The following is a 72,089-nucleotide window of genomic DNA, read 5'->3' as shown; positions in this document are numbered from 1 at the left end:
TATGAATAAAAGGAGATGTTTGGTATATATGACAGAAACCAAACGACAAAATAAAGCAACACAAGACATTCAGATGTCCACATACGGTCTTCAACCATTTTTTTATTTAGAAAATTCCATGTTGATTGTAGATCTTTGATTATTTCCGTTTACATTGGCATTAGTTACGAATTCGACAAAAACAGTTTTTTTTTTCATTTCAAACAGTTATAAATACTGAAAGAAGAAATAAAATTTTTCTATTAGCAGTGAGTTTGGTTCAACTTTGTCAAAAATCAAAAAACATCTTTGTATTATTGACTTGCAATTCAACTCATTCTTTAACAAGAAAAGGATGACAACATTGAAAAATGAAACAAGGGAGCCACCATGAATAACCATTTCGTTGACTTTTATTCATTTACGTTAGACTAAACAAGCTTTACGTATCCTACATATTTCCGTAGATTTAGTGTTTTGGGTGTACTTCTCTTTATCAAATGTCTGAATATTGACGGAAAGACTGAAAATGACGTTATAATTTATTGTTCAGTTTTTAAAGAGCTGTTCAGATCAAAATTACCGTTTCATATCAAGAGATTTGAAAATCGGTTAACTACTGCCGTCTTAATTCATATATCATTAAAGATATAGAAAAGAATAGATATAAACTTTAATTTTATAAGCTTATAAGTCTTTCCTTACATTTAAAGATTTCTTGGTTTTTAGATTAACAAATATTTAAAATATTAGAATATCGACTATATGTACGTAAGTCCGATCATGTCACAAAAAGGCATAAATTGAAGCGTTAAACAAACGTATTGATTGTTTGGGATGATCTATTGTTTATCCGAGTGCATGTTCATCTTTACGGACTTTTAATTATTTGCAGCTCGAGTTGAGCTCCTATTTTCTACATAAGGAAATGCCTGTACCAAGGCAGGAATATGACAGTTGTTTTCCATTCGTTTCATGTGTTTGAGCTTTTAGTTTTGCCCTTTGATAAAGGACTTTCAGTTTTGAATTTCCTTGTAGTTCGGTATTTTTGTTATTTTACTTTTTTCCTAATTTATACAAGAGCATTGCAAGAATTGTAACTGGCTTACCATTTTTTACAAATAAAAATAATATTTATAAAGAAATTAGATGGGAATATCTTCAAGACCGTCGCCGAAGAAGAAAACTGCAAATGCTTTATAACGCGTATAACGGAAAAGCCCCTAATTATTTTTGTGAATTGATTCCGCCATCGATACAAAGTACAACTACATATCCTTTAAGAAATGGTGATGATATTATGTTACCTTTTTGTAGACTTTCGATAAGTAGTGACTCGTTTATCCCATCAACTATTAGGCAATGGAATAGATTGGACATATCCGTGCGAAAAACAGACCTTTATCACAATTTAAAAATAAATTAGAAAAGAGTTCTACAGTAGGTAATAAAACGGTGCCTTGTTACTTTGCATTTGGTCCAAGAAATCTTAATATTATTTTAACGCAATTTAGATGTTCAGCTACATTCCTTAATTATGATCTCTTTCAAATAAATATTGTATCAGATCCATCTTGTCGCTGTGGGAATCCCCGCGAAGATTCTAATCATTTCTTCTTTAAATGTCTTTTATATATGTATATAAATTTACGTCACATTCTTAGGAATAGTCTTAGTTGGTTACCAGATGACCTTGTGTTGGATCTAGCGATTTTAACATCTGGTAGTATAAATCTGACAAATGAGCAAAATGAAGAAATATTTAGAAATGTTTTTGGTTATATAAAAAAGACCAAAATGTTCCTTGTTTAATAATGTGTATAAGCTGAATGTGATCAACACACACACACACACACACATGCATATATTCTGTTTTTCCTTCTTCCTATCTTTCTCCTTTTCTATACTGTTTCTTAATATGTCATTGAAATTACAGATGTTTGATTATATATTGTGTAATAATAAATTTGATATTTGCATGCAATTAAATTCTATTGTCTAATATTGTATCTTAGGAGAAGACGATCTAAGTTGGACTAACTTGTGTCTAATCCTTTTTGTGATTTTTTTTTGCAAATAAAATATGTTTAAACTACAAGAGCATGAATTTATAGCAGGTTTTTGAGGAAGAACGACAGAAACAGATACAATATAAGTTTTACTGTCACCCTATCGACTTGGTTGACGATACGATGTTTCTATATCATAGATTAAGAAATACATGATTTTGCGTTTTCGCGGACTTTGATCTTACCATACCAGAATAGTCGTCTGATATGTCAATTTATCAATATCTTATTCCCTATAATGACATTTTGATTGAGTTTTTATTCACGTAACTGGTGATGCATGCATTACAGGTGATAATTAACCTGTCGACGCACTCGGTCGCGCTACATTTGAAGTAAATACGATTCCATAGGGGTTTTTTTCTATCTTGGTTTGTATCTTCATAATGTAGTTATGAAATAATAACATCGGTAAACTATTGTTTTCTCTTCTCTTATTTAACCTAACTTTTCAGCATAAATACAAGTTGCAACGCTACGTAATAATGTAAAAATAATTAAAAATATCAACCATTTACTGTCATTTAAATTGGTATTACATTCAATAATACGAATATACATACTTACTGTAATATTTGTTTCTGAAATAACTTTAATAAATAAATAAACGGTAATGATAGCAATTATCAAACAACGGTAGTGACATTCTCTTGTTAAAACTTTTCAGTTTCAAATTTTCAAGTCAAAACAATTTTTATTCCCAATAGACTTCTCAGTATCAGCTCAGTAGTCAATACTTCGATACTGACATGATTTATAACAAACATTTCTTAAATTGTCCTTTTATGAATTTACGTACTTGCGTCAATTCATGACGTCACAAATAGCACTCATTCTGATTTTCAACGAAAATTCAATGAAAACGGGATTTCCATAGATTTTTTTGGCAGGAAACAGGGAGCGCATACGTCGAAAAAAAGATATTTTCAAATAATGTTTGTTATAACATTTAACATATCTGACTTGAATATTGAGTTTGTCGACGCCTGTACGCTTTGTTTTCTAGGCCTTAATTTGGTTGAAATCCGTATGATTTTGTCTAATTTTGCAAATTTCTCTATTTTTGGCCTATTTTGGATGTAAGAATCAATGCTTTAAAATAAAACTTGGACAAAAAAAGTTTTATTGAACTTTCTCAAATGTCTTTACATCAAAATAAAACATTTTTTATTTTGAAGCATTGAACTTACTAATCGGACCCTTACCTAACTTACTCCATTATCAAGTTGTTTTTCATTTTTTCTCTCAATTCAAACTTAATTGTCAGCTGTTTTCTGCAATATTCCCATATTTTGTACAAAATATAAAAGGGGAAACGAAAACCGGAATAACTTGCAGAAAAACAAAACTAGCTAGTATAATTTGATCTTTGAATGTGAGAAGAAAAGTTAAATGCTATGTACACTAAAAATGAGTTGGTCGTGTGAAGCAAAATATTGTCCTAAGATATAATGGCCCCATTCGTTTGATGTGTGTGAGCTTTTGATTTTGCCATTTGATAAGGGAATTTTCGTTTTGAATTTTCCTTGGAATTCTGTATTTTTGTTATTTTATTTTTTCACGAGTATTAAATTTTGGTCCCATCTATGAAAAAATGTCAAGAAAAGGACAAGTTTCCTTATGAAATTTTATCTACATACAAACAATACTTGATAAATTGATATTTTTTTGTTTTTGTTTGTTAAAGGGAGGTATCCAAGTAATATATTTTGTAAATATTGAGAAAATATTTTATATATATATTGTCATGAAATTTTGTCTCAAGAAAGGGAGATTATAAACATATAATAATTTGAATAATAATATCATTAAACAGTTTTTTTTTATTGACAATAGCAAACACAAACAAACCCAAAGTAATAAATAGATTCAGTAATAAACAGTAAACTAGTTTTGATCATCATGAATGGCATGAATACAAGATACTTTTCAAGATCTTAGTCATTAACTTTATCAGAAGGAATTTCTGAGAATCATAAAAACAATTTCCGAAATTCAAAAAAGAGTTATCAGAAGAAAGGTTACTTCATATTTTATAAAAACTTATGAAATATATTCCTAATGTTATGTTAAGAAAACAATTCAATGGTAGAGGATTTCTCAGGGAAGACATATTTAGATTGAGAAATTAATTTATACAACAGTATTTCACAGTGAAATATTGTCATGGACAGAATTTTGCAGTAAAATGTTATCATCGGCAGTATTTCATAGTGATATATTGTTTAGAAGGATGTGGCAAAATTTCATGGACAAAGACACTATTTCATAATGAAATACTGTCCTGGACATTTCATTATGAAGTAGTGTCTACTTACTATATTTTATAAGAAATTTTGTCCAACGGACTATATTTCATGGTGACATTATTTTATAAAACTGTCGTTCTTAATGCTTTTATAACCCTCAATACCTATCGACCAGTTTTCGCGGTTTTAGATCTTTGGATACCAGTATAGTCGTCTGATCTGTTGTTTTATTCATTGTGTGTATTCCCGATCGTGACATTTTTACTGAGTGTGAATTCGTATGGTGGGTGATGCTAGCATAGCCTGTCGACGCTACAGGTCTGGCTCCTGTAGGAGTTCCTGCGATGTCCTCAGTTCTTGTTTGTTACATTCGTTTATCTCAGATCAATTTACGGGATTAAATCATCGATAAACTACTGTCGCCTTAACTTAACATATAAAATAGATGACAACACTAACTTTTCGAGTGTCATTTTGAATCGCATTCTCTTAATTTAGGTTAAAATCAATATTATTTCCTTTTTAAATTAAAAAAAAATAATAAACGTTAAAAAATGGAATTACAATATAAATGATTATTTTTCATTAAATTTGTGCCTAAAATGAACAAGGAAATATAAATAATTGCCGACATACGGATTATATTACCGCACTTTCTATAGAATCACCTGAGATCACCCCCAGTTTTGGTGGGGTTCGTGTTGCTTAGACTTTAGTATCCTATGTTGTGTCATCTGTACTATTATTTGTCTTTTTTTCTTTTATTTTGGCCATGGCGTTGTCAGTTTGTTTTCGATCTATGAGTTTGAATGTCCCTCTGGTATCTTTCGTCCCTCTTTTAGGGTATAACAAGTGGCAACCATGCACCCCAAAATCGCTACAGACAAATAGTTATCAAAGGTACCAGGATTATAATTTAATACGCCAGACGCGCGTTTCGTCTACATAAGAAGACTCATCAGTGATGCTCAGATCAAAATAGTTATAAAGCCTAACAAGTACAAAGTTGAAGAGCATTTAGGACCAAAAATTCTAAAAAGTTGTGCCAAATACGGCTAAGGTAATCTATGATTGGGATAAGAAAATCCTTAGTTTTTTCGAAAAATTCAAAATTTTGTAAACAAGAAATTTATAAAAATGACCATATAATTGATATTCATGTCAACACCGAAGTGCTGACTACTGGGCTAGTCATACCCTCGGGACGAAACGTCCACCAGCAGTGGCATCGACCCAGTGGTGAAAATAGTTATCAAAGGTACCAGGATTATAATTAAATACACCAGACGCGCGTTTCGTCTACATAAGACTCATCAGTGATGCTCAGATCAAAATAGTAATAAAGCCAAACAAGTAAAAAGTTGAAGAGCATTTAGGACCAAAAATCCCAAAAAGTTGTGCCAAATACGGCTAAGGTAATCTATGCTTGGGATAAGAAAATCCTTCGGTTTTTCGAAAAATTGCAAAACTTTGTAAACAGGAAATTTATAAAAATGACCATATAATTGATATTTAAGTCAACACCGAAGTGCTGACTACTGGGCTGGTGATACCCTCGGGAAGAAACGTCCACCAGCAGTGGCATCGACCCAGTGGTGTTAATAGTTATCAAAGGTACCAGGATTATAATTTAATACGCCAGACGCGCGTTTCGTCTACATAAGACTCATCAGTGATGCTCAGATCAAAATAGTTATAAAGCCAAACAAGTAAAAAGTTGAAGAGCATTGAGGACCAAAAATTCCAAAAAGTTGTGCCAAATACGGCTAAGGTAATCTATGCTTGGGATATGAAAATCCTTAGTTTTATCGAAAAATTCAAAATTTTGTAAACAGGAAATTTTTAAAAATTACCATATAATTGATATTCATGTCAACACCGAAGTGCTGACTACTGGGCTGGTGATACCTTTGGGGACGAAACGTCCACCAGCAGTGGCATCGACCCAGTGGTGTAAATAGTTATCAAAGGTACCAGGATTATAATGTAATACGCCAGACGCGCGTTTCGTCTACATAAGACTCATCAGTGACGCTCAGATCAAAATAGTTATAAAGCCAAACAAGTACAAAGTTAAAGAGCATTGATGACCAAAAATTCCAAAAAGTTGTGCCAAATACGGCTTAGGTAGTCTATGCCTGGGATAAGAAAATCCTTAGTTTTTTTAAAAAAATCAATATTTTGTAAACAGGAAATTTATAAAAATGACCATATAATTGATATTTATGTCAACACCGAAGTGCTGACTACTGGGCTGGTGATATCCTCGGGGACGAAACGTCCACCAGCAGTGGCATCGACCCAGTGGTGTAAAAAGTTATCAAAGGTACCAGGATTATAATTTAATACGCCAGACGCGCGTTTCGTCTAAATAAGACTCATCAGTGACGCTCAGATCTAAATAGTTATTAAGCCAAACAAGTACAAAGTTGAAGAGCATTGAGGACCAAAAATTTCAAAAAGTTGTGCCAAATACGGCTAAGGTAATCTATGCCTGGGATAAGAAAATCCTTAGTTTTTACGAAAAATTCAAAATTTTGTAAACAGGAAATTTATAAAAAAATATATAAATTTATAAACAAAGTTAGGTTTTAAAGATTGATACCATTTCTATTCCACTTGGAACCCAGTCAATAGTCAAATAAGAAACCGAGTAAGAGAAGAAGAACGAGTTCTGAACAGATATATTCCTGGGGCTATTTGCTAAAAGGTTCCAGTCGAGAGAATGTAATTTTTTCTAAGCCGAACAGTATATCAATACTCGTACATTATACATCGATTAATGACATTCGTTTCCGTGTATCCAATGATAGCTGGTGCACCGTTGAATATTCTGCCAAAAAACCAAACTGATATTCGTAAATGAGGTTATTCATATGGAGAGGATTTAATATATGTTTTAGAACTATTTTTTCAATGATTTTATCTACGCAACTTTTTAATATATTTGCCTATAGTTAAGGGTAATGACGAATCGCCCTTTTGAACGGGGTATTGTGAAGGAAAAAAATAGGAAATTAAACATACGGAAGGCGGGAGAGCGTCGGCAGCCAATAATTTCAGTGAAAATACTTAGGAATCGTTCAACCAACGCCTTTTAAATTTTAATATGTTGTTACTGAAGACAAAATGGAGGTCAAATTCGATAAATACTTTTACCGTTCAGCAGTTATCATGGTCCTAAATAACTTATGAGTCATTGCTTTTCAATTTTTAATGTGCTTTTACTGCTGACAAAATGGAAGTCAAGAAAAACAATTGGAAAATAGGCACAGAACGTGGTACACATGTATATCAAACATGCCTGAAAGTGCCGTACATTAGAATACATCAATTTCGTCCTTATTAGCTTATGTTCAACAATGGTTACTTTCAAACTACAGAAATCCCGGTTTCTGTCAATTTGACACCTCATTTTTTGTTTGAAACAGCAATGTTAAGTACAATCTTCAAGCTAGATTGATATTTGCATTGTTGAAGATTTTTTAATTTGATTTGTAAAGGAACCTCCCATTTCGAAGGGCATATTTTCAGCATTCTGTGACTGATCAATCTGATCCCAATGTCTTAATCGGATCAATAGTTTTGATAATTTCGACTATTTAATTTTGATTTATGTATGTATTTTGGAATATTATTATCATTTTTTACTTCAGATTCTAGAATAGAAAAAATATCCTCGAGTTTGGATTTCAAATCAAAACATTGTTGTGATGTAATTCTATTGCTGTTCCCGTTCTATATTTCAGTGATTGGACTATTATTTACCTGTAAGAAACCATTATGTTACCTTTAACTATCCAATATGTGTAAGAATAACCCTACTCTTCTTAAAAATATTGGTCAGCTAAAGATAGCATAATTGATACTTACAGGTAAATGAAATCAATAAATAAAAAAATAAAAACGAAAGAACAAATGACAGTTACTAGTACACCAAAAACATTTTTTTTAAGGTCACTTTACAATACAAAAATTTCGTCACACATCAAGACGGTTTCTTGAAAAAAAAAATTTAAATTGATTTTAACACTGCCAGCGCCAATGCTTATTTCACAGCCATTTTTCTCAAGTTTTGGGTTGTCTTCTTTAGCACCAATTTGGTTGACAATGCTCGTAGTAAGTTTTTTTTTTTTTTGGTGCTTAATTGTATTTCTTTTATGACAAGATTTTTGATATCCTCGTCCGCCTTTGGATATAAAAATCGACGTCTGTGTTGTTCTCATTCTTCTTAAAATATTTTCAGATACAATGAAAATGAAAGAAAATAAAATAATGCTTCTAACGTTTGATAGATCATGCCGCAATACGCGAACCTCAAGTAAAATAAGTCTATTATCATAATTAGGAGAAATCGTTCATCTGAAGTAGATGTTTTACTAAGTGTTGATGTGCAAGCCACTGAATGTTCCTTGGACAAAATAGCTAATTAATAATTTGATTAACAACATAACCTCACCCCGTGTACAAAGTGCAAATCGAGAACTTGCTTCATGAACTAGGGGCTACAACAGTTTTATAATTTTCAGGTGTCGGCGATGATTTTCTTATTTTTTTTATTAAAAAATCTGATATCATTCCTGTAAAGGAATAATACAAAACTTCGCTTATCAACGACGGTGAATATAAGAAACAGAAAAAAGGAACACGTTACCGCAGGTTAAAGAAATTAATCGTGTGTCCGATTCGCACTTTGTTCGTAGCGATCGTGTTTTTTTAGAAACCAATGTAGTCTCTTGAAATTTAATAAACGCAGTTGCTAGATTTGATCATATGTTTGTTAAATAAGTTTTTAGACAGTTTGTAATTGTTTAATATCAATTTGAACATAAAACCCTTTCCTGCAGTGAATTGAGTTAAAAAGGGAAAGTTATTTACAAAGGTATTTTTACTATATATAATGTCAAAATACGAATTACATTTGTTTCTTTCCAATGTAATAATGGACAGTTTTAAACACTTGACTTGACATCTCAAAAGTTAAATTGATTGAATACAATGAATATATATTAAGCACAAAATCAAGGATATCTACACTTACAATGCTTTGTTTAGAAAGAAAATTTGACAAAAATATATTTCGGTACTAAACATGAAAAAAAAAGGACAGCAATACGCAAATAAAATAAAACATGAGCGAAACGAACCTTGCAGAAAAAACCGGAAAGGGGGGGGGTCGGTAGTATTTAGGTGATCCGGTTTGGGTAAACATTAACTGTGTCTTGCAAAACAACCGCCGAGTCAAGGTCAATTTCTGTGAACGAGGAAGTCATACGGGAAGTTTATGAATCAATATATTTTTTTCATGTATAGTAGGTGAATACGTCTGATCGATTTCTTGATTTCCGGATATTTCATGGCGATGATTTTAGATATTATAACTATATTAATTCGTTTTTGCAAGTAAAAGATATTATATTTGGATCATAATACTTTTAAAATTCATTGAAATAATATAAAAGGGGGGAATTCCGATGAACAACAAAAGATTTAAATTGTTTGCACGCTTGTTACCTCTTCATGTGTGCTCATTCATTATATTTTATAGTGTTGTATTTGAAATAAAATCGACTGCGAGGCACTCGATATGGTTGAACCTTTTCTGTAACGTGAACCTGTCCTCAAGCTTCTTGTGTTTTTCATTTTTTTTTTCATTCGACTAACAGCCTAATGAGAAATAAAACCAAGAAGGAATAAGGAAGTAATAGGAGAGGACTACATTTTAAAATATATGTAAAACTTGCCATTATTAGCTGCTATAACGAAATCCTCCTCGTTGTCCGCACTGCAATCGGATATATTTGAACACAAATTTGAATTTAATCTAAAGTTTGCAACAACGAAATCACTATATTCGACATCGCTATCTTCTTGTCGGAAAGGATTTTGCATTAAGAATAAACTTTCATCGTCTTTATCCATTTTTAGACACCAAAATCATGTGAAGGACTTCCCAGAAAATGTATAATGTAGTCTTAGCGCTCGTAAAAAGCATGATACACCTGTACTAGGTCTTAATAGAGATTTCCAATAAAATGACATACGTACCTAACTCGACGTACGCACGTAACGGGACCGGTTATTGCTAACCTGTTAATTTTGTTAAATGCGTCATTCAAGTTTTATCTAAGTATTCCTAAACTATAAAATCCATTCAGGATAAATTTTATCAATATCAAGTATTTCTGAGATGATGAAAAACGATAGAAATCATGATTTTTATATATCACGTGATTATTGAGATTCCCGCCAAAACTTCACTGTCATAAGACCACGTATATATACGTATCTTTACCTATCATACGATTGATTTGAGTTGTCTTTCATGGTTTTTACCATGACTTTGTTTTTTGATATACTTTGCAAATGAACCTTTTATTATTTAATATTTGACGTGCTTTTATTTGTCGTTATCAGATTGGTGTCCCTTTTTCCTTTCGTCTCTTAATGTTTTATAATATTTAATTTCCTTGGGTATTTATTATATGACAGAAATTTTTATAGCAATTTCAGAAATATCGAATTCAAAGTGTTAGTCAGAATTTGTCTCTGTTAAAGTTGATAACTGGGATTGCATCATACTTTATTGAGCATCATTTCAAACGATCTATTCTTCTGCAGTTAATCTTGTTTATTTACAATCTCCGATTTTTTCCCAAGGGAAAACGTTCGACAAAGGGATGTGTATATTTAAAAATAATTAATACAGGTCTTGTACTTCTTTAAATTTTAATAGTTGACATACAGTTTTCTTTCAAATAAAAGTCAACTAACATTAAAAAAAAAGAATTTTGTAATTAATAATGATATATGTAAATAAATGTGAACACCAATTCGTTATATAGATTGTAATTTGGAAGGTGTACTTGATTTGCAATTGATTACTAATCTGCATATAAACATTGACCGCTGTGGATAGTAAAATATCAATTAATAGTTCATAGTAAATGGGTTAAAAAATGTCCTGTCCCAGGTATCTCTGATTAAAAGTGGACGAGAATGTCAATTTATATACTTTTAAGACAACTATATTGCCAATACAGTCTTTACAGTAATTTTCTTTTCAAAATGTACTTTTAATAAGTAAGGCTTGATATCGTCATAGTTGTTTTTGGATTAAGACAACTCTTACTAATCCAATTAGAAGTGGATTCTAAAACTGTTACATATTGATTGAGTTAAGCAAAAATTTTTAGTTTCAATTTTTGTCTCGCATTAGAAGTATATATTTATATATAAAAGTTAAACTCTACGACATATCCATGCATATGATCACCATTGAAGGTGATACACGGCTGAAAACACATTTTATATCAATAATTACTTTGAATATGTATATATGTGTAAACCAAGCTCTCTGAAGAAAGGTTTTTACAGGTTGTTCTTATGTCGTGCTGTTGCACCACTGTCCCGGGCTTAGGGGGTGGGGGTTGAGCACTCAATTTATGTGCCTGTCCCATGTCAGGAGATCGGTGGTTCACTTGTTGTCGTTGGTTCATATCTGTTATATTTGTTTTTCGTAACTTGTTTTGTTTTAAATCAGGCCGGTAGTTTTCTCAATTGAATTGTTTCATATTTTTCAAGTTGGTTCCTTTTATAGTCGACTACACGGTATGGATTTTTCTCATTGATGAAGGCCGTACGGTTGCATATCATTGCTTACATCAACTTCATTTCTTATTGGCAATCATACCATATCTCCTTATTTTTTTGTTGTTCTTTTTAACTAAATACGTTTAATATTCTCAGGTAATTTAACATTTAAGAATCAGCTTTCAGTACCTGGGGGTACTTTAAGATCGGTACTCTGTGTCTTTCATCATAAAATGTAATTGTTTTGGGCTTAATTCAATATTGATTAGTTGAGCTATTTCCAACTGAATTTTACAGGGGTTTTTTTCTTATATTGTGCTTTTACACCAGAGTGTTGAGCGCTGGTAAACGCGTTCTATCAGACCAAATTCTATATAGGCTTTCCCAAGTCAGATGCTTTCAATTCAGTGGATGTCGTTGGTTACTTTCTGTCATTTTTGTGTTAATTTTACTCTTGTAAAAATGTTTATTTTCGTTTGAAAAGTTTACATTTTTCAAAGTCAATGCCTTATATACTAGTATCTGATAATACGGTATGAGTATTTGCTTATTGTTGACGACAGCACGAGCCACTGTAGTCGTAATTCACACCATTTGGACTCTGTTTGATAGTTTGACCCCAGGAGTGTAAGGAATAAATCGAAAAAAGAATGCATGCTAAGCATACTAATGCTTTTGAAGAGAAAATAGAAAATAGTTGTTGAACGGACAGACTGGCGGACGGATAGACAGGGTGATTGTAATATGAGTGCGGGTACCAGTGGCGGATCCAGAAATTTTCATCAGGGATGCCCACTGACTGCCTGAGAGGGGGCCCACTCCAGTCATACTTCAGTGAATTCCTAAATAATCAACCAAACTTCTCCCACAAAATGGGGGGGGGGGGGGGGGGGGGCTCTGAAAAACCCTCAAAATCCGCCTCTGGGTACAATATTTTGTCAGTGTATGTATCTTAGATGCTAGAGGTAAGGAAGTCTGGATCAAAACGCGGTAATCTTTACTAGTTAAAAAACATTTTTTACTATTTAGAATAATAATTGCATGCCTACTGGATATTAGAACAATAGCAAGTCACAAGGATAATGGAAGCTGTGAAACACCATTTTACAATAAAAACTAAGCTTTTTGATACAAAGAAACAAGGAGAAAAATCAAACAAACTATGCAACAAAAAATGATATCAAAACGAAACAAGTGTTGCTAGAATAATAATATATGCACTTAAAGCATAAAATATATAAACAGGTTTTTATTAAATATGGAATTGACTGGTAGCAGGCCTGCCTCGATTCAATTATTTTGTTGGACAATTCGATCCAGCGAATCGCTACCATTTCATCATCCTTAATATATATGTAATATTTGTCGCTGGATATAAGACATACATCAGTATCATCATCATCATAAGTATTATTGCTTGAGGCTTAATCTTCGTCGTGTTTATTAAAGCTTGTAAGTTTTATAGCTTGAGGCTAAATTCTTATCTGATATTTTAGCCAATTTATATCGAGAACTTATTTTATGCATGCATCTCTTTGCTACATAATTTTTTTAAATGTCCAAGTTACAGCAAATAGAGATCATAGAAGTATGTTTATCAAATGATCCTGTCTACTCATAATTAAAACAGTATGAAAGGGATTGACTCGTCCGACTAAAACGAAGCACACAAACATCAATTACTAGTATTTCAAAATAAACTCCATGTACCGATCTTAGAGTATTCACAGCTACTGAACACTATCTTAAAAACAACTACAACTAATAAATACAGAATAATTATCCAGTCTAGGATATTAATCAATTATTTCGTACTGTTACACCACTGTATTAGGTAAGTGGTCCCGTTAATGTTTAGCTCCGCCACATTATGTATGGATGTGACTGTCCTAAGTAAGGAGCCTGTAATTCAGTGGTTATCATTTGTTGCTGTGCTTTCGTTCATTTTTTTGTACATTAATTAGGCCGTTAGTTTTATCGTTTTTGTTGTTTTACATTTGTCATTTTGTGGTCTCTTATAGCTGACTATTCGGTATGGGCTTTGCTCATTGTTGAAGGTCGTACGGTGGCCTATAGTTGTTAATTTCTGTGTCATTTGGTCTCTTGTGAAGAGTTGTCTCATTGGTAATCATACCGCATCTACTTTTTTGTACATTTGATCACAAATTAAGTAAAAAAGTACATAAACACTCTAAAAAATCAAGACCTTGTGTCACGTCAAAAGCACAGAGTGTCTGTAGGACCATTAGTGTTCATAACTGTATAGCAGAATATATGTAGTTTCTATAAAATGTAATGATAATTTATCAGTAAAAGGTACATGATTATTTGTTACTGGGATTATATATTACTAAATAAATGAATATTTATATTAAAAGAAACATCAGAAACAAGAATATGTGTCCATTAGATTACACGCAAGTATCACATTTCCGTGTTAAGTGAGCTCACTGTCCAGGAAAAAATCCAATTCAGTATGTAGTCTTAAACTTTTAAATCTCGTGCGAGATGTCTAATGTTCAAACATTGTTGTTTTTAAAACGTATTTATCAAAGTCAAACGACAATCATTTAATTTTTGTTTGTGCTATACAATTTGTGATTATGGCCGGATCCAAGATATTTGAAAGAGGGCGTAGTTCCCGATAATTGAATTTATACTGCCGAGCGAAGCAACGCAAAAAAAAATGGAAGATTTTATACTAAACATTTGTATATATATAGATAACGTGGAAAATGTGAGATGTTCAAAATTACTTTGCGATCAAAAGGGGGGAGTACGCCCTCTACCCCTGTATCCGCGAATGCACGTTTAGGTATAATACATGATCAAAACCTCGTCCCATGCATTATTATAGTTAAAGACTAAAAAGTACTTTTTGATAAATGTATCAATGATATGAATTTCTGCCCACGTCTAATTATATACCTTTTACATTCGGGTGTGTTTGGATCCACTTTTTAAACGTTAAAACTTATAAAAACAAAAAAAGAGATAACCTTCTCGCTTCGGATTTCATTATTTCAATATTTTCATGATAAATGTTTACTTGGTAGTTTTTAAAATTCATATGTTGAGAAGAACTGAAATATGGGTCAAGTGAAATGATGGGTGTATTTGATTACAAGTTGCTAGCTTATTTATTCCATTAAAATATTTTTGTCAATAAAATCATTAAACATTTAATGACAAAATATTTAAAGATTAAAAAAAGTAGTTGGGGTTGATTTTTACATTAAATCTATATCAGCAAAAAATGCGTGTTCACAGAGCAAAAAATGCATGCAGTGTATGCTCCCCTCCGTCATGCTTCGATGCAATAGGACGATATACGTTGAGTTAGGTCGGTTATGTCGAGTAAAGTCATTTTATTGGAACTCTCTAATGTACATGTAGCTATACATATAGTTTACCTTCAAGCAGTGGCGTAGCTTGCATGTATGCTCAGTTGCTCAAGCATCCACATCATTTTGACCCCACAAAAATTTATAAAACTATATATTTAGTTGCATGTGTTCGCAGCAGATAAACTCCGAATGTAACAAGGGTGAGGATATGAGGATAACGCCCAATCATTTCCGAAGCAGTATGCGTGGTCGGTCCGTGTTTGTTCTTCATTTAGTTTATGTAAACAGGATCGATAAATCAAAGAAAAGTGTTCTCGACTTTTTTCGTAAAAAGTCTACGTCGTCGGCTACGACAAGCGCAGAGGATGATGATACGCAGAACCGCGGATATGTGTCATCTGAAATTGAGCCAAGCGGAGCGATGGCTTCTACATCTAACGTAGTAACGTTACCAACAACTAAACCACCAACCCTGATATTGCTTCTTGTGACACGAAAGACGACGTGATAAAAAGAGGGACGAAAGATACCAGAGGGACAGTCAAACTCATAGATCGATTTAACTCAATTATAGAGACATGTTTTCATCTAGGTACAAATATTAATTTTATTTTCAATAAAATAAACCTCTTATATTTTAACAGAATATTATACATTTTGTAACCTTGCATACACGCAAGGTCGTCGCTTCATGACAAGAAAATCGAGGCCCTCATTTGGGGGGTGGGGTGGGGGTGGAGGTCAAAGTTATTTCATAATCACAAATGTTTTGGCAAAATAAACATATAATCACTAAAAAGGCCAAGTAATCAAAAATCAAAAACCCCATGGGGAGGCTCAAATTCCGGAGAGGGGGGGTCACTTCGGTTCCTATATTCCGAAGTTCCATATACAGAAGTGCCGCTGCATAAAATGGTCCAAAACATTTTCGCCTCGCTACGCTCGGCCATAGTTTGTCATCCACATCATTTCAACTCTAGATACGCCAATGTCAGCTGTACTTTTTTTTTATATTTTTTAACTTGCGTCACTGTTTAAAGGGGCCAACATGTAGGATAATATTAATAAAATTTATCCAAAACAATTTACAGGCTTGATGAAAATATATCTTAACAAAACTTTGTATTTGTTTACTTTTTTCATTTTCTTTGACAAGTTAAACAATATTTTAAGTAAGATATAAGCCTCTAGCAATATTTTACAGAATGGACTGTTATCGGCTTATATACTTGACCTAAAACATTTTTTGAACCGGTTGCACTTGTCACTGTCCGCATATATAGTGTGTCTGAAATCCGCATTGTCTATGGTATTTTGTAAAGTAGGTATGTTATATGAACCTTTATGAACCTTATGAACATCATTATCAAAATTATGTTATCTCAATTTCAGTCTGACTAAAGCCAGTCCCACCATCTCCTTCTGTGTAAACTGAACCCAAACCATAATCTGACCACAATTAGTTTGTTTAAATTTTAAGTGACTTTTAAACCGCAGATATTTTTACGCTATTTTATTTCACAAAATGAATTGTTTGCATATCTATTTTCAAAATCACATCAGTTTTGATGATTAGCGAGTGTGCATTCGTAGATGGAAAGACCTTCACTTGTTCTCTGAACATTTGGTTTTTACTTGTAAGTATGTAAAAGGGTAAATTCATACACTTACCGGTAACTTTTTGTTGTAAAAGTTTTAGGCAGAATACAAATACATAATGTTTCTATTGGTATGAAAGACATTATACACGTGACATAATATACGTACATATGATTCGTATAAGTTGTTATTAATGCCTAGAAATATGCTTATATGATATGGTCTATTACAATGTATATTTAATTTCTGGGCTAAGAAACGTGCTAATGTAAATGTGACCAAAACTAATGGAAAAGTTTAATTTCACCTTAAGCAATATTTAATGTAGAACAAAAGAAGCTTGCCTTTCAGTCTTTGGTCAGTTTTCAACGTGACTCTTTGTTCGTAATGTTGAATAAGTTTGCTAACTAGTACCGAAAAGGGAAATTGAAATTCATTATTAAATCAATCGGTACGTATGTATATTTCATCAGGGAGTTCTGGATATATTATATATCTTGTTTTCAAATCTTTTGTATATTTTTGTAAATATATAGTAAAAAAAAGTGTAGTGTTAACAGTGTAATAATCAAAAGTTCATGTTTTTTTTTTCTTTTTTCTCATGCTTTTCTTTTTATTTATTTGGAATAACCGATATTAAGAAAGAAAATCTACTGATTTTTTGTTGTTGTTGTAACATTCACATTAATAACAGTTCATTTTAAATGAGATTAAGATCCTTTTTTTCTGAAAAATCCGATAACCAATCATTGAATATTAATTTTTTTTATTTCTTTTTTTGTTTTGTTTTTCGCACTTCAGTGTATAAACAATATTTTAAAATCTGTATTGTTCACCCTAACGTAAAATTACAATAAGTAGAAAGATAGAAAATAGATTAATATATGAAGTAATAAATAACTAAATTCCAACAATTTTAGAGTTAAATATTATGCCGGTCTAAACCTGACAGGAGACAATAATCGTTGTGGCATCATCAGAAAGGGCCTCCGTTTCAGTGACGTCACAATAACAATGAAAAGTTAAGATTAAATTAAACTTTGAATATAGAAAATATAATCAACTAACTGGTCGTGGAAAGTATAAATCGACTAAAAATTAGAGAGAAGAAATTAACTTCCGGTCATGGCAATAAAATTTGGTATCAATTTGAGACAAAAAATTAACAACCGGTGGGGGAAAGTGTAAATCAACTAAGCATAACAGAAAAAAAATAAACTACCGGTCGTGGAAGTAAAAATAATCTAAGAATTAGAGAGGAAAAATTAACAACCGGTCGGGGAAAGTATAAATCGGTTAGAGAAATTATAAAATTGTTTTGAGTGATTTATGAGATGTTCCTTTGAAGAAAGGTAAATATATAAATGTGTAGGTGAGACGAACGATTAAAATGTTTGACACTTACATGTTTTTTTAAATGTTTTAATATATTAGATAAGTGCTGAAATTTCAGTTGTGCAATCTATTAAATATTTGACACTTACATTTTTTGTAATTGTCTATGTATGTTAGCTTAATGCAGAAAGGTAGCTTGTACAATCTATTTCTCTATGACGCCGATTTTCCAATGAAAAACAAGACACTTTGACGTTCTTTTCGAGTGATCTGAGAATAGAAAACAAAGCCTTTTCCACCAAGATACTAGTAATGACAAGAAATATTCACGTCATAATTAAAATTCCGGCTACAGATGAGTGAAGTCCTAACCTGTACAAAGTTAATCTTAAAGTTAACTTTAAAAAAAATTAGCAGACCTGCAAGTTAACTTTATCATGATCAGACCAGGCCTAGGTCGGCCTTTTAGGACTTCACCAGACCAAACCTGAGGACAGGTCATCTTGACCAAATATGTGAACATGACAGCTTCGATTTTCATCAGATCAGACCTGTGAACAAGTCTGTCGTTTGACAGACCAGTCATGTCATTCATCTTTTTTAACCAAACTTGTTGATACATGTATAAGATGTACTCAATTGATATTCATCAATTAAAGTGGTCCTATTTACTCGTCAACTTTGGATCATGTTAACTTTATCTTAGAGCAGACCAGACCAAAGTTAACTTTTATTAGAACATGTCTGGTTCAAACAGAGTAGACATGGGCACAAGTTAACTTGTGTGTAGAACTAGTTGTGGCAAAGTTAACTTTGTGCAGAGTTAACATCAATATTGGACCTGTCATAAAGTTTATTTTTCGAGCAATCATAAAAACAGTCCAAGTCTGCTTTTAAATTAGCATAAATTCTGTCCTAGGATCAGTCGGAGCTGTGCAGGTTAGAACTGTACCCATCTGTATCAAGAACCTCAGAACAAGCGAACCACACAGTGACTCGTATTATAACAAAACATATATGTAAGACTTGGAGGTACGACGGGGACTCTGTAGTGCAATAGTCATGCTGAAGTGCGATGGTCTACGCCGGGGTGCGATGGTCCTTTCGTTGATGTACAATAGTCTTTAAGACACATGATGGTTATTTTAAAATCTACAGATGTCCAACATTTTTTTATAAGTATCTACATACCAAACATTAGATATTATCTACAGCGATCTATCTTATTCCTTGTTTTTTTCATTCACAACAGCCGTATAGATTTTCGCTTATTTTGTTTCGTTCAGACGAATCAAGTAGTATTTACATTTCAAACAACTACAACGTTTTTCAGTCATTGCAGTTAGTACTGGTTTGAAAAAAAAATTACCTTGTTTGAAACGTCTATAGTTGTCAATTCTAAACAATTGTATGATCGACAGTTTTTTTGTCTTAACTATTTACAAAGTTAATTACAACGTTACAGTAAGGCCTGAAAATGCAATGGCTATTTATTATGACTGTTTTAAATTTTACTCTCGATGTGTTTCTTATAAAAACACTGAAAAGCTACTTCTAACAAACAAATTGACTTCTACATCGACATGTGAACATGAAAAAAATTGAACTACGATTTATGTTACCCATCGCAATCCACCGTTACCTCCAACGCACTTCGACGTAGCTATCAGCAAGATTGCGTCACAATGCCACCACCGCAATTTTGCGTGATCAAAAACGCACTTCAGCGTCAAATCATCCCATTTCAGCGTGACCATCGCGGTTCACAATCCTTCATATATATACAGCTAGTCACGACGAAAAACAGCTATGATAGCTACCTCTTTGTACATGTTTATATCGTTCTAAACTCTTTTGTCGAATAAACTTTTCTTGTTACAATATTCGAACAAATTAATTAATTTAAGCATACTATGATGAAAAATTACATATTACAAAATTGTATTATAAGTGTCTTAAACAAGATGAATGCATGTGAAGTGCGATGTCATTCCAAACTAAATGAACCTTCAGCATGGTTTTTACTTCAAGCTTGGTGGCAACATTTACAAGAGACTAAATCATCACGAAATTAACAATAAAATATGTAGATAAAAGTGAAAACAACACTTAATAGTATTCATGTGTCCAAAGCGCTTTTCTGGATTTATCTTCACCAGGAACGCTCAAAGCCATATATTTGAACACCAAGGATATATAAGAACCGAAACAGTTGCAGAGCTGTATGAACAAAAAGGACCTAAAATATAAACCAAATCCACCTGAGGGTGTCGAAACCTTAAATTCTTAAAAACTTATAAATTTATAAACGGACAATTTAAGAAAGTTATTAATCGTATCAGTACCGAAGTACTGACCACTTAGCTGATGACACCCTCGGGGAATCATAGTCCACCAGCAGCGGTATCGACCCGGTAAAAAATTGAAACAGCACTATATAAATTCCTCGAGTCCAAAAGAGCTTTTTTAGATATACCTTCATCAGGAACGCTCATAGCCGAATATTTGAAAGCCAAAGATATATATAAACCGAAACAGTTGAACAGCTGTATGAACAAAAAGGACCTAAAATATTAACCAAATCCGCCGAAGGTCAAGTTTGCCTGAGCGAGTCGAAACCTTAGTTTTCTTAATAATTTATAAATGTTTAAATGGATAATTTATTTAAATTAGTACTGACTACTAAGCTGATGATACTCTTGGAGACTAATAGTCCACCAGCTGCGATATCGACCATATAAAAAATGAAAACAACACGTTATAAATTTCATGAGTCCGAAATGCTCATCAGGAACGCTCAAAACCGAATATTTGAAAGCCAAGGATGTATAAGAACCGAAACAGTTGAAAAGCTATATGATTAAAAAGGACCTAAAAATTAATAGCCAAATCCACGTCACGTCAATTTTGTCTGAAGGAGTTGAAATGTCAGTTTCTTAATAATTTCTACATTTATAAACTGACAATTTAAGAAATGTATGTTATAAATCATGTTTGTACCGAAGTATTGTCTATTGAGCTGATACAGAGATGTCTATTAGGAATAACCATTCTTATGACCTGAAAATTTGAAACTGAAAAGTTTTAACAAGAGAATATCACTACCGGTGTTACATAATTGCTATCATTACCGTTTATTTATTCCTTAAAGTAATTACAGTAATTATGTATATCCGTATCATTAAATGTAATACCAATTTTATGTCAGTAAATGGTTGAATTTATGTTATTATAGAAGCTACCGTTTGACCTGAAAGGTGCTTATCTTTTAATGGTCTGTTTCAGGTATTTCAATTTTGTTTACCTCGGATGACTGTCCACAAGGTCCATGGAGAAAACGGATATTGCCTAAAAAGTTAAAAGAGGATACTCTTGTAATTGGAGAAGGTAAATATAAAAAGGATGTTTTTTTTAAGAGTGTAAAATTGAGAATGGAAACGGGAAATGTGTCAAAGAGAGAACAACCCGACCAAAAACAGAAAACAGTCCAAAGCCACCAATTGTGTTTACCCCTTGATTGTTTATAATCTTGGCAATGGGCCAATGTAATTAATTGCGCCATTGTACAATTGGTATTAAGTAGAAATAGAATGGAAAGATTGACATGGAATAGAGTAATATAAAACCAGTGGTTTATGATGTTACTAGTAAATGAATTTTAGTCTTAAACCATCATTTTGATCTAAACATCATCTGAAAAGTCTGAATAAAAAATTATTTAGTCATGTTTAGTCTTTCGGTCAATTTTCAGACGAACCTACAGTAGCATTCCAGACAATTCAGTATGTTTTTTATGTTTACAGGTTAATATCAGTTATGAATTATCGACATGAATTATCATTGATATGATCATAATTATAAATTAACTTTTTACAAAACTTTGCATTTTTCCGAATATTGAGGATTTTCTAACCCAACTTCAACGTCGTACCTTTTAACTATTTTAATTGGAGCATCACTGATGAGTCTTTTGTAGACGAAACTCGAATGGCGTACAAAATTTTAAGCCTGGTATCTATGATGAGTTTATTTACTGAACAGTCAGAACATAGACTGAACAGATCTTGATTAATTGCTAGCGTTTGTCTGAACACTATTTAATCTACCGAAGTGAATTAATGTGAAAATTGACTGGAAGACTGAAAATGACTTAAAAATGTATTTTTCAGTCTTAAGAGCTGTTAAGATCAAAATGACCAAGCAGATCAAAATTTGTTTACTAGTGTGTGTGTTTAATAGACAACAAAATGCATGTACATTCGGTGTTCAAGCAAAACTTTACTTTATAATACCGTAAAGAATTCTTGCAGTTACTGAAATCAAGTTCAAAGAAATTAACCAGCTAATATGAAATTATCCAGCTCTAGATTTTAAATACGGTATTTGTATTTTAGAGCTTTTTTGCAAAACCTTAGCTGTCCTTGATTTGTGAAAATAAACACATAAAGGCAATTGGCATGCAAGAAAGATACAGGTTTGTCCATTTGAACAATTTTTTTCTTTTTACCTGAGTTTGAATAAGTTTGATTCATTGATAAGTAGATGTTTCTTTAACGGCATCTCAACACATAAAAACTATATAAGTCCAGCTATGTTCAGACAACATGTAATTAGGTGAAAGTCCTAAAAACAAAAAAGGAAGTAGATTTTTTTTTGTGAATGAGGGAAAGATACTGATTTTTGCTCAATTCTTGATGAAGACATCCAAGTGATAAAGAAATACTAATGGCTACAATGTAGAATTTTCAAATCGCACAGATTTATTTTCTTTAAATGTTTAACTTTTATCAAAATGTTTTTTAAATCAGATCTTATTCTGATAACCTAAAAAAACTGTACATAACAGATAAAAACTTTTAGACACGTGTATTTTCCTGTAAATTGTCAGTTTGACAATGATGTAATTGTCCCTTTTATAGAGATACATTTGTACGAGTTATTACCCTTAGAAGGGACATAAAATTTTATCGCGAGTAAAGAGCTGACGGAAAGAGTAAATGTATCTGTTTCGTATGTGTGTAAGCTTTAAGTTTATTTTCAAATCTTCTAATTACATTTAATCATAATCAAAAATGTGTAATAACTTGATCAAATCGGTATTTGGCAAATAGATCAATCAAACGAAATTCTACTACACTCTCAATGAAGCATTATAATAATAAGGCGAATTGGTACGATTGCCAATGAGACAACAATCCACCAGAGTTCAAATGAAGTGGATATAAACAATTATAGGTCACACTATGATCTTCAACAATGAATCAAACCCACACCATATAGTCGGCTATAAAAAAAAACCCGCCATGAAAAATGAGAAACATTTCTTTAAACGAGAAAACAAACGGCCTAATTTATAACAATAAAATTTACTAAAAAAACAAATATGACAAACATGAACCAATGACAACCACTGAATTACAGGCTCCTGACTCGTGTTTATTTATTTTAGCAAAGAACTAGCTACATAATAATTTTTTTTATTTCAGATGAAAATGTACAGCCAGATGATTCAAAGATTGTCGATTTCAACTACAGACAACAGAGTACAGGATGGACAGTCTTTACAGTTTTAATTTTATGTGTACAGTATGGAATGAGTTTTGGAGTCGAAATTGCAACAAAAAAAGTTTTAAACTTGTATCTTCTTTACAAGTTTAAAATTGAAGGATGCAATGAAACAAAGACTGAAGTTGAAATCATCAATGGAATCGGCAATGCAAGTCATATTAACACATTTGTTAGAAATGACTTCCATTGCAGTGTTTTAAATCAAAATACAGCTAGTCTGATTGCATCATTGTTCGGACTTATGAAGCTCTTTGCCCGTGCTTTAGGAGGAAGTTTATCAGATGCATTATTCAAAAAGATTCACCTTCCAGGTCGTCTTATAGCCCATCAATTATGTTTAGCCGGAGAGGGAGTGATGCTGATCATTTTCAGTCAATGACTTCAATTCCGTCTGCCATTGCCACATTAACCATGCGTAGTGTGTTTGTACAAGCTTCCGAAGGAACAACATATTCTCTTGTTCCCTATGTTAACAAGCAACGAGTAGGGGTATTGCTGGACTGGTTGGTGCTGGAGGCAACACTGGTGCAATTATATGGAATATGATATGGGTTCAGTTAGTAGACATTAATCCAAGTATGTGGTTTTGGATACTTGGTGTATGCGTTATTTGTGGAAGTACTTTAACCATGTTTATACGAATAGAGAACACAACAACATGGCATTTGTTTAGACAATAAAAAAGAAGAAAACTGGCAACTACAATAACAGATATTTATGGAAAAAATTAAAACATTTGTATATAGCATATAAAATTTGCTTGCTTTAAATCAATACACGGAATACAGTGTATTGTTGTTTATTTTTTCAGAATTTATGACATGTATATATTCCGACTTAGATCAGACTAAGTGTCAGCTTGACAATTTTGTTTATTCTTATAAGTACTTTGACAAATGAAGATAAAATGTATGCATTCGACAGATATAATTCATATACGTGTATTATTTGCGTTGCAACAAATGCAGTCACCAAATGTTTATATAGAAAAGAGATTATAGTTATTTTGTGCAGTTTTGAAACGAATTTCACTAGAGGAGTAGAAACTGCTTACTTATCTCGGACACCTGAGTTCACTCGCGATTTTTTGTGAGGTTTTTCTCAATCTATGTGTTTTGTGGATTGTTGTAGGTCTTTTCTCCGTTTTATTTTTTGGTCATAGTTTTATCTAATTTTCTTCGACTGATTATTTTTGATTGGCCCCTTTGTATCGTCTCTCTCATTAATCAAGAAGCTACTCGGAATAATACGCAGCTCGTCGGCAATGTCTTAGTCATAAATCATCAGCTTTTAGGAAAATGCGTATACTTTAGGAACAGTCATCAAAATTTTGAATGTGTTTGAAATGTTTGAATTTAACTTGTTATTATAGTTTTTATATACGGAATTTTAAGTTAATTGCAGATTCCGAATGGGACGTTGCCTTCGCCGGAAAATTTGATGTCTTTTTACCTGAATGAAACATTAGCTGATTAAATATGTCATGGATCGGAAAACCAATGAAAGATTCTGATAGAAGATTCATTCAGGAACAAAAATTAGCGTCTTTGCGATGATATAGAAATATTAGAAGAACGGTGGGAATTTCAAAATGGCGACTGAGATTCCTCTAGGATTTTTTAGTATACGGATATAGATAGTAAAGTGCACATTGCTATTAAATAATCACGAATTGGTGCTGACGTTTAAAATTAGATACAAATTATATAACTAGACAGGGAATACACAAACAAGTAAAATGCCATTGTAAAAAAAATATTTTTTCCGCTAACTTGACCTAGTTATTACATACCTGATCTAATAAACATAAATCAGGACGTTAGTTTCCTCGTTTGAATTGTGTAACATTTGTCATTTCAGAGCCTTTTATAGCTTATTTTGTGGTATGGGTTTTGCTCATTTTTGAAGGGTTTATAGTGACCTATAATTGTTAACTTCTATGTAATTTGGTCTCTGATATAGAGTTGTCTCATTGACAATCATTTCACATTTTCTTATTTTTATATAACGTCATTATTGATATCTTGTTCTTTTTTATAAGTAATTAAACGTTCTCTTAGTTCACAATATTATTGTGTAATAATTCTATTATTAATGTAAGTGATGTTTTCAAACGTTATTAAATTTCTAAGTTTCCAAACTGTCCATTTGTCTATATTGCCAAAGAGTATTTCATTTAAAGGCCCGTCATATAAACCGAGGTTAATATTCTCTATTGTAAAATTAATTCATGTGTCATGTGTTCTTTTGCGAATATAGTTTTTATGTCAGTTATTAATGGATACATCTTTTAACAGTTCTAAGACAAATGAGTTTGTGTTTCAAGCTACTGTGTGCAGAAATAGCAGTTACCTTGAACTAAGAAATGCTCAAATTAATGTTGTCAAGATTCGGTGTAAATAATGTTATTTATGGACTTCCAATGGAGTTCACACACTATCATTTGCATATCTAGATTTCTTAAATTACCCTCAAACCGAGATCCAGACAATACTAACAGCAACATCAGTTTCCCATTTTAATTGTGCCTTCTGTGTGGTATTTTGATTAAGTGCTTGTTGAGTATCTTTCGGTTTTATTTTGGTTATGTTATCGTAATACCTTAAATAATGTTCAGATCTAATCTGTTTAATCTAACTGAAAAATTGACCTGCTAACTCGTTAAAGTGTTAATACCCCCTTAGTATATCTATATATATTTTAAATATTACAAAAAAATCTAGTTTTCAGTATTGCTTTCTTCGTACTAGGTGTATATTTTTTTTAAGTCACATGGTGAAATTGATGATTATCTAAAATTAGATAGATCTGTGCATCATCATAATATTTACTTTTCATCAATTATTATGTCAATATTTTTTAACCAGCTATTACCAAAATTTTTCCAACTTTCTTCATATGAGTGTATGACCTTGTATACACATTCTACTAATAACAAATGAAAAAATGTTAATCATACCAATCCCTCCCTTTGTAGTATCCAAACAATGAACGTTCTTTTGTTCTTTGTAAACGTAATGATGCCAAATAAACGCTCAAATGATTTTTTTCGTCTCAATATTACCTTGGAATCCCGCGAATGTCAATTTTATATCTTATCAAAGACAAAATCATTTTTTTTATAATGAGTGTTTAGCCACTGAAAGTCAGATCTAGAGTTTTGCAGTCTTCCAGACAACTTTTTTTTCGATTTTATAACTCCAAATCATCTTATTGTCTATGTTATAGCCATGATGAACCTCTAGCGGTTTAGCATTGTTCTTCAACCATTTAATTTTAGTGAAGCATGGTTTTTGCCCTTAATTTTGTTATAGTCTAACTTTTTGTTTTGTTGTGCTCAGCCTGAATAGAAGAAAGCATAGGATGCTAATAGGATTAGTGTTTATCCACATACAAAATTTCGGACCAAAATTAAAGTTTCGCAAACAAGGCTTTCAGAAAATGTGACTATTAACCAAGCCTTGATTTAACAATTTGAATGTCAAGACAAAATGTTGTCGTCATAAGCTAAAACAAATTCAAATCGTCAAGAATAGGCTGATTAAAAGCCAACAGAAACGTGAAAAGGTCTCCAGTTACCCCGACCCATGTTCTGCATGATAACTATGGTGATACCACAGTAAAAAGGACAAAAACTTTGGCAACTTAATCATATCAAATGAAACTCAATGGTATTTATCAGTACTGTAACTACTCATTCTTTATTACCTTTGAGCCTGACGGTTCATTAGTGTATTCATATGGCATATTACAAATAATTTTAACAATATGCATAAATAACAATAGGTGACGTCAGAAGTTTACAAAATATATTTACACTTAACTGTTTCTTAATATAAAAGAGAAATGTATATATGTTACAAAGCTGTTTTGTGTTTTTTTACCAGACAATAATTCTATTAACTTAAAAGTTGATGGCCTAGACCAGTAATATTTTTTGATATATTTTTTACGCAAATCAGTATATCTGCTACATTGTAGAATGAAATGAAATTCATCCTCTATTACTCTTAAATCTTTCTTTCGTTTTTAATAGTACCAACATAACGTCCAGTTTCAATACAAAGGTTATGTGAAGACAAACGAATCCTTGTTATACATTTGCGAAAAAGTACAGAAATGCATTTCTGTAAATAAAATTGCAAAACTACATTTGTTACCACATACTTATATAATCTACACTTTGCAGAAGATTCTAATAAAAAATGTAACTCTTGATTAGCTTGATCAAACAAACGCTGTCTTATTAAAGGTAAATATGAGCTGTCTACATCAACAACCACTGATTATACAAAAAATTATTCATACCAAGACTACATAACAATCTTTTTACATATGTTACCCATTTCATACATTTTGAACAATTTAACACAAGCTCTTTATAACAAGACCTTAATATACAATTGTCACTCACTAAAATTTTGAACCAAAATTTAAGTATTCTAAAATTACGCTCATACTGCAGTGGAAAATCTACCTAATTCAAAGTAGACCATCACATTTTAGGTCGTTCGTTTGACACTTAATATCATGTTACAGTAGTCCAAATGAACCTTTTCTATCAGAGGAGATTTGTGTACTCCCCATATCTCATATAACATAAGTATCAAACAGACTAAGCATTGAAAATATATTTAAACATGGTGATGAAGTAGTTCTCCTCACACTGAACATAGCTTTTCTACCTTGTTCTGCACAATGTTTCTGTGTATTAAGAAATTTACAATTATAAGGTAGTAATACACCCAAATAACCAAATTTTTCCACAATATCCATTGTTTGACCGTTATAGACCCATTAGGCCGGACAATTCCACCCTTCCGAAAAACAACATTTTTTGTTTTCTTTGTATTAACAGACAAGCCCCATTTTTCTGTGTAAATTGACAAAGTATTCAATATTTCCTGTAAACCTTCTACTGCTTCAGACATCAACATCATATCATCGGCATACATCAACAAAAATAATGTTATATCTTGAAACTCTAAGGCACAATTGCCATTAGCAATAAATTCATTTTCAAAATAATTCACATAGAAAGAAAATAAAATCAGAGAAAGAACTTCCCCTTGCATTAAACCAAGGTTGTTACAAAAGTAATCAGAGTTTAGCCCATTGAATCTCATACAGGTTCTAACATTACTATACATAGATTTTAAAACAGTTAATAGTTTTCCCCTGATACCTAATTTGGCAATTTTGTACCATAAACATAAACGATCAATTGAATCAAAAGCTTTTAAGTAGTCTACAAAGCAACAATATATTTTTTTTATTTTTACAGAGTGTATTTTGAATAACAGAGTATAAACAAAAAACAGCATCAACTGTACTATAACTATCATGACTATTATGAAAACCAAACTGTGCATCAGAAAAGATACCATTAAAGGTTGCCCAATTTAACAATCTTTTATTTAGTATTGTGGTGAAAAGTTTACCTAGATTGCTGACAAGGCTTATACCACGATAGTTTGCTGCATCGTTAGTTTCACCAGATTGGAAAATTGGTACCAGGATAGCATCTGACCATGCTGATGGGAAATATCCACTATTAATACGGCATTAAAAATAGTACATAAATATGGCATAATAAAATCCTTGTATTCAATGAAAAATTCATTCAGCAAACAGTCTGGACCATGGCTTTTGTCACTTTTAAGTTCAAGAATTGCCTTTAAAATCTCATCAGCATTAATATCTGCATCTAACTCATCAAAGACACAGTCGTTATTAATCACTTCGGGTCTCATGTTGCTAATAGGCATACTTGAAACAAGTTCTTTGAAATAATAAAAAAAAGTCAGTAATGTTTACATCACATTTCCTCTGATTTTTTTTTCTTAAATAATGAATAAAATTGTCTTGGATTGTCTTTCTTTAGTTTACACAACATAGACCTTCCTGTCGTTTGTAACTACATTTGAGCTTACATTCATAATTATTATAAGCTTTTTTGGCACTGTTCAAATCTATATGACTATTAAATGTTTTTTATCAGTTAAAAGTATGTAATCTTTTACAGTAATCAGCATATAGCTCTTCATACTTCTGGTCAAACCAGGGTTTATCAGTATTTATTCTCTGTGTTTGGCAGTTCCGCTTTAATTTCGATTTACTTTGATACAAACAGTCTGCAGAAACTTATTAACATATTTAAATATGAAAATAAATAATGTAACACTTATTTAATAATATATTGTAATACATGTACAGTGATATTTATTTTTGTATGATACTTGTAACAAAACTCATTCACAGCGTAGTTCATCAAAGTGCAACTCTATATAGTTGTAGGTCCACTCGCTGTCCACAATTTTATTTTATTTAAAGTTTGTGCTTTCCTCACCACGGTTCCAACTAATCCAGATGTGCGTCAAAATGATCCTTCTTCTATCACAAAATAATTAAATATATCACTTTTCAATACTGTTCACAGATATGCACAGAACACGTTTGTGCATTCCAAAAATGAATAGTAAATTGACAACAGGTGTACACATCCAGATTCATACATGCAGCTGTACATATGTTCACATTTCGTATTTAGATGATGCGCAAAGCTTTTGAGTCCAAATTGGAAAATAGAAATTGTCCAGTTCATACTGTTAACCATAGCCTATATTTCCTAAAAAAAAAATATACTTCTTTTAGCATTCAATAGTTACAAAAACAATATACCAAAATAAAAGCAAAAAAGTATGATGATAATAAACCATTACAATTTATTCCTGACAAATGCAACACATATAGTACTGATACACAAAAATGTACATATTAACATAAATTACTCATTATGTTAATCTATTGTAAACTTTGTAAATATAACTTTAGTATAATATATTCATGTAAATATTTTTCTCAACAGAAGCATTGTAATTAATGTAACGTCAGAGTACTCAAATTGCACTGAGTACCCAAATTGCACTGAGTACCCATATTGCACCTATTTAGCAAAAAAAGCAGCGGAAATCTTACAAGCTTTTTTTAGAGACTAAACAATTTGTATTTTTATGATTTGATATTATGCACGTCTTTCAACATAGAAAAATATATGTAGATGTGCACAAAACTTTCACTGTATATATCATAAGATGACTGAGTATTCACTGGAAAAAGTAAAATCTAAGGAAACGTCACCATGCAACGTCCACAAAAAGTCATCTTTTAAAAATTAGCAAATGAAACTTGTTACAAGCATCCATTTCTTATGAATAGTAAGCATGGACTAATGTCAAATTGTTCTAAATATTTGAAGAAACAAAACAAAACATCTCTTATTCGATTTTTAAGGATGTGAATTTAAGCATGGATGCAATTTGGGAACCAATTAAAGCATTGGGAGTCACGCATGGATACAGTGTTAATATAGAAGCTATATGGTTAGAAAAAATAAAGAAAATTAATGCGTGTCTTGAGGTTTGGAAATCTCGTGACCTAACATTCAAGGGCAGGGTCTTAATATTAGAATCATTGGTTATGTGGAATTTTATATGGGAGGGAAAAGTAAATTTAATAAAAGGGACGTGTGTTGCTTACTAGTAGAGGAAGGGGGATGGGTATGATCAATATAGACTCGTTCATTAAATCCAAACAAATCAAAAGTATGCAAAAGATTTTAAGATCAAAAACAGATAACTGGAACACGATAGCCAAATGGTGGTTACAGAAGTTTGATATCAAATATAATTGTAATAATTTTTTAGAAAAATGTTCGGATTTACGAGGATTACAAATGGAAAGTTTTCCAAAATACTATCTTGATTTAATTAAAACGTGGTCTAAAGTTTTAAGTATGTAAAGTCCAATAAATAAAAACGATATCCTTAACCCACAATTATTTGGAAACATCAACATTAAATACAAGAAAAAACCTATTTTCTTCGCTAACTTCGGAAAAAGTGGAATTCATACCATAAAAGATATTTGGGATGAAAAAACGAAAATATCAAAAGCGACAACTTTATATACAATATCCTTAAAGATAAAAGAAACTGGATTTCGGAATGGACAAGACTGAAATTAGCTTTTCCAAAATCGTTCAAGGACAGACTAAAAAACGTCCACGTTCATCCCGAACAACAAAAAAAGGGTTATTATATTAAAAATACTTTTGAATTTTACAATAAACAGAACAAAGTAGTAATCCCAAGTGAAATATCTTTGAAATTAATCCAATATTCGTTAAATTTAGATATAGTTCCAAACTGTCACATAAAATGAAATATTCAGTATAATTCGGAATTACCTTGGAAAAAGATATGGCTAAATTTAAATGAAAATATGTCCTCTAGGAAAGCAAATCAAATTAGCTGGAAAATTGTTCATAACATTATCTATACGGAACAAAAACTATTTAGAATCGGCAAATCAAACAATGATAAATGCCATTTTTGTAAAACAGAAAACGAAACCCTCACACATCTTTTTCACTGCTGTAACATTATAATGGTTGTTTGGGAACATATTTTTGATGCGTTTAAAAAGTATAATGTACTGAATAACACAGAGTATATTCCAATGAGAGAAGAACTTATCATACTAGGAATGTACAAATACAACAAAAAGTATAATGTCATAATCAATACGATTATGAATACAGTTAAATGGATTAATTGGAAATGTAGGAATATAATCAAATATCAGTCTAAAAGTTTTACTTCCAGTCAATTGATATTATATGCAAAACGGGAACTGGGCAGTTTAATAGAATCTATAGATATATCATTATCTTCGAAAAAAGAAAATTTTGCAGCTGAAATATAATATATAGTAAATCTTATACATTAATAAGTAACCTATCAATTTTGTACTTACTTTCTTTTCCTTTTTAGAACATTGTACATCCAACAACAGAAATATATAATACACACGAATTTACAATGTCGAGCATGTGACCTATAAAATCACTGACCGACACATTACAATGTAATCCAGGTGTTAAAAGTACAATTTTAAATGTCAATTATAAGAAAAGATAATGTGTAGATTGTATAGTGTGTCTTTTGCTGTATTTTATGATATCTAATGTAGAATGTTATAAATCCTTTGTACGCAAACTCTGTCTGTGTAATGAATATGAATGTATAACTTATATGCCAAAAAATTAGAAAAGATTTTTTTTTGTAATAGAGTCCACCGTTTATCCCTGGACGATGAATCAATGTAAACACAGGGCCCCTTGTGTATACTTCCCTGGGTTATACAAGGTAAATTCTATTCAGGTGATTTTCAATAAATGTATTTCAAGTCTTAAAAAAAAAAAAAAAAAAAAAAAAAAAAAAAAAAACCCGAATGGAAACTTTTGTCTGGATCATAAATTTACGTAGGTGAAATAACTGTCAAAAAAGGTGCAATTTGGGTAATTTATTACTCAATTATTGTATTCATAAACTGTTAAAGTCACGTTGTTGACCCAAATAATGACCCGTAATGCGAGGTCATACTGTGTAAAAACTGTATGAATTGTACACTTGAAAACAACATTGTAATATTATGTTTAATAATACCGTATATCTTAATGATACTGTGTCTCAAAAAAATATGATAAAATGTGAACACTATTTAGTATGTTTTTGCATTGGATCACTCCGTAATGTAAAACACTGTACACTATGTAGAAAATATAAAGAATTGATTGTTTAAAGCATAATACAACAGCCGATAATTTTTCACCTGTTGGTTAAAGTAAACATGCGTGTAACAGTAGAAGAACAAGGGTGTCATTCGGTTTATCGAGAGAAATGATCGTGAAAGAATACCTAACGGTGGTCAAGTATTGCGATTGGATATATTGTTCTTATCCTGTAATTTACACCTGGCACTTGAAACTTAAGTTAATCCAAATTATTATCTCTTATTTTTCAAAGAAATTGACATAGTTTAAACGTGGACCGCGAGGAGGGCTCAAAAATGAACTGTTACGCAAAAAGAAATATCCACATTATCGCTTGCTCAAGATATAAGCGGAGTAACAGGAGATTTAATTTGTACAAGTACAAATAATGCAAAAATTTATTTGTGAACATGTTATTTGTATTATAATAGTTGGCTGATTGCAGGATACAGATTTTTATTGTCATGTAAACTACTCACTTATCGCGAGTTATGGGATAACTATATTTTGTATATGGGATCCTATAATCTACATGTCCGTCAGACAGGATTCACCTGACCTCGACTGTGCCTCATTTCATGGATCAATGTTTAGTTTTGTGTATAGTCAAGTCCGTATCGCGGATTCGTTAAGCTATAGGGTAACTGTATTTGATGTAAGTTATGATTGTAAGGTGTACATTTTCGACTAGAAAGGTTTCAACTAACCTTGACCTCATTATCATGAATAATCAACAAAATCAAGGTTTTTATAAACTAATGAACGGTTTCAAGGGAGGAGCATACTTTTATTTTATTGTACTATCGGACACACCAAAGACTAAGTTTCAAATATATCATGATATATTGGAATATTACCATTATAGTTACAAAAAGCGTGTTTTTTTAAAGAATCCCATGTATTGCACCTTTTGTGTTTTCTCATAAAGTACTGCATATTTTCTTTATCTTATTGCACAGTAATGATGACAGACATATTTTTTTGTTCGGATTTGTTCCGCGTTTTGAAATTCAGCGACATTTTCACAGATTTTGAAGTAGAATTTACATTTAATTACATTCACGATCCGATACAAGATCTTTCACGATCCAATCGCAATGCTTGACCACCGTTAGGTATTCTTTCACGATAATTTCTCTCGATAAACCGAATGACACCCGTGAAGAAGGCACAAAATCGATAAATGATACTATAAATAGATGAGGGTTTCCCAATCATACAGGTAAATTAATTCTTACCTTTAACATTCATGGCTGATCCAAAACTTCATATCTGCACAGTCAATTCTAAGTGACTTCAGCAAACTGAAAAAAGAAAACGACTATTTGAATGGACAAAACAACAAAAATGTGATATTCTTCTAATACAAGAAACACATTTTACTGACAGCTTAGAAGAATCTTTAAAACAAGTATTTGAAGGAGAATTTTCTTTAGTAATGGTCAGAGCAATGTTAGAGGGGTATCCGTATGGTTAAAAAGTAGGCTTAACAACAAAATTATTGATTATTATAAAGATAAAGACGGGAGTCTTTTTCTAATAAATTTAGAAATCGATGAAAGCATACTTACAATCGCAAACGTTTATGCACCAAATAATAATAAACTAAGAAACCTTTTTTTTAAAACAGTTAAAACTTTTATAGATAAATATAGTCTTGGACAATTAATAATAGGAGATTTTAACGATATTTTATCTGAAAAAGATACAAAAAATTAAAATAAAAGAATAAAATTTGATAAACCTGTCTCCGGACTTAAAACTTAAATTAAATCTTTTAAATTAACAGATATATGGCGTGAAAAAAACAGAGATAAAACTCATTTCACTTGGTGTAAAAAAAATAAAACAGAAGGCACAAGAATTGTCTACTTCTTTGTAGGTACTTGAATTAAAAAAAAATGCTTCTCTTGTGATATTAGACCAACTGTTATTCAATAAACTGACCATAATAGTGTATCTTTTAAAATTGCAAACGTGAAGAAATAATAAAGGACGTGGTAACTGGAAATTAAATAGTAGTGTTTTAGTCGATTACATTTACCATAAAAAAATAAACAATCTCATTAACAACTATAAAATTAAAAAAATGATTAAAAAAATCAAGCAATTTTATGGGACAATTTTGGAATAGAGATTCGAGATTGTACAATTCAGTTCTGTAAATTGGAAGCCCTAAATAAAAAAGATTCAATCAATGTAGAATGAAAAAATAAAAGGCAATCAAATAAGATCAAGGGAGAAATGGATTAAAGAGGGAGAAAAAAATACTTCTTACTTCTTAGGTCTTGAAAAAGCCAGGCAGGCAGTGCAAAAAAAAAACTATTACTAGATTGTATGATGTAAACAATGATAAAATTACTGATCAAGAAAAAAACTTGACCTTGAAGTTAACTATTATAAAAATTTATATTCCTCTACTAATCCAGATGTTGAAACTAACAGAAAGTACTTAAACGATATTAAAAAATGTCCAAAATTAAGTGAAAAAGAAAGTAATTTATGTGAAGGAAAAATCACAGTGCAGGAATGTACAGATGCTATATTAAAAATGAAACTAAATAAAGCTCCAGGTTTAGATGGACTTAATGTTGAATTTTACAGAAAATTTTGGGGAAAAATAAAAGAATTAATTGTATCTGTATTCAATTTTTGCCATGAAAAAGGGGAATTGTCAAATTCACAACAAGTTGGGGCAATATCATTAATATATAAAAAAAGAAGACCCACTCTCTTTAAATAATTATTGTCCAATAACTCTGTTAAATTATGATGTGAAATTATTAGAATATGCACTTGCTCAAAGATTAAAACAAGTATTACCAAAAATAATTCATACTGACAAAAAAGGTTATATAAAAAAAAGATACATAGGTTTCAATATTAGGCAAATACAAGATATTATTGATTACACAGAGAACTTTAAAGTAGATGGAGCTATAATTTTTGTTGATTTTTCCAAGGCATTTGACTTCCTTGAATGGAACTTTATATCAGAAACCTTGAAAAATTTTGGCTTTAAACATGTTAAAAGTAGTTTTATAAGATGGATTCAAACAATGTACACAGACATAAAAGGCTGTATAATCAAGAAAGGTTGGGTGTCCAGCAGTTTTAATATTTTTCGCAGAATTTGACAAGGATGTCCAATTTCTCCTTTAGCCTTCGTATTGGTAGTTGAAATTATGGCAATTAAATTAAGACAAAATAATAACCTCAAGGGCTTAGAGGTGAAATTAGATGGTAAAAAATGCTCACTAAAAATATGTCAACTTGCAGATGATACAACCCTATTTCTTAAATTACCAAAAGATGTTAGTTTAGCAATGATAATAATTGAAACTTTTGGTAGCTTCTCTGGATTACAATTAAACAGAAACAAAACAGAAGGATTTTGGTTGGGAAAACTTATACATAGTAGAGACAAATTTGAAAACATAAATTGGAAAACTGATAACATTAAAAGTCTTGGCTTTTACTTTGGTTATAACAATCAAGATTGTCAAAAACTGAACACTGATAAATAGCTTAAAAATACGAAAAGATAATATCAGACTGGATGAAAAGAAATTTAACATTAATAGGTAACATAATAGTAGTAAAATCATTAATTCTTCCAAATCTTACTTATATTGCATCAAACACGTACATACCAAAGGAAATAATACAAAAGTTAAAAACTCTAGTCTATAATTTCATATGGAATGGGAAAAAAGATAAAGTTAAAAGTACAACCCTATGTAAAGACTATTTGATAGGTGGTTTAAAAATGATCGACATAGACATGTATCTCAAAGCACTTCAATTACGCTCGATTTTAAAACTTAAACAAAACTCTTGTGATAATTGGTCAATCATACCCCAATTTTACTTAACCAAATTTGGTAAGAACCTTTTGATAATCAAAATGAACATTAAAAATGTTAATATGTTAAACAAAATATTATTTAAATCCCTTTCTGAGTTCTATCAGCAATTGATAAAACTTGGACTAATGTAAAGGGTGGACAGACAAAGATCCCACAAAATTTTCTAGATATAAGAAAGCAGATTTTATGGGGCAATCATAACATACAAACAAAAGGAAAATACCTATTGTTTACAAAGTGGATTGAACATAATATTCTGTATGTAAATGACATACTTGATGAAAGAGGTTATAAATCAGAAAATATAATATTACTTAAACTAAAAGATAAACGAGGTTGGATTAGAGAATTATCCGTAATAAAGAAAGCTATTCCGAAACGTTGGCAGAATATTTTAAAGCAAGAAAGCTCATTTAAAACAAAAATACATATAAAGAATACCAAAAATCTGCAAATATTAATCAATTATCATGATCAAAATATCTGTCCAGAAATTAGAAATAAAGAAATATATTCAATATTATTTGACATTCATAAACAAGAATAACATGTAGGTTTTCTTAAGGGGGAAGGAAAATTTGAACATAAAATTTAAAAACGCTCTAAGTTTTATATTTAAATACATAGATAACAACAAATTTAAAATGTATAAATGAAATTACTCCATTTATCCTTCCATTCAATGTATTATTAGTTCAGTTGAAAGTATTAGAAAACAGTTCATGCAATTTCTGCAAAGAAAATGAAAATTATAAACATTTTTTCATAACATGCCCTTATAACACTAAATACTGACAAGAAATATACAAACAACTACTTTATCTTCAAATAGACACACACATACTAAGACTAGAAAATTTAGTAACTGGCTATAAAATATCAGATATAAAATATTTTGATATAAACAACCTTATTACAGTTATATTCTTCCCTATATATACGGCATATTTTATTTCAAACAAAAAAGAAACAAAGATAGATATATTCAAAATTTTCAAAACGGAAAAATGCGAAATCATAAAATTAAATGCGACCAGAAATATTGAAACCGAAAAAATGTTATTAAAGACATCAACATATTGTAACTTCAGCCGGAGAGCAAATCTCATAATGGCGTCGATTTTATTATTCTGGTCTCGTGATTTTCAGTTCAAAAAACAACATTTTTTAGCAACGGCAACGACGCCACGAAATCGACGGCGTAAAGATATTTTATGTATTTACCATACTTAACAAAATATCATATGATACGGCAGGTTTCAAACTTTCACTACGTTATTCTTTTAAGAATGAAAATGTAGAATTCCCTTGATTATTTGATTGGCAAAGATGAAAAAACGTGCAACGGTCGTGACACTTCTCAGTAAATAAATTTAAATTGAAATGACACACGGAATGGTAACGTATTTTCCTTAAGAGGGATGATACCTCCTGATATTATGAACATGAAATGCCTTATGTTACAAAAACTCGCCAGGTAAACCGGCCGTGTGTCAATTCAACAGGTCCAAAATTGGCGACCTTCCAAAGGGAGATAACTCGAATTAAAAGTCGTTGAAGGGACGGCTGATCAGAAATGAGAGAAAATAAGCATTTCGCTCAATTTTAGTAAGGGAAACAGTGTTTCTGGGGCAAATTTTTCCAATAATTTATCCGTATGCCATAGTAAAATTTGTAAATATGAAAATATCATGGAAATTATAATTAATCATTGGAATGAGGGCACCTGTCAAATCTCAGGACCTAAACAGTGAGAGAAAGTATTACAGAATGTATGTCGGCTTTGGTAAATCACTATTTAATTGAAATATTCCAAAATTCTTATAATCATCTAGAAATCAGGGATATTGCTAGAGAAATTGTCAATTATTACATTCAGTTTAAAAAAATACATTGTTTTTAAACCATAACACTACACACAATTAGCTTCAGAAGAAATAAAAAAAAGCTATGTGGTAAAAAATATTTACATAAAGTGAGGTGTTTTGGACCAGTACAATATAAGAAAAAAATACTGATCCCAAGCTTAGATGAAAAATTTCCAGCATTAAAGGGGGGAAAATGTTTCAGCATTTTCCCTGAATGCATGTTTACCTCTATTTTGTCATACTTTGATAGAAATATTTGTTTCAAGGCATACATCTCCTTAGAAGAATCAAGTATTATTCTTGAATACACATAAATACTTCATTTTGATTCACCATTCAATGATCAGAAACAGATTTTTTCTTTGTAGATCTACATTAAAAATATTTTATAAAGATTATGGGTATGAAATGTACATGTTTTATATATTCTATTCTAGAGTAATATTTTTAGAGGATTTCTGTTAAGACCCATTCTCAGTTATATCTGTGAACTAAAGTTGTTTTTTACATTCATAATGGGTGTTACATATGTTTATATATGCAATATTTAAGTAATTATGTATCTGAGGTCTAATGATGAACACTGAAATGTTACAACTCCTGTTCACTTGCATATAATACCCATGACAATGTTTATTAAAAATGGAAATATCAAGGTACTCTATAAAAAGGCTTCCCATTCACCAAACATGTAATTTCAATTAATAAATAATAAAAATATAATCAGGGCTTTATTTAGAGACTGAGTGAAAGAGTAAAAATTTTCCCTGCACAAATTAATGTCAGAATTGCATTTTTTCTTTGAAGAATTTTTTCCTTTGCAGTGGTTTTTTTTCATTCTAACTATATTTTGACCTTTGGCCTGACAGTGATTGCCAACCTGTCATTTGTTTTGTTGTGTATAATTAAACTCATCATAGATACCAGGATTGAAATTTTGTATTTGCACCAGACGCGCGTTTCGTCTACAAAAGACTCATCAGTGACGCTTGAATAAAAAAAAATTAAAAAGGCCAAATAAAGTACAAAATTGAAGAGCATTGAGGACCAAAAATTCTTAAAAGTTTTGCCAAATACAGCTAAGGTAATCTATTCCTGAAGTAGAAAAACCTTAGTATTTCAAAAATTCAAAGTTTTGTAAACAGTCAATTTTTTAATTATGACCATATCAATGATAAGTCATGTCAACACAGAAGTGCTGACTACTGGGCTGTTGATACCCTCGGGGAATAAAAACTCCACAAGCGTGTGTTGTCTCATTTCAGAAAAGGGGGATTATAAAAAATAAGCATTTATAAAATGTAGTTGTGTCTGTTTTTAATCATTTCGAACTTATCAGGACTTAGGGGATATAGAGCTTGGCATATGAAATGGATACTCATCCATCATTTACAATCCCCTTGAGTTGGCATGTCTGTATTTAACAAGATAAATCAAATTTCATATTTTTCAAGAGAAAATAAAAACTTCAACTCTTATTATCAAATGAAACCACCAGTCCTTCATTTAATAATATGATAAAGGAAATGAGATACCTTGTTTTTCTGAGTATACAAATATAAAAAAAATGCACTTTCAGGCTTCAACAGAAATGTCAAGTTACTTTATAGAACATGTGTACATATATATGCAAAAACAGTTATTGTGAATGCCAACAATATCAGGATGCATTCTGGGTGTGACAGCTACTAAGTATTTGTCAACTTTAAACCCAATCCCCAATCATGTATATCAAATAACTAAATATTGCAAAACATGCTATAAACATGATAAAAGTAAAATGCCAATACACTGAAAAAAAACCATCTGAAAATAGCATTTCACTAATAATATGTAATTTTGTATCTTTTAGTGGGTATAAATTTATATAATCAAATTTTAAAAAAATTACAACATAAAACAGGGACATTGAGTGTGAAAAATAAATATATAATGGGTATGAAAAGCTTTTTTTAAGTCTAAATTAAACCATCAGAGCTATATAAAACCATCTCTGGTAACATATACTTAAATATGTGTAATAATGAAGAATGAAAAAAAAATTACCATGTTGACCTAATATATAAATCCTCATCAAATGCAGGTACATGCAGCTAAACAATTGTAAACATAGAATGGACTAAATCATCATAAATATAGATTAATTTAGTTAAACTGGATGCAGATTCAACAACCATCTATGGAACAACTAATGAATGATTGCTTGAAGATGAACAGGGAATGAGCACAAACAATATTATATTATGATGTGATATCATCTTCATTCTTTTGCAATTACATCTGTGAGTTAAAAAATAAAGATCTGACACTATTCAAATGTTTTTCCTCTGTCTTTTATCTATGATATATCAGATCTTAGGATGTTTACACTGGAGTCTTGTCATTCAGGACAAATCCTGACATGGTCACAATAATTTACACCTGGACTTCCTAAAAAAGAATGCACAAAATTGTGATGTGTACTGAAATTGTGTTCGTGTGTAAACAACGAATGGTAACGTCATGTGAACATCCTAGTTCTGTTCTCCATGTTCCAGTTTATCAAAATAAACCAGTCATATTTATTTTTCCTACGTAAACCAGGCTTGTGTCAATTCGTCCAGAGCTGAAAATTTGTCAATGACAGTTGAAATTGAAAAAAAAGGCGGTTCCGAAGACTGAAAATTAAGGAATTGAATTTCTTTTTCAACGATACATTATTTTGACATCTTATATTTTTCAAATAATTTTAAAACTTATGATATCATGTCTACCGCTCATTTCTTAAAATTTCAAAAATTCACGATTTCCTACCGGGTCATCTTCCTGGGGGAATTATTTTTCTGCGCAGCGACATCTGTTGAAGGCTTTCTCAGAAATTATCTCCACTTGATTCTCGAATAATAAATCCGGAGATTTAACGGACAAATCAGGGATTTCTGTCCGGCTGACTTGTAAGTGATATTTGTAGTGCGTATGTTTGACAAATCAACACATGCTACTTTCCGTGTATAAATAATAGACCACGAGGTGCCAAACAAAATGCATCGCTGAAAACATAACCTATTGATTCGCAATTACCATAATTATATACACTTACCTTTATATTTATTCCCATTAGCATGGTCAAACAATTAAGTTTGAAAAATAAAGCTTTCAAATTATCATAAAAGATTAATTAAATTCCAGTTACACAGGTGTCCTGTGAGAAAAGTAAACACACATAATAACCATAAAACGTTACGGTAAAGATCCGTCATTTTTTCCGATTTGTAAGTAGACATAAAATCGTATGAATCAATTTATATTTATGTTTATTTATATTATGTATTATGTTAAAGTGTATAATACTTACATTCATATATATTTTATTAGATATTCTCCCTGGATATCTAACAATTAATACACAGGGAAACTTAGCCCAATGCTGTATGCTAAGTAAATTATTAACCAGCATAAAGTGCAATAACGATGTTTTAATAAAAAAAAATTATAAAAAAATAGGCTGATTTGAAGAACATTCTGGCTTAATTTACACAGAGTACAAGCGTCGCCCAAAATATTTTTGCCACATAAAATACACTTACTGTGTGCATATCTATTTGGGCGACGGCTGTGCTTTTTGCTATTTCTAAGCATTTGATTTAAGGGTCAATTTGGCCCGAAATGTTCTCTTAATTTTTTGTCAGATGTAGTTACATGTATTACACTTTCTGAGGGTTTTTGTTTCGTTAATTGTTCAGGAATGAGTTCTCAATTGCTAATATTTTACGTAAAATTCATAGTGTACTGAGAAATATTTCACTTTTAAATCATGTCTTTTTTATTGATTACTTGCAAAAATATTAAGTATTTCTAATAAATGATTACACTAGTATACGTACGAATGTATTGCAATTTGGTCGATTTTTTTGGATAAACCGTATTATGCCAATGACCGTTCAGAATCACGATCTGGATAACAGAGAACAATAAATTCATTGGTCGGAGTATTTAACCTAGATGTGTAAACGAATTTTTTTTAAATCTTAAAAAATAAATCAGCAAAGGACATTCACATTTTATACATGAAAGCATGTTGAGTGTCTTTTTAAAACTTTTAAAGTATCATATTATGTAATATGTCACAACAGATGTACCCGTCTGTCAGCTTTACATCGCCCGAAAAATTACTTTAGACGATGTAATATGCTTAAAACTGGCTATAATTCATACTAAAGTGTTATACTGTATAAATGTTTAAAACTTAAATGATGATGTTCATAAAATCTTTTTGAAAATGTTGGGTATAGAAATAAACTCATCAAAGATACCAGACTTATAACTTTGTACGCGCTTTTCGTTTACAAAAGACTCATTAGTGACGCTCGAATCGAAAAAAGTAAAAAGTTAATGTAGCTAATAACAGCTTGAAATTGATTTTCTTTTTGATTATTTCAAATGTAGGTGCAAGTTGTGCTACTGATTATACCTTAAAATCAAGGATACATTGACCTGCATAAAGCAGGAAATACATGCATGACTTTTACAGACACGAAATTTCTTTTCTTTGTAATGATTATATTTTATATTTTAGATTAATGTTGTAAATTTCTGTCACGAGCTGAATGTCTGGTATCATTCTGACATACATAGAAAACATCTGTTCTTATGTTGCACTGTTTTACCACTGTCCCAGGTTAGGGGGAGGGTTTGGCGCCAATAAACTAGTTTAACCCCGCCACATTTTGTATGTGCCTTCCCCAAGTTAGGAGCCGGTAGTTCAGTGGTTGTCGTTTGTTGCTGTATATCATATTTGTTTTTCGTTCATTGTTTTGTACATAAATCAGGCCGTTAGTTTTCTCGTTTGAATTGTATTACATTTGTCATTTGGGGGCCTTTTATAGATGACTATGCGGTATGGGTTTTGCTCATTGTTAAAGGTCGTACGGTGACATATAGTTGTAAACTTCTATGTCATTTGGTCTCTGGCGGGGAGATGTTTCATTGGCAATCATACCACATCTTATTTTCATATTATATGAAAAGATAAGTATGAATAAAAAGAGATGTTTGGTATATGTGATAGAAACCAAACGACAAAATAAAACAACAGAAGACATTAAGAGGTCCACATACAGTCTTCATCAGACATTTATTTTTTATTTAGGGAAATCAATGTTGAGTGTAGATATTTAATTATTTCTGTTTAAATGGGCATCAGTTACGAATTCAACACAAAAATAAATATGATTATTTTTTATTTCATACATCTATAAAAGCGGAAATAAGAAATAACATTTTGCTATTAGCAGTCAGTTTGGTTCGATTTTATCAAAAACGTTATAAAAACATTATTGATGACTTGCAATTCAACTCATTTAAAGCCATATTTATGCAACCTTTTAATTTGACTCTTAGATGAGAACGGTGCGCATGTGTTCATCGTGTGGTCCATTCATTAAAAGAAAAGGATGTCAACATTGAAAAAAGAAAAAAGGGAGCCACCAGGAATAACCATTTCGTTGACTGATACTGCCCACAGAAAATCCTTCTTGTAAATTTAAAACAATGATTTAAATATATTTTTTAACCTAAAACATGAAATAAACAGACCTAGAAAAAAACCAAGTGTACATGCTCGCTTTTTGTTTATATTTTATAGGGTTATATGACCGTCGACAGTCTTCGGAGGTCATCTCGATGGATAATTAGATTGTGTGTTGTCTAAAATACTTACGAAATGCTGATACATTATAGCGAGCCCATGCATTGTCATTTGTTTCTTTTGCACTATTTGTAATTTGGTTATTCGTTTTAATATGTTATAAACAAAATATTAGAAATTGGGTTAAATCAGTGAAGCTGAATTTGACAGCTTATGCCCCTTTAATATTTCACAACTTATATAGACTCGGGACGATTGAGAGCTTAAGTAGATGCTTAATGCAGGTCAATTTATCCTTGATTTTAAGGTATAATCAGTAGCACAATTTGCACCTACATTGGAAATAATTAAAAAGGAAATCAATTTCAAGCTGTTATTAGCTACATTAACTTTTTACTTTTTCGATTCGAGCGTCACTGATAAGTGTTTTGTAGACATAAAGCGCGTAAAAAGTTATAAGCTTGGTATCTTTGATGAGTTTATTTTTATAACCAACATTTTCAAACAGTTTTTCTGAACGTCTTTATCTACGTTTTTATTGATTTATGAATAACTGTACTGAGAATTAAAATTTTAAAACGCATCGGAATATGATTTTGAGAATTTTTCGAAAAGGCTCCTGATTTTTCATAAATTTGCTGTAAAATTAGGGCAGCTATGAATACCATAAATAGATCCATTCCGCTATTTGACTTTAATTTTCAAAATAGAATAATAAAGTACTACTTTCGTGTCCTGGTTTTTTTTATAAAAAGTAGCAAATTGATAGAATTTTAGCATTTTCGATCGCTTATATGGGAACGAATATAACCGTTTTTCCTATATGACAATACGAGTACAAAATGTGACAAAATTGTTAAAAACTTTCTTAATGTGAAAACGACTTTCCGAAAAAGAAATTACAAATAAACTTAACCATGTCAATTTTCTATAAGTTTCGTAAAATTTGTGTTTTTTTTCGTTATTTGCTTTGAAATTGAAATATCGGTAAAAAAAATTCTCGAAATTCTTATTTCTATCTCTTATAACTAGTTGTTTAATTACTGTATATCACTACTGTTCTCAAAATGCTCTTATACTTAAAAGAAATTTAAGTGTGATACTATTATGAGTTTATGCCTATGCCGTGTGTGTAGTGATGTCATAGATTTTAACGAACGTAATCAATGCATGACTGGTAAATTATTAAGTCAGGGATTTCGTTACCATGATTTCAGCTTCCCAATTGTGAACTTTCCATTTCTATGTAACAACATTCCAGCAGCACCTGCATACGGAGTATATATCTCCCAATTGATACGATATTCCCGGGCTTGTGTTTCCTATCATGATTTCCTTGATAGAGGATTGCTGCTCACAAGGAAGCTATTTAACCAAGAGTTCCAAATGGTAAAGTTGAAGTCATCCCTTCGTAAATTTTACGGACGCCATCACGAGTTGGTTGACCGTTATGGAATAACCGTTTCACAGATGATATCGGATATATTCCTTATGTCGTAACTACAATACCCTCCCTTTTCACGAATGTGACTTACCGAATTAGACTATTTACCGGATTTGTAATAACATAAGCAACACGACGGGTGCCACATGTGGAGCAGGATCTGCTTACCCTTCCGGAACACCTGAGATCACCCCCAGTTTTTGGTGGGGTTCGTGTTGCTTAGTCTTTTGTTTTCTATGTTGTGTCGTCTGTGCTATTATTTGTCTGTTTGTCTTTTTATTTTTGGCCATGGCGTTGTCAGTTTGTTTTCGATCTTTGAGTTTGACTGTCCCTCTGGTATCTTTCGTCCCTCTTTTATAACCACTGGGTCGATGTCTCTACTGGTGGACATTTTTTCCCCGAGGACATCATCCGCCCAGTAGCAAAATTGCATGAATTTACGAAGATCTAACAGGATACTGGCTCGGACGTCGCCCAGTATAAAAAGGTCCGAAACAGACGTCACCATGGACACGTTGTCGTCTGATAAGGCAGGTGTCCCCTCACAAGACATGACAAATATCACAAACATGACTCATTCAGATCATCATACTAGTGGCAATAGCAATAGTACACATACACAGCCATATTCAGTTCTCCTTAAAGACATTTTTGATTTTGATGACCATGAACAACACTGTCTCATTTCGAAATGTGGAACTAATGGCTGCAAAACTTGTGAAATTTTAATAACAGACGCTCAATTCACTAGCAATTTAACTAAAAAGTCTTACTTTACTAGAAGTTACGATGATCTGAATTGTAAATCTATAAATGTCGTCTACGGATTAGAGTGTAACCTTTGTCGATTGGTTTACGTCGGTGAAACGAAAGGAAGGCTAAACAAACGTATGTGCGGCCATAGATCAGATATCAACCTCTATGCAAACGACATTCTGTACCAGCATTTTAATCAGCCTGATCATTCCATCGTTTCTATGACAGTTCGTATAATCGAAAAAATATACCACAAGACTAACAATCCTCAACTTGCAACGCCTCTCCGTAGACAAAAAGAGGACTACTGGATTCGACAATTGGGAACTGCGACACCATATGGTTGCAATGACAAAATTGATGGTATAGGTATTCTATCTAGTCCTTCCTGTAGCTCGGTGAATGTAATGAATATTTTCAACTCTACTCCTCGACGTAGACGCAGTCATGGTCATCGTCAATATACATCACCTACTTTGCATGATGTCTCTATTAATGACTTGCTGCCATTTATACAAAAGCCGTAAGGCATTCATCACATTCGCACGAAACTGTATTCATTACCCCTTTCAAAACTTCATTCCCTATTTAATTATGTTTGGAAACCACTGTTACAAACCCTCATTCAAACCAATACAAACTTACAGCTATCATTTTGGATATTGCAAGTCACAGACTTTTCAAACCAGTTCGCATTGGAAAAGATGAAAAAGACATAAGATCTTTTCTTAAACTTTCCTTTGCCAACAAAGGTCTCGATGGCGTCAACTTAGGCAATATCCTTCATCATAAATTAGTTCAGTCGAAAATACCACCTTATTTTAAAGATCAGTCTGTACCAATAATTTCTTATACCTATACCAAACCAATTGCAACTAAAATTTTCAATTACAAACACGTTTTGCAGGATCTCAACATTGACGACTTCAAGTATAAACCTCCTGATTGCACCTGTGCTAGTTCCCAATTCACATATAATCCAGCTGGCCACGTTATTACCGGAGACCTCAACATTGTCAATAACACTTCCCTGCGAAATTTGTTATCCAAAGGTCCGAAATATCGTGAGCCTAAATCCATCAATTGGAAATACAACTTCAAAATACTGATGGATTCAGTCGAGGATTATGTCAGGCAATGGGCTAAACGCGAGAAAGAAGACGTAGATACTCTTTCCGAATGGATTAACGCTGTGAGGTCGTTGATACAAATCCGAATTAAGAAACTAAATGGGCATATCAATACCCACGCTACGTCAATTTTTAAAGACCCAAATGTTGCAAAACACTTATCCTACCTCCATGACAAATATGTTGTTGTCCCCGCAGATAAAGCCCCAAACAACATCGTTTTTGTGTGTAAATATCATTACATAGACTGCTTGATTAATTAATTAGGTATTGACAATTCACTTGGAAACTCAACATATACCCTCACGACACTTACCAAAGAGGAAATCCTGGATAATCATAGGTCTGTTCTATGTTCCTTTGGAATTTCAACCAAAGATGAAGAACTGGATCTTTCATCACTGTATTGGATACCTAAACTACATAAGTGTCCTTACAAACAACGGTAAATTGCTGGGTCTTCCAAGTGCTCCACGAAACCTCTTTCTAAATTATTAACCTCTATTTTATCAGCAATCAAAGCCGGGCTCCAAAGTTATTGTGAAACTGCCTATTCTAGAGGTGGCGTGAATCAGATGTGGATACTAAAAAAATTCAAAGATCTTTTAGAGTACATACAATCTAAGACTCTCTCATCTTGCAATAGTATTAAAACATTTGACTTTTCTACACTTTACACAAGTATTCCCCATTCCAAACTAAAAGACAAATTGAAAGAATTGGTATTACTTTGTTTCATTAAAAAGAATGACGAACGTAGATACAAGTATCTTGTCTTGGGGTGGGATAAATCCTACTTTTTAAAGAATCACTCTGATTCAAACAAAAATTTCTCTGAAACTGACATTATCAAGATGCTTGATTTCTTGATTGACAACATATTTGTTACGTTTGGAGGACGTGTTTTTCAACAGACTGTCGGAATTCCATTGGAAACCAATTGTGCCCCTCTTCTTGCCGACTTGTTTCTTTATTATTATGAGGCTGGCTTCATACGGGAACTTCTTAGGAAGAAAGACAAGAAGTTAGCAATATCCTTTAACTCTACGTTCCGCTATATAGATGATGTTCTCTCACTAAATAATACAAAATTTGGTGACTATGTTGAACGAATCTATCCTATCGAACTAGAGATAAAGGATACTACAGATACAGTTAAGTCTGCCTCATATCTTGACTTACGTCTAGAAATTGACAATGAGGGTCGGTTGAAAACAAAACTTTACGACAAAAGAGATGATTTCAGCTTCCCAATTGTGAACTTTCCATTTCTATGTAGCAACATTCCAGCAGCGCCTGCATACGGAGTATATATCTCCCAATTGATACGATATTCCCGGGCTTGTGTTTCCTATCATGATTTCCTTGATAGAGGATTGCTGCTCACAAGGAAGCTATTTAACCAAGAGTTCCAAATGGTAAAGTTGAAGTCATCCCTTCGTAAATTTTACGGACGCCATCACGAGTTGGTTGACCGTTATGGAATAACCGTTTCACAGATGATATCGGATATGTTCCTTATGTCGTAACTACAATACCCTCCATTTTCACGAATGTGACTTACCGAATTAGACTATTTACCGGATTTGTAATAACATAAACAACACGACGGGTGCCACATGTGGAGATGGATCTGCTTACCCTTCCGGAGCACCTGAGATCACCCCCAGTTTTTGGTGGGGGGTTCGTGTTGCTTTGTCTTTGGTTTTCTATGTTGTATCGTCTGTGCTATTATTTGTCTGTTTGTCTTTTTATTTTTGGACATGGCGTTGTCAGTTTGTTTTCAATCTATGAGTTTGACTGTCCCTCTGGTATCTTTCGTCCCTCTTTTAAAACATTTACTAACTTCTTTCATAGATACAAAGATTCGATGAGTAAATTTGGCTGTAGAAAACTTATTAAAAACGGTATTTCACATCCTAAATTTTACGATAATATTGTACTAAAAGCGCGGAAATCACTTTGTGATCCGTGTTAACTCATCGAACCTTTAAACAAACTTATTAGTAAAGGTTATCTAAGTTAGCAGTATCCTTTAACTTTACTTTCCGCTACATATATGATTTTTTTCTCACTAATTAATTCGAAATTTGGTGACTATGTTGAACGCATCTATCCCATCAAACTTGAGATAAAGGATACAACAGATACAGTTAAGTCTGCCTCACATCGTGACTTACATCTAGAAATTGACAATGAGGATCAACTTTATGACAAAAGACATGATTTCAGCTTCCCAATGGTGCACTTTCCATTGTTATGTAGCAACATTCCAGCAGCGCCTGCATATGGAGTGGCGTTGTCAGTTTATTTTCGACTTGTGAGTTTGAATGTCCCTTTGGTATCTTTCGCCTCTCTCTTATTAATGTTGTAATAAGATCTTTGAATATTGTTTACATTGGCAATAACATCGATTTTGTCATCAACAAATTGAAACATAACTAAATTTGTATTCTTTTCGAATGGTTTTTTTTTTTTGGATGTATAAATACACATCCACGTTTATTTTCTATTTAGAGATTGCTTAATCTATATATAACATGATACATATTTATTATAAGGTTAAATCGTAACTATCCTTATTTTATCTCGTCTCACTATTTTTAATATGTACCACCTTTGATAAGTATTTAGTATGACGATAAATTTTCACTTCTGTACTCGTACTGTGAACAACAAATTTATTTATTTTGTAAAATATGTTTCCGTACTCTTAACAACAAATTATTATATTTAAATTTACCTGTTTACGTTACTTTATTTAACGCTATTTTGTCCCAGTTTAAAGTTGTCTTTTTGACATTGTTCTATATCTTTTTTATTAATATTGTATTTATATTGTGTCATAGATCAAACTTATTCGTTCAGTGTATGATTATTTGTTTTTGTTTATATAACTTTTTGTTCGAGTAAAGCCATTTCAATTGACATTTTATAGTGTGTCTTTTTATGTTGTAATGTTACACTACTGTTTCAGGTTAGGGTGAAGGTTTGCGCCTGTTAAAACGTTTAAACCCGCTGCATTTGTATGCACCTGTCCTAAGTCAGGAGCCTGTTTTTCAGTGGTTGTCTTTTGTTGGTGTGGTTCATAAGTGGTTCTCGTTTTTCGTTTTTATATAGATTAGACCGTTGGTTTTCCTGTTTGAATTGTTTTACACTAGTCATTTTGGGGCCCTTTATAGCTTGATGTTCGGGGTGAGCCAAGGCTCCGTGTTGAAGGCCGTACTTTGACCTATAATTGTTTACTTTTTACACATTGTGACTTAGATTGAGATGCTCTTTGGCACTCATACCACATCTTCTTATTTATATTTATTCTCTTTTAAGATAAAATGTGTCATAAAGAATAGTTTTATGAATCTTGGTTCACTCTTTTAACCATGGGGTTTCATTCTATATTTTAATGTTTTTGTTTTTTAAACATTAATACAGTATAACACTTTAGTATGAACTATAGCCAGTTTAAAGCATATTACATGCTCTAAAGTAATGAAGGCTGTCTATTTAGACATTTTTCTGGCGATTAAAATCTGACAGCCTAATAAATCTCTTGTCACATATTATATTACCTACATCTAGGTAAATAAGAAAAAAATATACACCTTGTACGAAGAAAACAATACTGAAAACTAGAATTTTTTGTAATACCTAAAATATATATAGATGTACTAAGGGGGTATTAACATTTTAACGAATTAGCAGGTCAATTTTTCAATTACATTAAACAAATAAGATCTGTACATAATTTCAGGTATTACGATAACATAACCTAAAATTAAAACCGAAAGATATTCAACAAGCACTTAATCAAAATACCATACCGAAGGCACATTTAAAAAAGGAAACTGATTTTGCTCTAAGTATTGTCTGGAACTCGGTTTGAGGGTAATTTAAGAAATCTTGATATACAAATTATAATGTGTGAATTCCAATTGACGTCCATACATAATATTATTTACACCGAATCTTGACTACATCAGTTTGAGCATTCCTTGGTTCAAGGTAACTGCTATGTCTGCAAACAGTACCTTGAAACACAAACTCATCTGTTTTAGAACTGTAAAAAGATGTAACCATTAATAACTGAAATAAAAACTATATTCGCAAAAGTACAATTGACAAATGAATTGGTTTTACAATAGAGAATATGAACCTCGCTTAATACGACGGCCCTAGAAAGGAAATAATATTCGGCAATATAGACAAATGGACAATGTGGAAATTTAAAAAAAATTAATTAAGTTTGAAAACATCACTTACAATTGTATTGTGAACCTAGAGAAAGTTTAATTATTTATAAAAAAAAAGAACGAGATATCAATAATGACGTTATATAAAAATAAGAAAATGTGATATGATTGCCAATGAGACAACTCTCCATCAGAAACAAAATTACATAGAAGTAAACAACAAAAGGTCACTGTACAGCCTTCAACAATGAGCAAATCCCATACCGCATGATAAGCTATAAAAGAAATAACAATTAAAACGAGGCAACTAACGTCCTGATTTATACTTATACACTTACTAGAATAGGTATGTAATAAATAGGTCAAGTCACAGTGGAAAAATATTTTTTAATAATGGTATTTTACTTATTTTTCGTATTTTCTGTCTAGTTATATGATTTCTATCTAATTTTAACGTCAGCACCAATATTTGTATATTTAAAAACAATGTGCACTTAAACATTGAGCAACAATTATCACCTCACGGCAAGTTAAAGACGACTTCTAGCACAGATTTGAGCAAAATACTATGCTCTATGTCGATCACGTTAATTTGCGCATTGAACACCACATATACAGGCTTGGTAACACAATGAATGATAATTTTATATCTGGCACAAATTTCTACAAGGAAATTACGTCTGAAAAGGGCATGTAATTCTGATTGACTGCAACACAACGGTTACCTTAAAAATAATACCACAACACACATAGATTGAGAAACAAAAACCTCACAAAAAATCGCGATTGAACTCAGGTGTCCGAGATAAGTCAGAAGTTCCTACTCCACTAGTGAAATTCGTTTCAAAACTGCAAAAAAAAAATATTTTCTCTTTCTTTTCTATATAAACATTTTGTGACTGTATTTGTTGCAACGCAAATAATACACGTATATAAATTATATATGTCGAATGCATTCATTTTATCTTCATTTGTCAAAGTACATATAAGAATAAATAAAAATTATCAAAAAATATGATTTTACTTGATGTAATTTCGTATCAATTATGTATTATAATTTCATATCAATTATGAACTTTTATGTCAAATGTTTTATTTGCAAAATGTATTTTTTGCATTTTACGATTTTATGTAAATGACCTTTTTTCGTCAATTTTGTTTTATATCATATAGCAAAACAAGCTCATATATAATGACACCAGTGTTGGCTCCAGCACCAACCAGTCCAGTAATTACCGCTAGGCTTTGCTTGTTAACATAGGGAACAAGAGAATATGTTGTTCCTTCGGAAGCTTGTACAAGCACACTACACATGATTAATGTGACAATGGCCGATGGAATTGATGTAATCTGGCTGAGAATTATCAGCATCACTCCCTCATTTCTATCAAATGTGTCAATCTGGCTTGCATTGCTGACTCCATTGCTGACTCCATTGCTAATTTTAACTTCAGTCTTGGTTTCATTGCATCCTTCAATTTTAAACGTATATAGAAGATACACGTTTAAAACTGTAATCGTCGCAATTTCCACTCCAAAGTTTAACAAAAGATAAATGTTATTTAAAGATGTGATAAAAACCTAAAGGTTGCTAATGCACGATTACGAACAGATAAATTAACTCTTTCCGCAAATTCTACATTGTCAATGAAATTCTATGTCCCTCATAGGGTAAATTACTCGTACAAAGTTGGATCTCAATTACAGTGTCAAGTAAGGTATAATTAACGTTGACAGGAAAATAGTTTTTTTCTGATTATACTATTTTAGGTTATCAAAATACGATGTGATTTAGATGATTTTTTAATAAAAGTTGAGCATTGGACAAAAATAAATCTGTAGATTTGAAAATAAATGATTATAGCCATGTTTATATCTGTATTACTTGGACGTCTTCAACAAGAGTCCAAGACAATTAGGATCTTTCCCTTATTAACAAAAACTTTTTTTTGTTGCCAGTACGTTCACTTAGTTAGAAGGTTTCTGAACTTAGTTGGACATAATATACTTATAATAGGTTGAGATGCCGGTATAGAAATATCAATCAATCAATTAATCAAAATTCAAACTATTGCATGTAAATTTTCTTGATATGTTATTTCCATAAATCAAGGAGAGCTAGGTTTTTCAAACTTTAAATTTGAAGATTTAACTGTCTCGAGTTGCAAAATATCGTATCACACTCGATGCAGTGGTAGAATCTATATTAAATCAATGTTGGTTCGTTTGATCTCAGTTTTTGATCGGTCAAAATTCACTTATGACGTCAAATTTTCTTGCTTTACCCTGAATTTGCTATCATGACGAACACATTTTTTTGCTGATTATTATAAAAAGAGAGAGATAAATTTTGTCTACCTACCTTCGAAAAAATAATGAGAGGAACTGATCCAACCAACGGAACTTATGCAGTACAGTATTTATCCACTGTTAACAATTAAAATTGAAATATTCAAAACGCGCGGCAAGGTTTGAACAAATTTCGTATCACACTCGATGAAGTGGTATAATCTACATTTATCTAATTTTAAATGATTTATACTTTGCCCGGTCGGTTGATTTTTTTTTATCAACGTGTGCTTCGTTTGATCTGAGTTCGTCATTGGTAGAAATTCAATTATGTAGTCAAATTTTCTTGCATTTCTCCGAATTTACTATTTTTTATGCCAGAAAATAAAGCGATCATACTTGTTAACGTCCGAAAGAGAGAACATATCTTTTTTGCAGATCATTGAAAAAGAAAAATGAAGTATGTCTATATGTTTTTCATTGCCTATAAATCATTAGAGATACAGATTCCATCATTGAATCTCGTGCATGACGATAATTCTCCTTTCTCGAAAATTAATTTTACATGTTTAAAAGCTCAACAAGACTAGGGATTTAAATTAAGAAAAAATCTCGAGAGGAGAAATATCGTATCACAATCGATAAAGTGCAAGAATCGGTAATGCTTGGCTTTTTTTCCTTCATTCATTAGTCAAAATTCAATTATGACGTCAAATTGTTTTGCTTTCCTATGATTTCTCTACAGATAAAGGCGACCATGTCTGATGACGTCACATTTGAAAGAAATTATCTTTTTGCAGATTATTAAAAAAAAAAGATAAAGTTTGCCTAGATATCGTCTTTTAAAAAAAAGTAAAATTAATGATTGATCAAACAGACTGTACATAATGAGATTTGAAATTGTAACTCGAAATGTCGTATTAGAAATGTATCTTTGTAAATATGAAAGAAAAGCCTTTCCGCCGGTATAAGATGGACTGGTTTTCTTTAGAGCAAACTGGGTATTTTTTGAAATATTTATATACATTAACAGTTGTTAAGCAAAACAGAACCAATTTATGTATCATGTCAACAACAACCGATCGATTTTCTGTAGGAATTTGAAAACGCGATGTATAGATGTTACTGTAGCTGTTTTTAATTAATAAATCCCATATATTCGAGTTTTCACTTTGAACTTCAGGGAAACGAAATTAACCATGAACATTTAAATTTAAAAAAATCGTTTCTATGAAAATGTTAAAAAAAAAAGGTGTTTATTCTAAAATCGCAAAAATAAATATCTGTTAAGCATTTCAACGAAATTTTCAACGGATCGAAAAGGAATAACAAAATGGTGTAACATGTAGTAAATAGCAAACTACATCGAATATACACTATGTCCGTTCACAATGTTCTTAACACAAATTTTGAATACTGTGGATTTATTTTTATTCGTGGTATAACAATTTTCGTGGGTTTCGTGGGTCACAGCAAACCACGAATTTAAGAATCCAACGAAGAATGATACCGAGAAATGTGAATTGAGTCGGACTAGTAAATTTTACGGACGCCATCACGAGTTGGTTGCCCGTTACGGAATATCCGTTTCACAGATGATAACGGATATGTTCCTAATGTCGTTACTACAATCCCGTCCCCTTTTCCCGAATGTTGCCAACCGAATTAGACCTATTACCGGGTTTGTACTATAAACATGAGCAACACGACGGGTGCCACATGTGGAGCAGGATCTGATTACCCTTCCGGAGCACCTGAACTCCCCCAGTTTTGGTGGGGTTCGTGTTGCTCAGTCTTTATTTTCTGTGTTGTGTTTTGTGTACTATTGTTTGTCTGTGGTAACCTTTGATAAGTATTTAGTATGACGATAAATTTTCTCTTCTGTACTCGTACTGTGAACAACAAATTTATCTATTTCGTAAAAAATGTTTCCGTACTCCTAACAACAATTTTTTTATATTTAAATTTACCAGTGTACGTTACTTTATTTAACGCCATTTTGTCCCAGTTTAAAGTTGTCTTTTTAACATTGTTCTATATCTTTTTTATTAATATTGTATTTATATTGGTGTCATAGATCAAACTTATTCGTTCAGTGTATGTTTACTTGTTTTTGTTTATATGTCTTTTTGATCGAGTAAAGCTATTTCAGTTGATATTGATATTTTATAGTGTGTCTTTTTATGTTGTAATGTTACACTACTGTTTCAGGTTAGGGTGAAGGTTTGCGCCTGTTAAAACGTTTAAACCTACTGCATTTGTATGCACCTGTCCTAAGTCAGGAGCCTGTTTTTCAGTGGTTTTCTTTTGTTGGTGTTGTTCATAAGTTTTTCTCGTTTCTCGTTTTTATATAGATTAGACCGTTGGTTTTCCTGTTTGAATTGTTTTACACTAGTCATTTTGGGGCCCTTTATAGCTTGATGTTCGGGGTGAGCCAAGGCTCCGTGTTGAAGGCCGTACTTTGACCTATAATTGTTTACTTTATACACATTGTGACTTAAATGGAGAGTTGTCTCATTGGCACTTATACCACATCTTCTTATTTTTATTTATACTCTTTTAAGATAAAATGTATTATAAAGACTAGTTTTATGAATCTTGGGTCATGTCAACTCTTTTAACCATGGGGTTTAATTCTATATTTTAATGTTTTTGTTTTTTTAAACATTTATAAAGTATAACACTTTAGTATGAACTATAGCCAGTTTAAAGTATATTACATCTTCTAAGTAATGAAGGCTGTCTATTTAGACATTTTTAAAGCTGACATACTAATAAATCTGTTATGATATATAACATAATCTACATCTAGGTTAATAAGAAAATAATACTAAAAACTAGATTTTATGAACTACATAAAATATATATAGATATACTAGGGGGTATTAACATTTTCACGAGTTAGCAGGTCAAATTTTATAATTACATTAAACAAATTAGATCTGTACATAATTTCAGGTATTACGATAACATAACCAAAAATTAAAACAAAAAGATATTCAACAAGCACTTAATCAAAATACCATACGGAAGGCACATTTAAAAAGGGAAACTGATTTTGCTCTAAGTATTGTTTGGAACTCGGTTTGAGAGTAATTTAAGAAATCTAGATATACAAATTATAATGTGTGAACACAAATTGAAGTCCATACATATCATTATTTACACCGAATCTTGACTACATCAATTTGAGCATTCCTTGGTTCAAGGTAACTGCTATTTCTGCAAACAGTACCTTGAAACACAAACTCATTTGTCTTAGAACTGTAAAAAGATGTATCCATTAATAACTGAAATAAAAACTATATTCGCAAAATTACAATTGACAAATGAATTGATTTTACAATAGAGAATATGAACCTCGCTTTTTACGATGGCCCTATAAAGGAAATAATATTCGGCAATATAGACAAATGTACAAGTGGAAATTTAAAATATTAATAAAGTTTGAAAACATCACTTACAATTGTATTGTGAACTTAGAGAAAGTTTAATTATTTATAAAAAAAAGAACGAGATATCAATAATGACGTTATATAAAAATAAGAAAATGTGGTATGAATGCCAATCAGACAACTCTCCATCAGAAACAAAATTACATAGAAAGATAACAACAATAGGTCACTGTACAGCCTTCAACAATGAGCAAAACCAATACCACATAATAAGCTATAAAAGGCCCCGAAATGACAATTAAAACGAGGAAATTAACGTCCTGATTTATATTTATACACTTACTAGATCAGGCATGTAATAAATAGGTCAAGTCACAGAGACTCGGTTAGCGGAAAAATATTTTTTGATAATGGTATTTTACTTATTTTTTCGTATTCTCTGTCTAGTTATATGATTTGTATCTAATTTTAACGTCAGCATCAATATGTGTTTATTTAACAGCAATGTGCACTTAAACATTGAGCAACAATTATCACCTCTCGGCAAGTTTAAGACGACCTCTACATGATCTATAAATTTATATCTGGCACAAATTTCTACAAGGAAATTACGTTTGAAAAGGGCATGTAATTCTGATGGACTGCAACACAACTGTTACCTTAAAAATATTACCTTCAAAGTAATTTAAATAGAATGTTTGAAAGGTATGTGTCTTAAAAGATCAAAGGAAACCCTTTTAAAATTTCAAACATTTCAAACACATTCAAAATTTTGATGACTGTTCCTAAAGAATACGCATTTTCTTAAAACCTGATGATTGAAGACTAAGACATTGCCGACGAGCTGCGTATTATTCCGAGTAGCTTCTTAATTATTTAAACGAGGGAGAAGATACAAAGGGGCCAATCAAAAATCATCAGTCGAAGAAAATTAGATACAACTATGACCAAAAATTCAAACGGAAAAAACAGTCCACCAAACACATAGATTGAGCAACAAAAACCTCACAAAAAATCGCGATTGAACTCAGGTGTCCAAGATAAGTCAGCAGTTCCTACTCCACTAGTGAACTTTGTTTTAAAACTGCACAAAATAACTATAATCTCTTTTCTATATAAACATTTTGTGACTGCATTTGTTGCAACGCAAATAATACACGTATATAAATCATATCTGTCGAATGCATCCATTTTATCTTCATTTGTCAAAGTACTTATAAGAATAAATAAAAATTGTCAAGCTGGCACTTACTCTGATCTAAGTCAGAATAGATCCACTTTTTCAATCTAAAAGTGGATTTGTGGCAGATTTTTCTCCCCACCTTTGCTATTCTTTGTCATTTATTCAATTAATATGATTTTACTTGATGTAATTTCGTATCAATTATGTATTATAATTTCATATCAATTATGAACTTTTATGTCAAATGTTTTATTTGCAAAATGTATTTTTTGCATTTTACGATTTTATGTAAATGACCTTTTTTCGTCAATTTTGTTTTTATATCATATAGCAAAACAAGCTCATATATAATGACACCAGTGTTGACTCCAGCACCAACCAGTCCAGCAATTACCCCTACGCTTTGGTTGTTAACATAGGGAACAAGAGAATATGTTGTTCCTTCGGAAGCTTGTACAAGCACACTACACATGATTAATGTGACAATGGCCGAAGGAATTGATGTCATCTGGCTGAGAATTATCAGCATCACTCCCTCACCCGCTAAACATAATTGGTAACAATGATGTAATCAAACTGGTTGTATTTTTATTTAAAAGTCATTTCTATCAAATGTGTCAATCTGGCTTGCATTGCTGACGCCATTGCTGACTCCATTGCTTATTTTAATTTCAGTCTTGGTTTCATTGCATCCTTCAATTTTAAACGTATATAGAATATACAAGTTAAAAACTGTGTTCGTAGCAATTTCCACTCCAAAGCTTAACAAAAGATAAATGTTATTGAAAAATCTGATAAAAACCTAAAGGTTGCTAATGCATGAATACGAACAGATAAATTAACTCTTTCCGCTAATTCTACATTGTCAATGAAATTCTATGTCCCTCATAGGGTAAATTACTCGTACAAAATTGGATCTCAATTACAGTGTCAATTAAGGTATAATTAACGTTGACGGGAAAATAGTTTTTTTTTCTGATTATACTATTTTAGGCTATCAGAATACGATGTGTGAAAACATTGTCAACCGAGGCGAAGCCAAGGTTGACAATGTTTTTTCGAGGGTACGAATCTGCTCTATCACCCTCTCAGCTATTTGTTATTTAATTTATTATACTGAATATTATATCATTATTGTCTATTAATTTTAAATTGAAAGTACTTATAACGTCATGTGCATAACAACCTTACAGTTATTAGAAATCAACAAAAGTCAAGCAAGATGTATCTTTTATTTTGGCAATATATGTAAATGAAAAAAGCTCTGAGGCCAAAAAGTAGAACTTGAGCATCGTCTTTACTATTAAATTCTATTCATTGTCCTGTAAACTATCAATTTTTGATTGGTCTGCACGAGAGTGTGACATTCAAAAAATTGTCTCCCGCTGAGCCATGGGATAGAATAAATTATCTCCCTCGTATTAGCCAATCAAAATCTGGCATTTTAACGTGAAGTATAAGAATTGATATTGTTAAATTGTAAGTCGACATGACACACAAACACGATTACCATTCAAGTCTACAAAAATAGCTGATAATCAAGGAAAATAACACACTTCGTACAAGTATAATTTTCCGAAAGCCGAGGATCATTCATATTTCAGAATTCGAAATTCAATATTCAAAAATTCAAAATTCAGAACTCGCAAATCACTAAAAAAGATAATCCTGCGCTATTGCTGGTCAAATCTAAACATCAAAAATAAAATTCATAAATACACAAGAAAGGATTTCTTTCACATGTTATATTTGTGATACCAAATCTGCTTTGCACCTATGTCTGTGCAAATGTAAAAAATCGTCAGTCTAATATTAATCTTATTACTTGATCTTACGTCGTACGGTAGATTAATAATAAAATTGTGCACAGATACTGAAAGGATTTTAAGAATATGTACCGACATTATGTCAGACAATTGAGTAATTAAATCCATTTTTTGTTATCACTTATACTACGGGGGAGATCGGATGTCACCTCAACCCTTTTTCGAATGTCTCAGGTCTTTGCTCAGTTCGTAACTTAAAAATATTTAATTATGTTTATATTTTTTCAGTTGAATACAAGAAGGGAACGACCATTTAACTGTGAGTGGGGGAGGGGGAGGAGGTTATTGTTTTGTTTTCATTCGGACTTTTTTTCGTTGCGCGTACGCATCAAATTATTAATTTTTTTGTCGAGCAAAGCGCAAAAATCTTTTTTAAGAGCTTAACATTAAATTTAATGGCAAATAGTAGTGGGGAATTGGGAGTTCTGGGCCATTTTGTCTATTGTAAACCCTATGGGGAAAAGGTAACCTCCTGAGAGGTAGCCTCCCGATGTGAGGCTAATTCTATGACGTAATTTTTAGGTATTTTGAGACTTATTAATTGGTGTTATTGATAAATGATGTACTGGTGTTTATCACCTTTCGTGTGTGTGTGTGTATCGATTTAAGGTTGTATCCATGTAAATATGAGCAAGAGGTTACCCAATATGTTTTTACGACTGTGTGTTCTATATTTATTAAAAATTGTTTAGATTATATAATCGTTATGTGTAGTTTTTGTTTAGTATGCTTATAGTTGAATGACAAAACATGTTAGATTAATATATTATTTAATATCCCCGTCAATTTAGACAAACACGGATAGGAGAGCCATCCAAATGTTGTCTTTACAATTATAAAACCCTAGCCTTATAGTTTATACATGTAGAAAAAAGAATAAGAGTGTCATCTATCACCCAACAGGATCTTCAACCTCACGAAAGCGCCAACAGTATCCTATCTTTCGTGCATGACTCTCAAAATCACACGGATTAGACGGATTGTAATATTTGGTATACAAAAACTACTCCCACGATCCATCTTCATTGTACGAAGGTTCCAAATAGAAAGATATATTTAGAGTTCTTTTATATACGTCAATCCTCCTCCTCTTCCTCCTCCTCTTCCTCCTCCCGACCCGGCGGCGTTGTTTACGGATGACTGCTCGGTGGATATGGTTGATTGATTTTGTGTTTTTTCCTGTAATGTCTCAACATAGCTACATAATTCTATACTACATTCTAGACATACTAAATCTTTGGGATGTGTTTTAGTTGATTTTAGTCTCTGATGCATGATTTTTTATTATTAATTGTTTTGGCTTTTAACTAGCTGTCAGTAACTGCGAGTACTCCCAAATCGTACTTTCTTGTTTATTTGACCTGTTGATACTAATTGTAATGCTTTTTTGTTATTTAATGTTATTCAGGGTTATATCTGGTCTATACACCAGCTTTGATAAGTGTTCGGTATTACTATAAATTTTCACTTCGTACTATGAACATCAAAATTATTTATTTTGTAAAAATATTTCCTTTCTCTATTGGAACTGTACACGTATACCTAACAACAAAATTATTTTCATTTACCTATGTTTAAAATAATTTCAAATGGCTGATATTTTTGTTCGAGCATATTGTTTTTCTTAAATTGTTTAACATTTCATACCGATATAACATGTTACTTTTATTATTCGTCCCTTAGTTTATTTATTTTGTATTTACATTGTATCATAGGTCAAATTTATTTGTTCAGTGTATGTTCACTGGTGTTAATATGTCCTTTGATTGAGTTAAGCTACTTCAGTTGATATTTTATAGTGTGTTTTTCTATGTTGTGATGTTACACTATTGTTTCAGAAAAAGGGTGAAGGTTTGGTACCATTAAAACGTTTAAACCCGCTGCATTTGTTTGCACCTGTCCTAAGTCAGGAACCTGATGTTCAGTAGTTGTCGTTTGTTGATGTGGTTCATAAGTGTTTCTCGTTTCTCGTTTTTTATATAGATTAGACCGTTGGTTTTTCCGTTTGAATGGTTTACACTAGTAATTTTTGGGACCCTTTATAGCTTACTGTTCGGTGTGAGCCAAGGCTCCGTGTTGAAGACCGTACTGTGACCTATAATGGTTTACTTTTATAGATTTTGACTTGGATGGAGAGATGTCTCATTGGCACTTATACCACATCTTCTTATATCTATATATGTTTTATTCATCTTGTAGAGCTCTTTAAACACGTTCGTCTTCTGTAAGTGTTCAAATGATAATTGATGATTCGTTTACTGAAAGACAATTTATGTTCTCCAATGACCGTAAGCAAGACTACTCACACCATCGTCTAAAATGTATCGTTTATCATCAAATGGGGAGAGACCAAGTTTGTTGATAGTGATGTTATACAGCTGAAGGCTATACGATCTCATCTGGTTTATTGTTGACATATGCAATGTTTTTTAAAGCAAGCAATATTTATAGTGTTCATGCTTAGTGTGGTGTTTAACAACACTCTTTTTAATCCCCTTCACCGTCTTCTTTTCTTTTATTTGTCCGTTTTCTTTGTACATTAGGGAATACATCTTTGATTTAAGACGGACAGATTCTTCAATAGGAATTCCGAGGGTCTTCGTCTTTCATTTTACCAAGTACTTTCTTATTGTCGATACTAAATAGTGGGTGTCTTTGATTATATTCTGATGTATCAAACAGGTGTCGGTCTTGTAACATGTCTGCATAAATATCTTCTGTGTAAACGTTATAGCATAAGCTGTCCGTATATGTAAATAACAGTTGTGCTTTGGATCCGTATTTGTGTTTCATATAATTATAATGAAAGTCATACATCAGATTTTTTGATATGTTGAGTATGCTAAATCCATCATAGATCGGTCTGTTTAGGTAAAGCTTCTATTTTAACAAATGCACGGTAGCCAAATCCTCATTGAATATTTAATTTTGAAGGCATAAAATGCAGGTTTGTTGGTGAGTTTTCGATTGGTTGTTTACCAATTGAATATCGATCCTTTTCCTCAGATTTTCCATATTTTTACCAAAGACTGCATTGTTCATGAGTTAAAAGAAATCATTCTCAAACTAGTTTTTTGCAAGCTTTCTCTTCTCTGTGTTAAAATCGATGTAGGTTTTCAACCAGGGTCGTTGTTCAAATGCCATGACCCTATGAATATTTGTTAGTGCCATTCCTAGAGATAGATACTTCAGGTTTCTATTATTGACCACGTATTTGCTTTTTGATTGTAGATTTTTTTTTGTTGCAGTTCCTTTCAACTCAAGTTCTTCCAGCAGGTTTTTTTTTATCTTCATTGACCAGGCATTTGGTGACATTATATCTTCTGTTATCTTCATTCTTTCGGGAGCCAGAGGATATTCATTATGGAGATCGTGTAATTCTATCGGGTAATCAATATCGACTTCTAAGATGTAGCCATTCTCGCTGTTATCATCAATCGAATCTCTATTTAGTCTATTCATCTCGTCGATGTCCAACCACCGGAAACCAGACACTGGGAGTGGCTGAGACATGGCCCATCCGTAGAGGTTATTGGCGTCTAAATAAGTTACATGACTAGTTGACTGATCACGATCATGGTGTCGTACAACATTGTTGTTTGCTTTAGCATGTCGGTGTGTTATCATTGATATCCCTCCTCTCAAGCCTTTCTCTATAAACAAATGCATACCTACATCTGTCAAAAGTTCTAAATGGACACCTGTCATTTTCAAAGCAGCTTGCCAGGCTAAACTGGGTGATGTATAAAAATGAGCAGCATCCAGTCCATAGTAATTGAGGCAAATCTCTCTGAAATTTTCAAAGACGTCAGATAATGCAAGATTATCAGTGAGAACATATAGGTCTTCATATTCTCCAAGGTTTCTTATTCCAAACTCCCTCCACACTCTCGTTGCATGTGCAGAATCTTCATCTGTTATTTTCTAATCTGATAGGAAACTATAAAAGGCCTCCTTTGGTGGAAGCTGTAGCTCTTTAAATCTTTCTACTGAATCAAAATACTCGTATGTATGGGTATATTTGTTTTCGTAACAACAACTCAATTCTTTCTTCTCCAAAATGTTGTCTTATTTATTTGAATTTGGTTGCACCTTCGTTGACAAGATTCTCCACAAGTTTTTTTTCTAAAAACAAAGACATGAATTGAAACGAGTCAATAAAGTCCAGGCATCCCAATAAAAAAGAAATATAATTCTCCATAATGCTGGGAATACATTTCAGTTGTTTCCCTTGAATTTTATCAATGGCTTGCATGATCAGACTATCATAGCTCATTATGTTATGAAATACAACTTGAATGCGACCGGTTAATTTATAATTGATGTTACATTCGTTATGAGCCGCCCCTCTATATGTTCCTGTCACGTGACAATGATCTCCGACTGTTTCTTCTCCAAGATCTTTGTGACATATATGACATTTTACGGCGTGTTTAAAATTTCGCTAATCTCTACCAGTCATCTTCATTGGTTCACAAAGTTTGAATCTCTGCTTTATTTCTTCTTGTTCTTCAACCATGCGTCCACAAAATAATGTCATCAATTGTGTATCCGCTCAGGGTACACACATAGGTATCCACTCCCATGGGGTTAACATGAAGCTAAGGTGGTCCAAAACCCCCAGTTTTTTTTCTACTGCAATTACTCTCAATCAGATACTTTGTTTTCCTTCTCCTTAATCAGAATTTGTTTTTCTTCGAATTGTGATGAGAACAATTGTTTAAAGGAAAGAACCATCCCCCGTTTTTCCCTAAGTCACTCAGTGAATCGTTCAGTGAACAAATGGACTGTTATGGAGCGATAAAATACTAAAATACTAAAAATACTTACAAGGCACAATTCACAATTTATGAATAACATATTTTAGTCAAAAATGGGACCCCTTTCGGTTACCGCCTTAAGTCACAAGGTCACGTTTGAAAATTGCCTCATCTCACCGGGTCACCTTTAAGTATACAGTTCTAAACTGATCTGATTCTTGGTTTTGAACTTTTTTAAGGTCAAAGGCAAATCAACAGGGCTTATTATATATTTCATTTAAAACAAAATTATTTCATATATTACATAGCTTAGATTGGTACATATTCCAGATGCCCATCCCAGCAATGAGGTTATTATTTCAGAAGAATAGTGCACACTCGGCTTGACCAAACTGTCCCCTCCCCTCCTCCCCCTCAAAAACTGGTATATATTAAAATTGTTTGTATCGATTTAGATTAAAGGTGAACCTTTCTGTAGCAAATTGTGCAACATCTCATTTCATACAACACAAAAATATATTGCAGGCGCGGATCCAGCCATTTTGAAAAGGATGGAAAGCGGGTGGGAAGGGGGGAGAATTCCAACCCCCGGAACACAATGAAATGTTCACATAATCTAAAACAAATGTATATAATAAAAGAAAATCGAAATAAATGGGTTAACACCACCGCTGGATTCGCCAATGCATTGCGTCTGCTTTTCGGTGTATAGAACCAAAATTAAACGTTGTAAAATCATAGAATAGGCAGGTGTATGCGAAAAATGCAAGGCCCCCACTGAAGTGACCGATCGATGGAGACCGTAGCGATGTATTTATTATTCACACAGGGAAAAAATGAGAATTGCATGCTGTATTAAAGGAAATCAATCATTTTGCTGTCAGAAAAGACACATTTTCTTCATTTGTAGGAGGACGTGTTTAAATAATTATGACATGATATATTTGATTGTGTTATAAAATTTCCTCTATTTTTTTAAAAGAAAAATTTAACTTGAAATCGCCTTTGTAAAGGGCGAAAAATGTTTGCAATGTTTCTAAATATTATTATTTCCTCTTCCGGATTTTATCATTGAACCTTTTATTGGTCTCCAATGTTTTCTTGTCATTTTCTTTTTCGTTTTTTTCCTTCAATTTATAAGCGGAACTTGTCGCTAATGACATGTTGATGCAGTAGAATGTTTCATACTTAAATTATGTAATTACGCATTGTTTTCGCTAATGGGCATTTATTCTGTAGATTCTTTGGTCGATTGTATAATTAAGCTTATCAGTTTGTGTTTTTTGTGTGTTTTTTAGAAGACGATATAATGTAGGCAAGCGGGTGTGTAATATTAGTTTCAATTTTGTGCTTCATATTTTAGCGAACAATCTATTTTTTTTTTACTCTAATGCAGATCGCTATCAACATTGAAAACTTCGGATAAAGGAGGTTCGAGATGGGTTTAAATTGGCCCTAAGATTTTATTTTTTATTTTTCTTCAGAATACTGCACATTTTACATAGAAATACTTGTGATATAACTACTTTCACAAACCAATGTCTTTTTGGTACACCACATTATAAATTACGAAGTTATAACCCCTGAATCATGCATTATTCGTGTTGTAACACTAGTTGGTCAATTTATTCCATAGTTTCTTGATCTTATGCTGCGGTCAATGTTTTCGTTAAGATTTTTGGTCTGAAAAATGCACAAAATCATATTTTTTTCACAGTGTATCTAAAATGTGCTGATTTTCGATTTTCTTATGTACTTTAATATTATTTCGCATTAAGAAATTGTGATCTTTTTGATAATTTATCATAAAGTTGAAATTTAAGGCAATATTTGGGCGAAAGCGGTCCTTTGGTCTCGACAGATCTGCAATTACGACTAACACCCACTTGCTAAAATCGGTAAAAACGTACATCTGTTGTGTACTCTACCCCCCCCCCCCCTTTCCCCCTTTCTAATTATAGACCTCCGTGCTCTTATAAGGATCATTAAGAAAAAGATTAGGGATCCTCCCTCATTAGAATTTAAAGAGGAGCTCTTCATATACATTTTGGTTCAGGGGTACTGATAGCATTTGAGACCCCAATTCTTTTTATATATTGAATTCTGGAATATTGAAAAAGCACTTCAAAGAAGGGAAGCACATTTTGTTAAAATTTAATTATTTTAAATTTTTATTAATTTCCATGTACAAATTCTCAAATTAATTTGTCTTACGGATATATCACAAGCTGTTCTGGTTATTTTCAACATTTGGTACATTTTTCGTGTTATCAGTTTTATGAGTAATCACTCATTTCAACGACATTAACCTTTCACACGTTAGCAATAAAATTTGCAGCATCAGTAATGGTTGCGGTAATCCGGGTCACTGTTTAAAAACAGAAAAAGGATACGATTTACAGCTTTCTTGTGTTCAACATTATCTTATAAAATGCACATGGTTATTTCTAATATATTTGTATATAGATATAAGAAGATGTGGTATGAGTGTATACATATTTATATAAAAAATAATCGTGCTGTAACCTTTTTTTTTATATATCGTATATTTATGATTATATTCCTAGTATATCATATCTTTGCACCTCACTAGCCATCTTATTGGCGACTGATCTGCATTCTCAAGTAAATTGAGGTCAATAACCGATGGGTTTGGCTTGCCGAGTTCGTTTACAGTGTATAATTTTTAGAACAGTTTGCACATGCTATTCTTTTATAAATGATGGTATTACGAAATTTTTATATGAATTTTGTGCTTTGTTTATTCTTTTCTTTAATATTCATCGATTCTGGGCGACCCGAAGACTTTATTGCAATTTGAAAAAAAAATTAATCATTTGTTCTTATCCTTTAAAGTCACTTAACTTTATAAATGTTTTAATTCAATTACCATAAGAAATGACAAAAATTTCATCTTTCGTTCAATCACATACGATACGAAACAACATTCCAGTGCTTGTGTTGTGATAGAGGGTTGCTGCTTGTAAGGACGCTGTCGTATTAAGGGTTTCGAATAGTAAAGTTGAAGTCATCCCTGTTTTACGCACCCTTCGTCTTGTTTTAAAGGGATTCGTGTTCCTAACAACTTTATAACATAGCTTTTGGGAGAGTATCAAAGTGCAATCTTCGTTGTATGGCTTTCGTTAGTGCGGGGAAACATAAATATAAGTTTAAATGTAGGATTTCTGAATTTTGAATTTTGAATTTTAAATTTTCAATTTTGAATTTTAAATTTTCAATTTTGAATTTTTAATTCTGTATTTTGAATTTTGAAATATGAATGATCCTTCTTGGCTTTCGTTTTGTTACATCTGTTTTACACCAATAATTTGACCATTAATTAGCAGCTGGTCACTAAAACATGCAAATAAACAGACAAACGTATTTTAAGAAATTCATGAATTGCTATATTTTAATGCACAGTAACAAATCACAAGATAGTGTCTTTTCTCAGTGAAAAAGTGGGAGGGTCAAACCTTTTAAAAACAAAGTGCTTCACCTATTCAGATATGAAGCTACTACTGATTGCTCCTCATAAAAAAAGTTAAAATGAATGTTGTGAATCCACAAGGGAGAAGTATCTCTCTTTCTTTGTGATAAAACTTACAAAAATTCTATTTTGAATTCTCTTAATAATACAGTTTGTATTTAAATGAAATGATAACACAACCTGAATCATTTTTTTTTTGTCTTATTTCAGTTAAAGACGTATCATTCCAGTTTAAACTTAGACGGCAAATTAGAGGTTTTAAAACGTTCTGAATTACTGGTAAGCATTTTGTTTTATTAGCCAAGCTCTAAATTGTTTAATTATGGTATTTATGCAATTGAAATTACAGTCAGGATGTTGAAAATATGCTGATATGAAAACTGTTGCTATGGTCTTGATATTACACATGTATATAAAAATGCTTAGTTACTGAACATTTAGTGTTAAACCCTGAGACAACTGTTCGTTATGTAACACTGCAAACTGTGCTTAGCATTATTTTAATCAGTCGTTATTTAATGACATCATAAAACGTGTGATGAAGTAAAAACCTAATGTACATTTCTCATTGTTAAAAGGTTTTCACTGAAGTACATTTACTGTGACTTGACTGTAAGTGTTGCTCTCAACCTATTGCAACTTATTCAAATTCTGACCAAATTGCAATTTGTTTTATAAAACCAAACTGTTCAACTGGATAGAATAGTTTGTTCAAATTTCTGACCAGTTGAACAGTTTGGTTTTATAAAACAAATTGCAATTTGGTCAGAATTTTGAATAAATTGCAATAGATGGAGAGCAACACTAACAGTCAAGTCACAGTAAAAAAATACTTTTTTTAAATAGACTTATGGAGAGGACAAGTTTTGAAAATTTGCACTTCATTGCGCTTTTAATTATATGATAAGTATGACATTCACAGCAGTTTAGAGTGGTTTATAAGGTTGAAAATACCAGATTTCAAGTGGTAAAAATTATTAAGTATTTATTAGGGTTTTTGATAAAATCTACATTTTTGCATAATTTCTCAGTCAAAATGCCCTTTTAGACATCAGAAAATTTTACTAAATGCTTTAACAGGGTCTGTATATTGTAATTGAAGGTTGTCATCAGATGTTTCACAGATGTTTCATCCATATTGTGACCTGTGAAGGTATACTGAAAGAAATCGATTATACTAACACATTGTATTCAGAATAAATAAATAGAGCGATAAAAGAGTCAATGCCTTATAGTGCTGAAACAACTTTATTTTCTTTCAGAAATGGACAACAATACACAGATTTATTCAGAAAGTCATACCAAAGAAGATCACATAAGAATATTTGGAAAAATCAGAACTATGGATTCCAATATGGGTCAATATCCCTAATGCGTCTCAAATTGAGGAACACAAAAAATCTCTGTGTAGTGATATTGGACATGTTTCAATTTTTAACAAGTGACTGAGCTTAGCCATTCGTACTGATTTGGAGAGCAGAGGACCATATAATAAATGTGTAAACACTATGGAGTATGCAAAGAACTGAATTTTCAAAGAAGTTGTTGTGTGAAAAAAGGGATTTTTACCTCGAGGAGCCGCATCACGAAAGGATTTTCGGGGTGTGCTAATTTACGGAAAAACGAATCTCACTTCGTACCCCGAAAATTTAACCACATATGTGAAAATGTCTCAGCTTCGAAACAAGTCATCATACATATCCAAGATTACGATATGAGCAGAGGAATTGAGAAAAGGCTACCATTACCGCCTACCTGAAATGAATTGCACATCTGTGCCCAATTACCGTGACATAATTGGTTTAATGGTGATTAAATATCAATAGGATTAAGTACGGGATATTGCCTGTAGGTCATATTTTTTATGACAGGAACATTTATTTTCACACCTTTGACTGAAATTTTTTTATCAACAAACTTTTAATTAGGTAGTTCAAGTAGGATACACATTGCTTTTCAAATAAAATTTCGATAAATTGTCGTTGAAACATTTTTGTTTACTTTAATTTTAATAGTTCTGGAGAAAACGACATGTTTTCGTAACAAAATTTTAAAAGGAGAATGCAGGACACAAATTGCTTTTCAAATAATATTCCGATTTATTTTCGTTTAAGCATGTATTTTTGTTTATTCTGGACAAAAACGACATTTTTCGAAATAAAATTTTACTCAACCAAAATGTTAAAACAAGGAGATCGGAGGACACAAATTGCTTTTCATACAATAATTCGCTTTATTGTCATTCAAGCATGTTTTTTTTTTATCTGGACAAAAACAACATTTTATCAGAATTATAATTTACTTGCACATGAACCCAGCGTGATGTACACTTGTAATCGATTCGATTATAATCCTTGGGAGACATTTAACGGTACATATCAAACATAATACAGATAAAATTTTAATTTCAAAATCGTTCACCAATATGAAAAGTGAATTAACTATATCCGACATGTAACTTAAAAATTTATAATTAAAACAGCCGTTTACCTGTTCCAATGAGTATATATAACATAACCGCGAGATGAGTAAATTGTATCATTGTTTTATGACTTGGGTTCCAGCTTGGGCTGCAAACATCATACGGCTGTTTCTTAATTTGATAGTTTTCTAATGACCGCGTTTAATGTCGTGATTAGGGAAAACAACTTTCAATCAGTTGCACATCAAAGGGCTTCAAATACCTTATAAAATTCCGACAAGAAATTTTAAATTGTAAAATAAAGAAATAATTAGTAGCCTTTGTCCACCCTTGTAATCGAAGTTTTAAATGAACACTTTATCCTCGAATGACCAATCGAGGATTTTGACAATTCAAAACACTTTCAATGAATTTCTAACTTTTGTTTATTAGTTTATTATTATTCAAACAGAGATCCACAAATTTACGTATTTGAAACTTTTTTTT

The 72,089-nt window shown here is 31.8% G+C and overlaps 1 long non-coding RNA gene across 1 annotated transcript; it reads right to left on the bottom strand.

Moving 5' to 3' along the window:
- Positions 1-27,411: 27,411 nt before the first annotated feature.
- LOC127730282 (uncharacterized) lies at positions 27,412-41,931 on the bottom strand. Its single transcript, XR_007995017.1, has 3 exons — positions 41,886-41,931; positions 34,594-34,659; positions 27,412-30,367 (listed from the first exon to the last, which is right to left on the bottom strand). It is a non-coding gene; the product is annotated as an uncharacterized LOC127730282 (long non-coding RNA).
- Positions 41,932-72,089: the final 30,158 nt, after the last annotated feature.

Source organism: Mytilus californianus, unplaced genomic scaffold, assembly GCF_021869535.1.
Source record: "Mytilus californianus isolate M0D057914Y unplaced genomic scaffold, xbMytCali1.0.p SCAF_2, whole genome shotgun sequence".
NCBI classification, from domain to species: Eukaryota; Metazoa; Mollusca; class Bivalvia; order Mytilida; family Mytilidae; genus Mytilus; species Mytilus californianus.
Note: the sequence above shows the minus strand (reverse complement) of the source record. Positions and strands in the feature narration are given on the sequence as shown.